The sequence below is a fragment of the Sorex araneus genome, chromosome 2 (assembly GCF_027595985.1).
Source record: "Sorex araneus isolate mSorAra2 chromosome 2, mSorAra2.pri, whole genome shotgun sequence".
In the NCBI taxonomy this organism is placed as follows: Eukaryota; Metazoa; Chordata; class Mammalia; order Eulipotyphla; family Soricidae; genus Sorex; species Sorex araneus.
The window spans coordinates 43690038-43760458 of NC_073303.1; the positions used below are offsets into that span (position 1 = coordinate 43690038).

The following is a 70421-nucleotide window of genomic DNA, read 5'->3' on the forward strand; positions in this document are numbered from 1 at the left end:
AGGGGAAGGAGCATCCCTCACCGCTCTGCCAAGGGGATTGCACACAGCAGCGATGGTGCAGAGACGGACCCCGAGAACCAAAGAGAGATGACCAGCTATACCTTGCTGCTCAGCAACACCTCTACTCCAAAGCGCCAAACCTGATCCACTCTGAATGAAGAGGCTGGCTGTGAGTTAAGTGGGGTTTCTCGAGGCCACAAAGATAGTACAGTGGGTAAGGTGCTTTGCCTTGCTTGTGGCTGACCTGGGTTCGATCTCTGACACTGCATATGGTCCCCTGAGTATCAAAAGTATCTGATCCCTGAGCACCAGAGTATGGCCCCCAAACAAAATAGGATTCCTTGGACTGGAGCACATGCTTTGCGAGTGGGAGCCCCCAGCACTGTCAGACGTGCCCTCCCAAACTAACACATAAGTGCATAATGAAATGGAATTTCTTTCTGAGGGGCAAGAATAAGCTATCATGGGACATGGTTTTATTTGCCGATTATGTTGTCAAACTCTTAAATTTTGAAATCATTGTACAAGTTTAGTTATTTATTAGCAAAACTGCTAATGTTCTTTATTTCACAGTTCCAATTGTAGTAATATGTTCTACAGTAGCTGGCTTTCAGTATAGGCACAGGATCCATAGGAATACTTAACAATATTAGAGAACTATGTAATATGCATGTATTGTGTCATGTTTCATTTAGCAAAATACAAAAGCAGACAAAAATCTTTTGAGAGAATCAACATTATTGCATTATATCATTAAGTCAGACTCTTTTGGGACATTTAGAAAATTGCATTAAATCACCGTGTGATATAGTTACAAAGTTGTTCACGATTGGGTTTCAGTCCTGCAATATTCCAACACCCATCCCTTCACCAGTGCATTTTTTTGCAAAGTCCCAAATATGCCCCAGTCTAACTCTCGTCAGCTACTTGCCTTCTCTTTCCTTCCAGGCACTGTGGTTTGCAAGACTGTTACTGAAAGGGTATCATGCATATCACTTTACCTCCTTTCAGCACTCATTTTTTTGTATTTGGTACATTTTTAATGAGAACTTCTTCCATGTGTATGTCAGTGTCATTTCCTTCCCCTATCAAATAATAACCCCACACTATCACCAAGTATCCTGTTTGCTTTTTTTTCTTTGTCTTCTTTTGGTGGTGCTTAGGGTTTACCCCCATCTCTGCTCTCAGGGATCACTCCTGCTGGTACCTGGGACCATCTAGGGTGCAGGATTGAATTTGGGTTGGCCGCATGTAAGGCAAGAACCTAGCCCCATTTATTCTTCTTTTGTGGGTCACACCCTGCGATGCACAGGGGTTACTCCTGGCTCTGCACTCAGGAATTACTCCTGGCGGTGCTTAGGGCACCATATGGGATTCTGGGAATCGAACCCGGGTCGGCCGAGTGCAAGGCAAACACCCTCCCCGCTGTGCTATTGCTCCAGCCCCCCCCATTTTAAAAAAATAATTACATTATTTAAAAAAATAATTACATTATAATCTTTTTTGGCAGGGGAGGCACACCTGGTGGTGCTCACTTACTCCTTACTCCTGGCTCTGTGCTCAGGGATCATTCCCGGGGGGAACTTAGGGGATCACGCAAAGCAAGTGCTTCCCCCACTATACTATCTCTTCAGTCTCTTTTTTCTTTAATTTACAAAAAAAAAAAATTGGGGATTATTCCCTGTATTACTCAGGGGGTCACTCCTGACAGTGCTCAGGCAGTGCTCTGAAAATTCATTTTTCAGGAAAGTTGGAAGAATGGCTCAGTAAATCCACATATTCATACTGTGGTTCCCAGAATCAGTGTTTCCCAAATAGTAAAGTCTTCTCAAATACTGTACACTCTCTCGCCCTGCGGTGGGGCCACACATCTGAAGGACCAGAGAGCCTTACTAGCCTCGTGTGCAACAGGGGAGTGATTTCTGCTTGACTACTTAAAGAAGGTAAATTGCCACAGGGCACCAATGTTGTTTTTTTTCTTTTTTTGTCTGAAAAGGGGACAGTAGGCCAAGTAAGCTTGGAGCCTCTTGTCTACATCCACTGGAGCACTGGAGCACTGTCTTCCCGTCCCGTTGTTCATCGATTGGCTTGAGCGGGCGCCCTCCCTAATGTGAGACTTGTTGTGACTGTTTTTGGCATATTGAATACGACACCGGTAGCTTGCCAGGCTCTGCCGTGCGGGTGGGATACTCTTGGTAGCTTGCCGGGCTCTGCCGTGCGGGTGGGATACTCTCGGTAGCTTGCCAGGTTCTCCGAGTGGGACAGAGGAATCGAATCCGGGTCGGCCGTGTGCAAGGCAAACGCCCTCCCCGCTGTGCTCTTGCTCCAGTCTTGTAGTATGTTACCTACATTCTATAGTATGTTACCTACATTCACTAGTTCTAATAATAATTTGGCTGCGTTTCCTATAAACATATTTCTGAGTCATTTGAAAATAAGTTGTAGTTCGGCCTTGTCCTGCAAGAGTCTAACTCTGGTGTCCTAGAAATGAGGGGGTTGTCTCTGTGTAATCACCAGGCGGCCGGGGAGCCCCTCGGCTCTGTCTTGCCGCCTGCATTCGGTTGTCTCTCGCCACTCCCCCACCCAGGAAGGCCGATGCCATGAACGGGTGAAGGAGGAAACGAGGGCCAGGCTGACTGGTGACCAGTTTCCGTTTATTCCATCCTCCCCGCGCGCCTGCTCCAGTCTCACTCAGCTCCCCATTCCAGTCTCACTGCCCCTCACTCCCGGCGGCTAGTTTCTCACCTGCTCGCCTCTCTGAGCTGCAGCCTTGGTCTCTCTCTCTCTCCAGTCTCTCATCAACTCCCGCAGTGGGGGGAGCCACCACACCCAGGCCCCATCAATATATGAAAGCCTTTCTTCTGCTCAAGGGCAAAGTACTATTTTCCTCTCCTTAGTCCAATTACTTAATTAACATCTTAATTAACTTTTTTTTTTTTTTGCTTTTTGGGTCACACCCAGTGATGCACAGGGATTACTCCTGACTCATGCACTCAGAAATTACTCCTGGAGGTGCTCAGGGGACCATATGGGATGCTGGGAATCAAACCAGGTTGGCTGTATGGAAGGAAAACGCCCTACCCGCTGTGCTGTGGCTCCAGCACCCTTAATTAACATGTTTTTTTTTTTTTTTTTTTGCTTTTTTGGGTCACACCCAGCGATGCTCAGGGGTTACTCCTGGCTTTGCACTCAGGAATTACTCCTGGCGGTGCTTGGGGGACCATATGGGATGCCGGGGATCGAACCTGGGTCGGCCGCGTGCAAGGCAAATGCCCTACCCGCTGTGCTATCGCTCCGGCCCCTTTAATTAACATCTTAATTCTACTTCTTAATATTAGTTATTTTGTATGGACACAGTAAGAGATACATTAAGCTTGTAGGGTGGCTCTCCTGGGGACATGTCACTATAGATCTCAGACTACAGTGCGCATGCCAGATTAATCTTTCCTAACCCTAGCAAGGTCCTATCAATTGTTACTTTTTGGATCATGACAGAATTTGTCCATGACCATGCTCATAACTCACAGTTAAGTATTATAGCACTTTGGCCTGGCCCATTTTGATGCCAGGGTAGTTCACAGCTTGCCCTAGGTCCATCCAATCCCTCATTGGGACCCTGCTTTTGGGGTGCTGGAAGTAAGGGCAACTGAGGCTTAAGTGGAGAGAACAGATGCCCTGGAGTGAATATTATTCAGAGTCAATTAACTCCCAAGTTACAAAAGCATAGCATTAACCAGCTTCCCTATGTCTGTACAAAAAGGACATTGCTCTGAATTAACTATGCAAAGGAGTTAAGGAGACAAGAAAAGCAATATTTACAAGTTAACAGAGTCTGATTAGGAGATAAAGGTATTTGACCAGTGGAGAAACAGAGCACAAAGAAAGAGGTTAGAGGGGCTGGAGCAATAGCACAGTGAGTAGGGTGTTTGCCTTGCACATGGCTGACCTGGGTTCGATTCCCAGCATCCCCCAGCATCCCATATGGTCCCCTGAGCACCACCAGGGGTGATTCCTGAGTGCAGAGTGAGGAGTAACCCCTGTGCATTGCCAGGTATAACCCAAAAAGAAAAAAAAAATACAAAAAAAAAGAGGTTAGAAACAAACACAGAGGAATAGGAGCACTGTGATAGGAGTAACCCAATAAACCTAAGCTCCCTGTGGCAAGGCAGAAAGAACAAACTAATGTTATCCTACACTCACAAATACCCATTGTTGGCAAAGAGATAGCTGAAAGGGCTGAGTACATGCTTTGAATGTTCGAGGTCCAGTTTGATCCCAGCACCAGCCCCCTTAATAAACATCTTAATTCTACTTCTCAGTATTAGTTACTTTGTATGGACACAGGATCCCCAAGCACTGGGCATGGAGAAGTTCCTGAGCATTGTTGGGTATGGCCCCAAATAATAAATAGCCACTGCCAACCTAAACATGTAATGATGGTTCAACAAACTAATATAGATTCTTCATACAGTCTATTCAATTGTCTCTTTTTTTTTTTTGCGTTTTTGGGTCACACCTGGCGTTGCACAGGGGTTACTCCTGGCTCTGCACTCAGGAATCACCCCTGGTGGTGCTCAGGGGACCATATGGGATGCTGGGAATCGAACCTGGGTCAGCCGCATGCAAGGCAAACGCCCTACCCACTGTGCTATTGCTCCAGCCCCAATCTGCTTTATAACTTCTTTCCTTCAACTTGATCAAAGGTGACTTGAGCAGTCAACTTGATCTCTGGGTGTCATTATGGTCTGCATCATTTGCACTGATTCTATCTTTGTGGTTTTCTTCATATTGTCTTCAAGTTCAGTGAAGCTGTTTTGCAGAATGCCTTTCAATCTGGCTTTGCCTGATTTCCCCCAGTGAATAATTTTAAACATTTCTGATGCATGTACCTGGAAGATTTAAAACGCCACTTCTGACATTCAGCATGTTACTGAAACACTTCTAGTAGGATTGGTGTCCTAGGAGAGTGGTCCTTGCTTTTGTTTGGGCCTCACAGATGCAAGGCAAGTGCTCTACAGCTGAGCTACATTCCTGGCATGTGGATCTTTGTTTTGTTTTTTGTTTGGGAGCCACACTCGGTGATACTCAGGCCTTACTCCTGGGTCCGAACTCAGCAATCACTTCTGGCAGTGCTCACGAGACCATAGATGGATGTTGAGGATTGAACCCTGCTTGGCTGCATGTGAGGCAAGCCCCCTACTCACTGTATTCTCTTTCCAGCCCCTCCTGTAGGTCTTTCTGAGGTCTTTGCCCTCCCTGACCTCTTGCTTTCTGAAAGTGCCCAGTGACCATAACCAGAGGCAAAATGGGGATCAGTGGTGGTGGGGCAGGCAGATGACAACCCTCTCGGTCTTTGTTTTGTTTCTGGGCCACATCTGCTCCTGGGTGCACAAGGAACCACGGAGTGAGAAGGTTAAAAGCTGGCCTTCCTACCTACACACATGCACGTGCTCAAGCCCTTTCTTTGCAGATCTCCCAGCCCTGGGTTTGAAGGCTTTTTAAAAATGGCTCTACTTCTGGAGATAGAAAACATGCTGCCCGGCATACAGCAGCTAGAGAGGCCAGGGGTGCTGCCTAATTGTCTGGGATGCTCAGGAAAAGCGTCCTTTTTTAAAAAAAATAAAAAGGGTGGGTCCCCCACCAAAAGCCCAAACACCCACACCTCCGGCAGCACCCGGCAGATCATGACTGGGAGTGGGTCCCCCACCAAAAGCCCAAACACCCACACCTCCGGCAGCACCCGGCAGATCATGACTGGGAGTGGTCCACTTGAATCAAAATAATAGTCGGACCCTAAATTTCAACATTGAGGTGGAAGTGAAATGTTTTCTCAGACCATCCCACCCAGCGCAGTCCTGGCATCTGGCTGCTTCTCCACACGGTCATTGTCTGCGCAATAAAAGAGAACCACTTCCCAGTGCTCTTGCACAAGCAAGCGGAGGACGTGGAGTTCTCTATACTGGCCCTCCAGTTGGCCTTACGAACTGGCCTGGACTGCCAAGTGTGCCATCGGAGAAGCGCTCTTGGCTTTGTTAGAGCAGGCACCTATCAATCTTGTTCGCGGGAGGGAGAGGAGTGGGTGAAGAGCCAGTAAAATCCCAGAGTGTCTACGCGTCTTTTTTGCATGCATGCAAACAACTCTGGTTAAATTCCTGGCACCGCACGGTCGTGATCCCACTCTCCACTCCTCCTCAAAAAAAAGGGGGGGGACCCCCAGCAATTGCGCAGTTTAGTGTGCACTGCTTTCCAATAACGCCCCGTAATTTGACCTGACACTTGGGGACACGCGCTTTCGGAGACACGCACCTCCGCACTCGAGGAACCTGGTCAGCCCAGTGACCCGCTGGGACAGCCGGCGGGGGGGTGAGGGTCACAGACCCTGATCTCCGTTGGCTCCTTCTCTCCTCCTCCTGCAGACCCACAAAGCATCAAAGGCCATCTTGGGTGAGAGAGGAGCGAATTCCGCGTCCGCCGGCCGCGCGCGCGCCCGCGGCGTCCTGCAGGTGGGGCAGGTGAGCGGGGCGTCCTGCGCGCGCGGCGGTGGCGCAGTGCGGCGCTGGGGGTCCGCGCGGGGAGCGGGCGGGGCGCGGGGCTCGCACGGCTTTACGGGCACGACGGCGCGCGCCGCAGGCCGGCTGCTCAACCGAGGGCAAGGGGGGCCGGGCACTCCGCAAAACAAGTGCTCTCCCCGAGCGCAAGGAAACTTCCCAGGATGCCTGACTTCCGGCACGAGCCGGGCTCCCGGCGCCCGGCCGTCAGCGCTCCCTCCCCGCCCGCACCTGGGGCTCACCGGCCGGGCCCCGCCCGCCCGAGCCCGCCGCCAGGTGAGCGCAGCCGGGGCGCGCCCCACCCCGCCCGGGCCTTCCCGCCGCCAGGCCCCGCCCACCCGCCTGGCCCCGCCCACCCCGCCAGCGGGTCCCTCCGGGTGCGGGGGTCAGCCTCGCCGCCAGGTGAGAGCCGAGTCAGATCGGCCCCGCCCCTCCCGCCAGGCCCCGCCCCGCCGCCAGGCCCTGCCCCCTCGCCGGGGCGCCTGCGCAGTGCGGCCCGCGGGCCGGGGCCTGGCGGCTCGGCCGGCGCAGAGGGGCGGGAACAGTGCGCGTGCGCCGTGCGGCGGGGGCGGGCGGCGCCGCGGCGCGGGAGCGGGGGCGGGGTGGCGCCGTCTGGCTCGGTTGGGCCGGGGCGGGAGCGCGGCGCGGGACGGCGGCCCTGCGGAGCTGCGGACGGCGGCCGGCAGGTGAGGCGGCGGGGCGGGGAGCGGCGCCGGCGGGGGGGTGGGGGCGGCGGGGCGGCGGCACCCGGGGAGCTGCGGGCCGGGTGCGCATTGTCCGGCGGCGGCGCCCGCACAGCGCCCCCTGCCGGCCGGGCCCCGGGGCTGGGGGGGCTCGGGCCCCGCGCCTTTGTTCGCGCCCCCGCCAACATGGCCGCCCCCGCCGCCTGCGCTTTGTTTCGGGCCGGCGGGGGCCGTTGCATAACCGGGGGGCAGAGCGGGCCCCCCAGGGGCGAGGGGCGGCCCGGGCGGGGGCCCGGAGGGATGTCTGCGCGGCCGGGGGCGGGAGACGGGACCCCGGGCCGGGGGAGGGGAGGGACCCCGGAAGATGGGGCCATGGGGGCGGGGCGGGCGCGCGCGGGCGGGGCGGGGCGCCGGCCTCCCCGCGCCCCTCGCGGAGGTGGCGGGACGTGGGGCCGGGGGGCGTGGGGGCCGCGCCCGCGCGCCCGCATCCCCGCGCGTGGTGACCTTGGCCCCGCGCGCGCGGGCGCCGCCGGCGGGAAGTGCGCAGCGCCCGCGGCCTGCGGCGCCGGGCCCGGTCCCGCCGCGCCGCCCCTGCCCCGCCCGCGCCGCTACCTGCCGGCTCCGGTGGCCGCGGGGCCGCCTCTGCGCGTGGCCGCGCGCACGCACGGGCGTTCCGGGCCAGGCTCGCGTCGGGCGGGGACCCGCGTGTGAAAGGGTTACAGCGTGACGTGACCCGTGCCAAGGACGGCAGACATGCCCACATGCCAGGACCTGACAAACTTCCCCGTGCTCGAAGCTTCTGGAAGCGGCGCTGCAGCCTCCCGGGGTGATGGACGCACCCCACCGACGGCGGCAGTAGCTGTTGCGGGGCGCGGAGGGCAGGACCCCGGCCCGGGGGCCGCGGGCACAGGTGGGGCGCAGCGCGGGGCCAGGGCCCCCGGCACGGGCTCAGCCGCCGGAATTCGCCACCCGGCTCGGGCATCCCACCAGGTGGTGCCTCCGGTGTGCAGGAACCGGTGCGCGGGGCCGCCTCGGTGAGGAACGCGAGCTTTGGAGTTGTTGCAGTGGCAGCTGTTAGGACCGGGACCGGCGAGGCCGGATGGCCGCTGAGAAATGCCTCTTGACGTCCTGCCCGGCAGTGGCGTTTCCGAAAAGCGCGGACCTGGGATCGCCCCGGGGAGCCCCACAGTATTGACTTTGTTTTGGAGCACGTGAAGCAGTGTTGCGTAAGGTAGCGGCTCGTGTCTCCCACCGTCCTGGGCGGACGGGCCCAGATCGAGGCTTCCGTGTGCCTTCAGCTCGGGAAGGGGGATGTCCTTGCAGGATGTCGCAGGTTACCGGAGAGAGCACCCTGGCCCGCCCGCCCCCCAGAAGGTCACAGTTTGCGCGATCGCGTCGGAGACGTTCCAGGAGCGGCGCAGTGGTGTTCCCCGTCCTGGTGTTAGTGCAGTGTCCAGGGCTCCCGGGGCGATACCCCCGCAGGGCTTCCCCCGCGGTGTGGCTTGGGGGGACCCTTGCCACTTCTTGACTAATTGACAGCTTCCGGTGTGCGGGCACGTGATGAGCAGTGTGGCACCTTGGGTTCTTTTGTTTGTGATAAGGTGTGAAAACGAATGGGTTTTTCTTTAAAATGCTGATGTAATGTAAATTGCCTCTGTTGAAAATAGCCTGTGGCATCTAAATTGGAATTTGGGTGCTTGGGGACGCAGCTGATCAGAATTTTCTGTCTTGTTTTTTTCTGGCTGGCCCTCACCCTTGGCTGAGAAGAGTTTTCCTTCTAGGCAACGATAATTCCCTCCCCCCTTGTTAAAAATGAATTTATCATTTTCAGAATTTCGGGGTATAGCGCAACACCTGGCTGTGTCTGTAGGATTCACCGCACCACCAAAAAGATCCCTCAGCCTATTTCCCCCTCAGCTCCCCCTTGCTCGGCCTCTTCTCGACCCACCCCTCTGCCTCCCCATTTTCCAAAGGAGCCCGGGGCTTTTATTATTATTATTACCTGTTTGCTTTAGTTTTGTATGTTTCACAGCTGTGAAACCATTTCATAATTCTTAGACTTCCTTGTTTTACTTAGCATAACCATTAATTTTCATCCATTTTGTCCTAGATGGCACAACTGAATTTTTACCGGCAGAGTGGTATTCTGTTGATTTATGCCCCAGCTTTACCTTGTCGTCAGTTGGTGATCCTTTGGGTAATTCCATGCTTTAGCTATTGTGTGTAATGCTGCTGTGATCCTTGGACAGATATTGGTGCAGATAATCTTTTTGAATTAGTGTTTTCATGTCCTTCGGACAGGGAATGGTATCCCTGGATTATATGGTATTTCCATTTTGATTTAAGGAATGACAGTTCATTTATCTAATTGTAGTGTTTCACTTCCAAATGACAACTGATTGTACACACATCTTCTCTGACTGCACCCTTGTTAGCATTTCTTTCCTGTAACATAAGTGTTTGGGAGTGATATTATTGTTTGTGGAAAATTAATCTTACGGGTTATTTCGAGATTAAAAATAATGCCTTGGAGGAGGTGGCCTCAGTGGTGGAGTACCAGCCTTGCCTGGCCCTGAGTTTGGTTACCCCACCCCCAACCAAGCATAACATGCCTTCGGTTGTATGGTTCTTTCGCTCAGTTCTTTGCAGGATCTGAATTTGTTGAGCAGTTAACATAGGTCCATGTAAATACTTCAATTTATTAGGTGCTCCAGTGTGTTTTCTTCCTCTTTCAATGAAAAGAAGTTGGAAGAAGGGCATCAACTTTTGCCAGTACTTTGTTCTGTTTTGGAAGATGTGTTGTGAAGTCCCATGAACTCTGGGCTGGAACTGGAGATAGCGTGGCCTTCCAGCTCGGCACCTCTGGGTTCAAACCCAGTTCTTACTGGGCCAGAGCTACATAGAACATTCATCATGTAGACTTGAGAAAATGTAAATGTTTTCAAGCTGTAAACTAGGATGGACTCTACCTTATATGGCTATTATGAGGATTAAATGAAATAGAATTATAAGTTCTCAGTACAATTCCTGAAACTGCACTTGATGCTAATTACTTCCTCTTGCATTTTTCACTTTGAGTTGAGTTGCTTCCCCTTCTTGCTTTTTCACTTTGCTAGGTTGTGAGTGCCATGTGTTGTAACCTTTTTTTTTTATTGAATCCTAATGAGCTACACTTACGAAGCTTTCATGTTTTGAATTTCAGTCATACAATGATCGAACACACATCCCTCCACCAGTGCACATTCACCAACAATGTCCGCAGTAACCCCTCCCCCATCCCACACAATCCCCTAGCCCCTGCCTCTAGACCAGACAGTTTTCTTCTTTCTCTACTTTGGGGCATTATGGTTTGTGAGTGCGGTATTCTTTCCATGTTACTTAGTTGTGCCCCAGTATTCTGCTTAAAATTTTTTTCTGGTGGGTGGGGCACACACCTGGCCTGCTCGGCACCTACTCCGGCTCTGTGCTCAGGGGTCTTTCCTGGCAGCGCTTGGGGGATGAGGTGTTGTGCTGGGGGATTGGCTGCACAACTGGACCGGACTGTACGAAACAAGCACTTGCGCCCCCGTGCTCGCTTTCGCCCCTCAATTTAACACTTTTGTGTTTTGGGGTGTTCTGGACTTATTCCTGGCTCTGCACTCAGGAATTACTCCTGGTGGGGCTCGGGAACATGCGGGATGCCAGGGACTGAACCAAGGTCGGCCTTGTGCAAGACAAGCGCCCTCCCCACTGTGCTCTCGCTCTGGCCCCTCAACTCTTTGGGGGAGCGCCAGGGATCAAACCCAGGGCCTTCACGTCTTGAGTGTGCACACTACATTCCTGACCAAATTGGCAGTTACATCTTTATTGGGTGTTTCTGGCCTTAGATGCGCCACCAGTTCTTCAAGCGACAAGTTATGTCAGAGAATTCCACGCAAAGAGCTGGGACTGGGCTCTGTCACTCGACTGAGACCTGGTGCTCTCAGCATGAGCAGGTGTCCCCGCCTGCCCCCTCACAGGAAGATGTTCGCTTGGAGCCCTTGGGACTCACCTGCAGGGTGGTGAGGTAGACCTGGGTAGGTAGACCTACAGGTCTGAGTAGGTGACGGGGGCTGGTCTGTCTCAGCAAGAACCTGGAGCCAGGATTGGAATGAAGTGTGTCAACACAGGGAATGCCGTAGAAGGGCAGGAAAAGGGGCCGGAGTGACAGCACAGCGGGGAGGGCATTTGCCTTGCATGCGGCCGACCCGGATTCACCGACCCGGGTTCAATCCCCGGCATCCCATATGGTCCCCCCAGCACAGCCAGGAGTAATTCCTGAGTGCATGAGCCAGGAATGACACCCCTGAGCAACACTGGGTGTGACCCAAAAAGCATAAAAGAAAGAAAGGCAGGAGAGGACCGCCCTGTGTTAGGGCCTTGGAAGGGGCCTTGCAGGAACCCACTGGTGTAGGCTCTTGAGTGCCTGGAGTCAGGTTAGAGAAGGAAGATGGCACATGGATCAGCCAGGGGGATACTTTGTGTTGAATGTTAAATGTGTTGACTTAGGGCTCAAGGATTGGAGTGCATTAGTATTTTATTATCTTAGTTTGGGGGCCACAGCTGACTGCTCAGGGGCTGCGCCCTCTCCGTGCTCAGGACTTGCTCGCTGCAGTGCTTTGGAGATAAACTCAGCCTCACACTCAGGAAGGAAAATGCTCTACCGTTCAGTCACCTCCTTAGTCTCAACATGGGTATTATTTTATCCAAATGATGAAAGTATAAATGAAGAAACCAATAACATTTATGCTCTGCTAGATTATTTTTGGGTTATAATAATGTCTCTAAAAAGGTGGATTTGTTGTTTTTAATTTTTAGTACTTTGGCGCCACACCCAAACGTCTGACTCTTGTGCTGAAGTTTCACTTCTGCCTGTTCCCAGGGGCCATATGCAATGCTGATGACCAGCCTGGGGTTGGCTGCAAGGCAAGTGCCTTGATGCCTCCCTCGAACCCAGGCCCAGGTCAGCCATGTAGCAAGGCAAATGTCCTACCCACTTCCTATCGCTCTGGCCCCAAGTTTTAATTTTTTTTTTGGGCTTTTTGGGTCACACTTGGCGATGTACAGGGGTTACTCCTGGGTCTGCACTCAAGAATTAGACTCCTGGCAGTGCTCAGGGGACCATATGGGATGCTGGGGATTGAACCCGGGTCAGCCGAGTGCTAGGCAAACGCCCTACCTGCTGTGCTATCGCTCCGGCCCCCTAGTGTTAATGTTTGAACCTGTCTACAAACGATGTAAATATTTATAGTCGAAGACTGTAGCAGTGGATTGTTTCCCCTTTACTTTCTGTTTTGTTTTTGGGCCACACCCAGTAGTACTTCTGGGCAGGTCACTTCCTGCTGATGGTGCTTGAGCGAGAACCATGTCATTCCTGCTTGGGATTGACGGCCAGTGGCCAGCTTGCAGTGTATACTTAAGCCCCGTGAGCTGTCTCTGTCCCAGCTCTATCCTTCTGGGCTGTCTGCTCAGCATCTCTTTGTTATCTCATCAGAATGACTCTCACCACCCTGAGTTTCTGTCCTGACTAGGTTAGAATGCCTTCTTCTGGTCCCCAAGAGTTGATGCTGGTGCTATTTCTCTCTGCTTTCTTGCTAGAGAATCACTGGGTGGGGGTGGGATGTGTTGTAAGTTCAGCGTGTTTTAACTAGGTACTCATCGGTCTTTGTTTCCAGCTTGACTCAGGTTGGGCACGTTATTTTCCTTTCATGTTATTTTCAAAAAATAGTTCTCATCTGTGGGATGTATCTGGTTCTTGTCTCTTTTGTGTGGGTGGAGGCGATACCCAGCTGTGCTCAGGGTTTGCTCCTGGCTCTGTGCTCAGATCACTCCTAGGGGGCTCAGGGGTGCTGGGGGTCAAACCTGGCTCAGGACGTGCCTGGCAAACGCCTGTCCTCTGCACTGTTGCTCCCGTCTCCCTTTCTCGGTTTTTGACACAAGTCACTTTGTGCTTCCCCCCCTCCTGATAGCCAGTTCTTTTATTTATTACTATTATTTTTGGCTTTTTGGGTCACACCAGGGGATGCTCAGGGGTTACTCCTGGCTCTGCACTCAGTTATTAATCACTCCCAGCGGTACTTCAGGGACCATATAGAATGCCGGGGATTGAACCTGGGTCGCCCGCATGCACCCATTATACTATTGCTTCAGCCCTATGGATTATAATTTAGTGCTCTGTTTTTACTTGGAAAAACATGCAGTTCCAAAGTTAGAGATCTTGCTCTTCTCCCCATTTATTATGATTTTTTAATTTTTATTTTTTTTGTGCTGGGGGCTCCCACTTGGCCGTGCTCAGCACTCGGGGATTGTTTCTGTTGGGTTCCTGCTGAGCTGAGCCTGGGCTGACTGTGTGAGGCGGGTGCTCTGTCCTTTGGACTGTCGCTCTCGCTCCTGCAGTTTTAGATTATCGCAGTGTTTCACTTTTGCCGTATAAACAACGTGTATCTGGATCTGCATTTCCTTCCCTAAGACAATAAAACTGCTCTGTGTTTGTTTCTATTTGTCTAACATATTCACTGTTTACTCAAACTGTTTGACTTCTCCTCCCCCCTCCCTCCCCCTCGGTTTCCGGGGAGGGGCAGCTCCCAGCCAGTGTCAGACCTCGGCCTCCGGGAACACGTGCGCTCCAGCCTGTTGCGCTCAGCCGTTTACGTTCCTCGTGGAATCCTGAGCTTCCACTTGGGGTGGTGGCAGTTGTGGTGCCCAGGGGTCAGTGTTCTCAGATTTGTTGTGGAGTGAGATGGGGATTGCACACTTGGCGGAGTGAAGGTGGGGCTTGCACACTCAGGTGTGGTGCTCATGCACAACAGATCGCACTTGGTTGTGGTGCTGGAGACACCAGATAGCAGTGCCACAGGGTGGAGCTCAGCACGTGGGGCAGTGCTGGCGTTGAACTTGGGACCCCGTGCCTGTAAGGCAAGTCCTGTGCCCCTGAACTATCCCCAGGCCTCCCAGTCTTTGCATCTGAGTTAATAGTAATTCTGGTCGGGGCTGGTAACTCAAAGGACCGGAGTCTAGGGGCCGAAGCAGTAATGCGTCTGGTAGGGAGTTTGCCTTGCACACAACCAACCTGGGTTTGATCTCGGCAACCCATATTGTCCCCTGAGCACTGCCAGGAGTAATTCCTGTGTGAAGGGCCAGGAATAACCCTTGACCATTGCTGTGGTCCAACACGAAACAGAAATTCCCCACTTGAGTCCGTGCTGTGGATGTCAGAACCTTGGGTTTGGTTCCCGGTGCTGCATAGTCCCCCGAGCACTGCTGGGTATGTGCCCCTTGTTCCAAACAAGGTATGTTCTCCGTATGTGCCTCTTGTTCCAAACAAGGTATGTTCTCTGTATGTGCCCCTTGTTCCAAACAAGGTACGATCTCCTTCGGTTTGAGACTTTTCAAAAAAAGTTAAATACTTTTAACTTTTTAAAAGTTAAAAGTTAAAAACTTAAAATTGTGGAATGGACGATAGTCACAAATCTGTGGTCGTGAAATGCCAGCTGTTAGCTGCTACTCATTTGACAGTGATTTTAGCTCACGTCACAGGTAGTGGAGGCTTATTCATGTAGAGTCATTTGGTGGTTTATTCATCCTGTTGAAAATGCTGGATTGTTTCCAGTAGTACACTGTTGGTTCAGGTACCCCAGGAATGAGCAGATAGTAAGCTGGCATGGGATTTAGGTGTGCAGGGCTGCTGGGGGCCTGCAGGGGGTGTGCCCGGCTGGGGTGGAGGGCACCGCAGCGGGAGGTGAGTTCAGACTGGCTTGAGGGCCCTCAGCCTGTGTCTGGGTAGAGAATTCTCGGCGTGCAAGGATGGCCTTTCTGTATGTCGCGTCGCACCCCCTGGCTGATGTTCAGGCCACGAGAGACCTGTGTGAAATGCGGGGTGGGCAGAGCGGTTGGTGGTGGATGTGGAGCACTTGTGGTGCCCACTTGTCACTTAAGCTCTCCATGCTGGGCCGCACAAGAGACACACTGTCATAGCATGTGTTTCTCGGGTGGATTCAGAAACGAAGGCAGAGCTGCCCACTTTGGATACGCTGGGTTTTGTTTGGCCAGAGGGTGCATTCTTTCTCTTTCATTTGTTTAAATTTTGGGGCCACAGTTGGGGCTTTCTCCGGGGTTACTCCTGGCTCTGCTGGAGGATTACTCGAGTGGGACTGGTGATGGATGGGTTTCTGGGGTGCACCAGGTGAGCCACGTGCAAGGCAAGCTCCCTACCTGCCGTCCTATCGGCCGGCCCCTCTTGGGAAGGACATTTATGGGGCTGGGGATATGCCTCAGCAGTCAGTGGCTCTTGCAAGCCTCTGGGTACTACTTGGAGTAGCCAAGAAGTGACCCCTGGGCTCTTGAGCACTGCTTGGAAGGCCTGAGGGTAGGCCTGAGGCTCCTGCAGATGGTGATTTCTATGGTGGATGTGAACAGGATGAGCAGGGTTTTCTGGAAAGGGTTCACCTTTCTTTTTTTTTTTTTTTGCTTTTTTGGGTCACACCCAGCAATGCACAGGGGTTACTCCTGGCTCCTGCACTCAGGAATTACTCCTGGTGGTGCTCGGGGGGACCATATGGGATGCTGGGAATTGAACCCGGGTCAGCCACGTGCAAGGCAAAAATGCCCTACCCGCTGTGCTATCGCTCCAGCCCCTCACCTGTCAATACCGGCAGAGACTACTCAATAGGCTGAGGACGCGCTTTGCCTGAGGAGAGTGGGTTTGAGTCCCAGGACCACATGCCCCCGCATGCACCACCAGGAGCAACCATCCGAGCACAGAGCAGGGAGTAGCCTCTGAGAACTACCAGCTGTGCTCCCGAAACCAAAAAAATTAAATAAAAAATTCACAAAGCAAAAATGATGGCAGGAGTTTGGAGGATGTTGACTCCAGTCAATCCCATGACGACTTGTAAAGGGGGGTTGTGGTTAGCTCAAGGACTGCTTCGTATGTGCAAACCATAGGTCCGAGCCTTGGTACCACATAGTACCCTAAACACACTGGGTTACTCCCGGCCCCCCAAAAGGGAAGGAAAAGTGGATTCAAGATAGTAGTGGAAGAGATACCTGCAAGTGTAAGAAGACCAAGAGAATGAGAAGGTAGAGTGGAACCCGAATTGGCTTGAGTCACAAAATTTTGATGAAGTGTTGCTTCTTAAAGATGGGCCCAAACGCTTTCTTGAGATGGCAGCTACTCTCGGGGGGTGCTGTGAGTTTTGTCAGAATGGCTGCAGGGAATCTGGAGTACTACATTCCTTTGTTCCACAGAGCAACTGCAGTTTGAGAAGAAAATTCCTGTGTTTTTCCTATGGGGGCTTGGGAAGAGGGCGACCACACATGGCAGTGCTCACCGCAGGGTGCCTCCTGGCTCTGCACTCAGGTGTCATTCCTGGCAGCGTTCAGGGCACCATATGGGGTGTTGGAGACAGAACCCAGGTCAGCCACGTGCAAGGCAAGTGCCTCCCTGCTGTACTGTCGCCACCCCTTTCTGTAACGTGTGTGAAGCAAAATAGTTTGTAATTGAAAGATATTACGGAGGTGCCTTACACCTGGAAGACACGTGCTGAACATGGAACCACAACTCCTGTGCCTGTATTTTTGTGACCTGCAAATCTTAGTACAGTTTACCCTTTATCTTTACCCCCACCCCAGCCCCCAGCCCCCACTGTTAAGAACATCCCCTCCACATCATTCTTCATGGTTGAAGAACTTCCACTGATGCGTCATTACCATCCCAAAACCCACAGTTCCCTTTGGAGGGGGGTGTCGGGGGCCACTCTGGGTTTTTACAGATAATGGCAACCGCTGTATTACTCTACAGAGCAGTTGCACTGCTCTAAGAATTCTCTATCCCGTTCGTGTTATTGTGACTGATTCCTGCCTTAATTCTCAAGTGGTGATAACACTATCATTAAGTGTTTTTTTTATATAAAAAGCTTGACTTATGCCTCTGCTTATCCTTAATTTTTGCAATCCCACTGTGTGCTTGGAAATATTGTATTTCTCTGTTTTTCCTTTTATTTTTCATTTTAACTTGATTAGTTTTAAGTTGTACTAAATTTTCTAATTTCTTTGTCTTTTTGTTTTGCTGGTTATATTGGTTACCAAGAGAAATATGCTCTGATTTTGCTTTTGTCCATTCTGTTTTGAAGATGTTACTAGCTCTATACATGTTAAGAGTCACACATTTTCCTCGTCAGTTGGTGTTTTTTTTTTTTTTTTTTTTTTTTAAGGGAGTAGTTTGGGCTTCACCCAGTGGTGCTCAGGTTGTGTCTAGTTTTTCTGAGGAGGGACCCTGGTGGTGCTGGGAAGCTAATCTGGGTGGGCTTTGTGCCAGTACTTGCCTTGTGTTCTCTCTGGCCCTCAGCTGATATTTCAAAATCACTTTCCCATCCTCATCCTCTCCCATCTCATTGCCGTTTCTCCAGGCTTAGGCAAATGATCACTCATAAAGTTTCATCTAGCTTATTGTTAATGTAGCTGCAGTATCTTATCTTTGCTATGTGCAGTGTAAGTATTTTATATAAATCCTTGAGTCTTTTTAAATACTTGCTTCGTGGATAATTATATTGTCAGACAATATGCAGTTGGAATTTGTGAAGTCCAGTCTGACAGTATGTCTTACTACATTTGATTTATTGCCATTTAACAGAATAGCTGAGGTCGTTTGTTTATTGTGCTAGTTTGTGTGTCTTTTCCTTTTCTTTCTGGCCTCGTTGTTTAATCGGCCGGCTCTCTGCTTTTCAGGCTTACATCTCTGACTCTTCCATCTAACACTGTGTAGTTTCTTCCCTTGCAGCCACTCACCCATTGATCCCAAACTCATTTCCCACTGTTGTGCTGTTTTATTTCAGTATACATTTTATCTCGAAACACTTGTACAGTCAATAACCATTTGGTTATTCTCCTAGCTCATCACCACTCCCTGTTGTATTTACCCTTCTCCATCTTGAGCATTTTCCTGTTGCCTAAAGAAAGCCCCTTCCCACCTATCCTGTGACTTATGAGGATGAGCTCTCTGATATGTGTTCATGTAAAACGGGCTCAAATTGATCTTTTCTGATGGATGTTTTTGATGTGCATAGAATCCTAACTTGTCCGGTTTCCTGTTTGTTGAAAGAAGTTCTTCAATTATTCTTCAGCTTCCAGTCCAACTGTAAGAAGTAAAATTTCAATTTAATAGTGGCTCCCATGAATAGAATCTTTTTTTACTTCAGGCTTTTATGTGTTTCTGGTTTTTGGATTTCTTCATTTTACTATGATGATGACTACATATGCTGCTTATAATCTTGTATGTATAGGTTTTACCGAATATTCTCTGAAACAGGCCCAGGTCTGGGGCTGAGGAGCTGGCCCCAAGAACGCTGCTTCTAGTTCTTGCACACACATTGCACAGGAGAGCTTTGGAATTCCTCCCCTAGAGTGAGAGTCTGACCCACCCCGGTGCTTAGAGGCAGGCAATTCCCGGCTCAGTGGGGGGGGGGGGCAGGGGGGCGGGTCTTTCTTGGCAGTGCGGGGGCTGGAGTGCATCCCTGTGCCGGCAGAACCTGGGCTCGGGCCGCCTGAGGCCCAGGCGTGGTTGCTTTCCTGTTGACTTGCACTTGCATCCCCCCACACTCCACCTGCTCGGTCTCGCGGTGACCCCTCTCCCTCTTGCTGACTGGCACCTGTCCGACCTTGTTCCCTTCCTGTCGCCCCCTGTTCTACTCCACTTGGTCCCCTCTTGTGTGCTGTGATCCCCCATTTGCAGTTTTCAGCTCTGGCCCCCCTGTCTCATGTCTTGCCATAGAGACTCCCTGTTGAGATCCACAGCAGGACTATGGGTCTGTTTTTTTGTTTTTTTCTTGTTTAATTTTTAGGTTTTGGGCCACACCCAGCTACGCCCGGGGTTTACTCCTGCTCTGCACTCAGGAATCACTCCTGGTGGTGCTTTGGGGGATCATACAGGATGCTGGAGATTGAACCCGGGTCAGCTGTGTGCAAGACAGAGCCCTACTTGCTGTACTGTCTCTGGCCCATGATTTTTTTGGGGGTGGGGGGTAGGGAGGGCACATCTGGCTGTGTTCAGGGCGTACTCCTGGCTTTGTGCTCAGGCATCACTCCCGGTGGGTTCAGGAGACTGTATCCATTACACTATCTCTTTGGCCTTATTTTATTGTTTCTTCATTTTTTGCTGGCTTTTAATTTCCCTGTGGGCTAGTTTGAGTGTGTATATATTCACGTGCAGCCGTCAAGCACACTCTTTAAATGGACTGGAGTACCTTGGGGCTTAGGACAGTATTTCTGAGAGCTTTGTGCTTACGAGTGAAGACATGGGAAGACTGGCCATTCTCACACCTGAGTTCTTGGGCTGATGACTCGGTTGCTGGGTCCTCCTGCCCCCATTCCTTTCTCTTCCACTCTGGGTTGTGGTCTCCACCCCCCGTCACTCAAAGCTGCCGGCCTCTGAGCTGCGCCGTCTGTACCCGCCGTTCTCCCGGGTCACCCCAACATCCCGCCTCTGCTCTCCTGCCTTTGGTTTTTTGTCTGTAGGCAGCTGTTTCCTTGTATCAGTGTGTGTATCCCATGTTTAGTCCACTACAGTTTTTAGTCATACATGTGCCAAAAAAGCCGAGAGAGTGAGAAAGAGCCCCTCTGTGGTAACTTCTGGATTCTGGTACTGTTGTTCCTGGTTCTTCCCCGTGCTGTCCTGCAATTAGCCGTTCCTGCAAGAAATGGTGGTTCCTGACCATTTATTTTTAAGGGTGTTCTTTTGGGTTTGATTTTGGTTTTCCAGCTCTCAGGAAAGGGTCTCAATCCCTGGTTTTCAGTTTCCAGTCCACGGACTAGCACTAGTTGGCGGGGCTGTGAAAAAGTTGTAGTTGGTCCATCATCCAGATGTACTGTGTGTTGAGTCGTAGACTTCTTCACTGCTTGATGGTTTGAAAGCCTCTGATCTGAATCACCTGTGCAAGGTGGTTGAAAACCGGAAGCCAAAGTTACCAATCCATCACTACCGGCAGTTGTCTTTCTAAATCATGGTGGTCGCCTGATCTTTGCCCTCAGGATGTTAGAGTTGTCTGTTGGCTGGTGGTTGCTTAAGGTTTCTTGGAAGGAACCGGGTTCAGCAAGATAGTGTAATGACTTTTGTTTTGTAGCCACAAAGACAGTATTTTATTTACAAAATCGCCTTTATAAAAAATGTGTATATATATATATATATATAGACATCGTAGAAAGAGGCAATTCCACATTGTCACTTCATTTGAAAGGAACGCGTCAAAACTACATGACACAACCCTTGCTTCTAATAACATTTCAGGAGGTGACATGGAAAAGTGCCATAATTTATAGTAATTGACTAAAACATTAAAGAACTCTACAGAAACAGAATTATTAAAATTGTCACAAACTAACCTAGAGTACAGCCACATTTGCTCTCTCTGGACTAAACGTGACTTTGTAAGTATAAGTGACGATGACTTCCCCACAGGGTATTTGAAGAGTCAAGTCTAAGGTGATCCAGACAGGCAGGTTCATTTCCAGGAAGGGTGAGAGGTGGCGGAGGAGGGATCATCTGTGGACTCTGTCAGACTGTTGGTGGCGGTGTCTGAGTGGTGGCCCCAAATGATGAGCTGGAAATAGCACATACCGAAGGTGCTTTTCCTGGTGACTCCTTTATGTATTGTTATGGTGGAGATTTGAATAAAAAATCATCCCAGACGTTTCGACAAGGTAAATAGACTCAAATGCCACTTCCATTTTGTTGGTTACAGGACAGCCTGCTCCCAGAGAAACTTCACTGTCACTGTCATCTCGTTGCTCATCGATTTGCTCGAGTGGGCACCAGTAACGTCTCCATTGTGAGACTTGTTACTGTTTTAGGCATATCGAATACATCACGGTAGCTTGCCAGGCTCTGCCATGCGGGCGAGATACTCTCGGTAGCTTGCCAGGCTCTCTGAGAGGGGCGGAGGAATCGAACCAGGGTCAGCTGCGTGCAAGGCAAACGCCGTGCCACTGTGCTATCGATCGCTCCAGCCCAGAGAAACTTCATCAGATGCAAAAAGTGATCTTGACCAGAAGCGTCGTTCAAGTGTAGTGCAGAATACAGAAGGAGTACATCTTGTAGACCCCGAGTCTTGCTCAGAAAAAGCCAAAAGTGTGTAGAAGAGAGCGGCAGCCCCACAAAATTTTTCGTAATGTCAGTTCCAACCAGTGACTCCTGAAAAATTGCAGGTAATGTGTCAGTATAGACCTCTTGACAATCCACTGAAACCTGTGGATATGTTCTCGGGTTATTTCTGAAAATAAAATACACAGGGTCCTAAAAGAAACAGGTTAAGTTACAGTTTTAACGGTTTTATAATAAGTGATAGGATAATATTGTTGACCTAATGACAATTAAAAATTTATCTCTGAAGGTATTAGAATGAAGGCTCTGTTGTTCATCAAAAAATAAATTGAGGGCCGGAGAGGTAGCGTTGCAGGTGGGGTGCTCGTGTGTCTGGGGAGGTGGGGCTGTGTCTGCAGCATGCAGGGCCCAGTGAGGACCAGGAGCAACCCCTGAGCACCTCTGTGCCCCCCACCCCTGACTAAAACAGTAGTTAAAAGTGGTCTGTGACTGAGCTGTGGTTCCGTGCTGGCTAGGACACGTCTGGTGATGGGATTGCTGGGGAGGAGTGCCTGACAGGCTGTCGGACGAGGCCGGCTTCTTAGCCTTTGGACACACGAGGCCCTTGCAGTTTCTTTTTCTTTTTTTTTTTTTTTTTTGCTTTTTGGGTCACACCCAACAATGCACAGGGGTTATTCCTGGCTCTGCACTCAGGAATCACTCCTGGCAGTGCTGGGGGACCATATGGGATGCTGGGAATTGAACCCGGGTTGGCTGTGTGCAAGGCAAACGCCCTAACCGCTGTGCTATCGCTCCAGCCTCCCCTTGCAGTTTTAATTTAGTTAAGATGCTCTTCTCAGATGCCATGTTTTCTTCGAACTCTTGAACTACTTGTACCAGCAAAAGTTTCAACTTGAGAAACACCTTATCTTGTTGTTACCACGAGACCCCTGGTAACAGGGAGCTCTGCTGAAAAAGGCCCCTTTTGCCCAAATTCTTGCCTCAGGATGCCATGTTGTAACCTCCCTGCCTTGCTCTGATTGATAAACAAGGAACTGGACACCTTGGCCAAGTGTTCCTGAAGCTGCTGGTGTTGGCCGACAGCCTTGGCCCCTGCTTAGCTGCTGCTATCCATCAGCCGGGTCTCCTGCCTCAGGTGTGTCTCGGTGTGCCGAGTGGACGGACTCTGGTGCAGCACCTGCAGTGCCCAGGTCCGATGGAATTAGAAAGCAGCCTGCTGTTGCCCTGTTATTATTGGAAAGTCGGAGGCCCGGGTCCCACTGGGTTGCTGGGTACACCGTGATAGAAGCAAGTATTGCTTTCAGATTCATGATCCCGGTGACTTCGGTCCCTATTGAGGAGCTTGTGTCTTAAGACTTGTTAGATGTGTAGTGGTTCATGGTCGCAGGGGCGACCCTTTGTTGATGAATACTCAACGTCCAGACCCCAGTCGGAATCCCTGGCACCACATATGGTCCCTCCAAGGTCTGCCGGGGGTCACTGTCGGGTATGACAGTCCCCCCCCAAAAAAAAACCCAAACCAAAGCCAAAGTCTTAACTTCATACAGCCCAACTTGCTGCTTTTGTTTTTGATCCCTTTGCCAGTGGACTCAGGCCATTGGAGGCACCTTTGGGGCCCAATCCCGGAGAGTTCTCCCTAGTTCTCCGCAATGGAATTTTTGGTCTAATCTGTAGTCTTTGATGTACTTTCAATTTGTATATTGTGTGAGATAAGGATCCAGTTTTCCTTTTCTTTTTTTTTTTTTTTTTTTTTTAACAAATGGGTATCCAGTTTCCCAGCACTATTTGTGAAGAGGTTTTCCTTGCTCTGCTTCTTCACGCAACTCCTTCGTCATGTGTTAAATATCCACATATCTGAGGATACATCACTGGGATCTCAGTCCTGATCTATTCATCTGTCAGCCTGTCCTATTTCAGTACCACATTATTTTGATTACTATGTCTTCTGTTATTTGAAGTCAGGAAGTGATGTACTTTCCAACTTCTTTCAGGATGGCTTTTGACTATTTTTCCTCCCACTTTGTTTAAACACCGTGGTTTACAAAGTTGCTCATGATGATTTGTCACAGGAATTTAATATTCCAGCACCAGTCCCACAATCAGTCCCTTTCCTGCCACCGTGGCCTTTGTTTGTCCAACCGTCCCTCAAGCCCTCGTAGGGCCCAGTAGTTCATCTTATATTGCTTGGTGCCACTGAATGGCTAGTGGAGTGATCAGAAAATGCTTAAGTAAAAGGAAATTTGTGAAAATTGTTGTATCTCACCATGGGGACATTAAGTCCTTGTCTGAGGGTTTACTAATCTGCTGTTGTCAATTAAGCCTTCTTAGATTAGCCGGGGTCTTTGTTACTTCCTCATTCAGTCTGGTGTGCTCCTACTGAGATGTTGGTACAAACTCTTAGTATTGTAGAGTTTGGAGATGTCTCCAGAAAATCCAGAGTATTTAACTGGACCAACTGGCTGGAGGTGTGGCGGCAGCTGTTGGGGTATGAGTGTGGCTGCGGGGGCTTTGGGAGGGCGGGAACTTGACCTGACCCCTCCCAGGATCACCCCAGAGGTCTCAGCAGTGTCTGGGTATCTGAGAAGAAATTATTTTGAATTTTTAATTTTTATGCATTTTATTTTCATAAAGTAGTTCACAGTAGTTCATTACAGATAATATTCAAACACCCAACCCACCACGACCATCTTCCCACCACAATAAAGGGACGTGTGTGAAGGTTGTTTTTCATTATGGAGCCATTTAAGCCTGTATATAAGAGAATACAAGCAAGTATGTTAAAACCGAACAAATGTGTGCTGGGGGAGGGGGGAGGGGGGTAGTTTGTGGGTGTGACTGCCAAGCTACTGGAAAACTGGGGATCTGGGTGGAGGAGGCTCAGTCCCGATCCGAGCAGGCTTGGAGATCTCAGCCACAGGTCCCGCATACCTGGGTTCCTCTGTTGGTTCCCTCATGGGTCAGGCTCATCTGAGCGTGTGGAGAGTGGCGTTGAGCATGGCTGCAACTGGGTTCTGGAGGTTTTCAGCTGCTGGGGCTCTGCTTGGGGCGGGGAGGGAAACTCAACCCGCCACCCCCCAAGGTGCCCTGATGAAGACAGCCTGGTGCGGGGGCAGGAGATTCTGCCTTTTGAATATCTTTTACTAGTCAAAGACACGTTTACTTTGATACAAAAAAAAATGCTATGTTTTTGACAGGTGACAAAGGGACAAGAAATAGAGGGTAGTGGGCCCTTTGGTGGGGGGATGTGCGGTGAATTTGTACACCACTACCATAAGCACTCTTGTGACCCCAGTAGATAAAGGTTATTTCACTGGTCTAGTAGGGAAGCAGCTCAAAGGGATGGGGTACATGTTTGCATGCGAGGGCCCAGGGGTCAGTCCCTCAGCACTGAATTATCTACTGAGCACCAAGCCTGAAGTAACCCCAGAGTACCCTTGGGTGTGACCCCAACCTCCGCCAAGTACTGAAGAATAAGTGTTACACTAATTCCAGTGTCAATTAGTAATGGCGTGAATGGCCACCAGTGTAAACTTAGGTAACATTGTCACCATAGGTTCAAGGTATTCTGTGTGTGTGTGTGTGTGTGTGTGTGTGTGTGTGTGTGTGTGTGTGTGAGTGATGAGAGCTGAGATCCACGCTTAGCAGCTTTTGAATATGTAATGCAGGATTCATTGTCAGCTGTAAGTTACAGGCTCTGAGCACCTGAACATTGGACCTGAATTCTTATCACCAGATCCAGCTTTGGTTTCTTTCCTCCCTCTGGATCACCCCTAGCAGTGCTCAGGCTCAGGAAATGTTCCTCACTCTGTACAGGGAGCACTCCAGGTGGTGCTCAGAGGATCATTCGAGCTGGCAGCATCCTAATCCCTGTACAGACTAAGTCCCATTCTCTTCCAGCTTGGGGGAAAATACTTTGTGTATCATGGCGTTGAGCTTGCAGGGAGGATGACTTGAGCCATCATGTCATCTGGCTCTCCCAGGAGACCACATCCCCAGTAGTCGTTTAATTTTTTTTTTAATATTTTTTGGGGGCGGGTGCTGGGGTTGAACCTAGGGCTTCATACAGATGGGACATGTACTATGAAAAAAAAAAATTTTTTTTTTTTTTGGTGTCACACCCGGCAATGCACTCCTGGCTCTCCACTCAGGAATTACCCCTGGCGGTGCTCAGGGGACCATATATCGAACCTGTGTGGGCCGCATGCAAGGCAAACGCCCTACCCGCTGTGCTGTCACTCTAGCCCCGGGACATATACTGTGGAGCTACATCCGCAAGCCCCCCCCCAATAAAATTTTTTCATGTATAGTTTAAACTATAGCTGAATTAAATTTCCATACCCCTTCTTAAGATTTAATTATTAATATTTTTGCTGTGTGTGTGTGTGTGTGTCTCAGGAGCCCATTTACGGTGTTGGGGACAGAACTTGGTTGACTGCTTGTGCGGCACAGGTGTCTTACCTGCTATACTGTCTATACTGTCTAATGCCAGTCCTTTGAGCCTGGTTGGTGGCAGAGAATGAGACAGACACATAGGAAGTGAGTCACACATGGACTGTCCAGGCTTTGGGGTCACCTAGGCAGCCATAAGTGAGCTCACGGGCTGGCCATACATACTCAATACAGTATCACTCCCGCAGTCTGGCTCCCAAGGTGTAAGCTGTTGTTTGAAGGTGACGGAGATGTTACGGACAGTTAGTGCACCAGCAGCCGGTAGGTGCAGGAAGAGCAGCTGGGGTGTCTCACACAGCCGGCCAGCAAGTACCCTAAAGTCCAGGGTCACGTTTTGACAATTTCCTATTTTTTTTTCTTATTTACCCTCTGCACCTAAAAGACGCTAAACTTCTATTCTTCCTTGGGTGCATTTTTGCTTGCCCTGTAATTTATTCTTTCCTGGGCAGATTATATTCTGAAAGACCTAAACTTGCCCAACCTTGGTGTTATTATTAGATTTCCCCGCAGTATCTCATTTACATCAGTGTCTTCATTTTTTCCTTTTAAAGCATCCGTTCAGGGCTCACTGATGCATTTGCTTTTATCCCTTTAGTCTCTTACAATTTAGAGTATCGTGTCTACCTTTTTTCTTTAAGATGGATTGTTTTTAGTGCGAACTATTTGTCTTGTGGCGTCTCCACCTTTCTGCAGTGTTTTCTTTGTTCCGGGGCCATGCCTGGCAAGGCTAGGGTGCTAGTCCCAGGTATGTTCTTGGAAGTTAGTCCTGGCCGTGTGCAGGGAGGCACATGCACAGTGTGTGCTAAGGCGGTTGAGCTATTTCTGTGACCTGGATTTGTTTTCTTTTGGGGGAGGAGCTGGGGCCACACCCAGCTGTGCTCAGGACTTACTCCTGGCTCTGTGCTCAGGGATCACCGCCTTGTGGGGTGCGGGGGAATCGTGTGGGGTGCCGGGGATCAAACGGGATCAGCTGTGTTCGAGGCCAGCGCCCTACCCACTGTAGCATTTCTTTCGCCCGTGGATTTGTTTCTTTATGGTCTTCTCAACTTGTTCCTTATCTAAATCCTTATTTCCTATGAACGGGGCTCAGGTCTGAAGGTTGAATGAGAATTTGCTTTTTGGATGTGTGGGTCGCATCTGGCAGTGCTTGGGGCCCTTCTGGTCTGCTCAGAATTGACATTTCTGTGCTAGAGGACCGTCTATCATGCCAGGGACTCAAACCCGTGTCAGCCGTATTCAAGGCAGGCCCCTCCCTTCTGTACTGCCTCTCGGCACTTACCCTCTGGTAACTTTCACTTGTGATTTCCACCTCTTCGGACCCCTGGGCACTGCTGGGAGTGACCCCTTTGCATAGTGCCAGAAGTAGCCCTGGGTACTGTTAGGTGTGTCCCTAAAACCCAGAGCTGCACCACCTCCCCTGATTTTGTGTTTGATTAAGATAATTTTGTTCTTATGATACTCTAGTAATAAATTGTTATTTCACTTTTACAGAGTGCTTGTGATTTTATCTGTTTTTTCTGAACTTCACCTATTTTTTCTGACTCTTGGATGATGGACTAATAAGAACACTGAATTTCTTCGGCATATTTCAAGTTGGTGACTGTTGAATTTTCACCCTAGTCCAGCAGCACTGCTGCTCACTTAAATACAGATGAATGAAGACCCCATTCGGGAAGACCCCTGGCCAGCGGTCCAGAGCTGATGCAGGTAGGCAGTCTGCTCTAACAGAACTCATTGAAACAGTTCCAAGAAGAAACGTAGATTGTGATTTGCTCTTGTACCCAGGTTTGTGATTTGTACTATTTCACATGTGATATACATGTCAAAAAACAGGCTTAGGATTTTGAATGTCAGATATTATTAAATTTTTTGTGTGTGTGATTTACAAATGTCTGTCACATTTAGTAAGTGAGGATTTAAGAAGCTTGTAAAGGATTTATCGTTTCTGTTTGAAAGAATCGAAAGGGATCTCAATTTGGTGAGACCAAGATATTATAGTGGTTCTTAGGAAAACAGGTAGAGTGAAGGGTATTTGGAGGAAATGAGTATTCAATAGAAAGCACGTTGATTCTTGTCTTTTATGGTTGACAGCTAATGCAGCTTGAATAGAAATTTAGACTACCAGATGTTTATCAGTTCCCCAAACAATCAAATGCTATAGGCTATACTCTTAAAATGGTATGTGATGTTTCTTTAGGACTGAAATTCTTTATTCCAGAAATCCATTCTAACCTTGGGAAGCAGTTATTATAACCCCTAAGGTTGAGAAATGAGCCAGAATTAATGCCTGGCAATGCTTAGGGGTTACTGTTGACTGTGCACTCAGGAATCACCCCTGGAAGTGCCCAGGCGACCATATGGGGGGGCCAGATGTGGAGCCTGGGTCGGCTGTGTGCAAGGCTAAACACCTACCTGCTGTACTATTGCTTCAGCCCCTCAAAATATTTTAACTTTGCAGAAATAATTGTTAAATATGATTTAGGACTGGGGCGGGGAGGACGAGTCTTCTGTAGCAGTGTGTAGGGGACCCAGGGCCGCCTCGCCTAGTAATTTTTTTTGTATTTTTGCTTTTTGGGTCACACCCAGCGATGCACAGGGGTTACTCCTGGCTCATGCACTCAGGAATTACTCCTGGTGGTGCTCAGGGGACCATATGGGATGCTGGGAATCGAACCCAGGTCGGCTGCATGCAAGGCAAACGCCCTACCGGCTGTGCTATTGCTCCAGCCCCTCGCCTAGTAATTCTTGCCCAGAATTAATTCTGCCCAGGTCAGCAGATGGGTGCAGTGGTGCTGGGGCCTTACGTGCCAGCTCCCTGGTGGTGCTCGGGAGGCCGTGTGGCGCCAGGAATTGCCACGGGGCCTGGGGCATGCAGGGCCCCTGCACTGTCTCCCCAGCCCTAGAACCACTGTTTTCATTTTTTACTGGGGTGCTTGGCCCGTCTTTCAGAAGAGCCTACAAGACTTGAATGTTTCATTCTGTTTTTGAACCATATCCACTGGAGTTTGGGCCCTGCTCCTGGCACAGTGCTTGGGGGAGCTAACCTGGAGTTAGATGCAAAGCCTGTACTCCAGCCCTTGGGGCTCTCCCTGATGGTGAGGTCAACTTTTTTTTTTTTTAAGAGACCTCTTTTAGTTCTTCCTCTTTTTTTTTTTTTTCTTTCTGGGTCACACCCAGCGATGCACAGGGGTTACTCCTGGCTCTGCACTTAGGAATTACCCTTGGCGGTGCTCAGGGGACTATATGGGATGCTGGGATTTGAACCTGGGTTGGCCGCGTGCAAGGCAAACGCCCTCCCGGCTGTGCTATCGCTCCAGCCCCTAGTTATTCCTCTTGAAAGACAATTAGGATTTACCTGATGAAAGATTGTAGCAAGATTAGAGTTGGGACGTGTTGACTAAAACTCTGTAGAGAGTTCACCTAACCCTTCTCAGTGCTGTCCTGCTTTGTTGAGTGCCTCTGAGTTTGCAGTGTAACTGATGAAGTTTTAAGTTAGTTTCCGGAATAGCACACCATGGTTTGACAGCATAATTCCATTTGTTTTTGCAGAAGTCTTCCTTGCCTTTGTGGTCTAGACCACAAAACCATAACTAAGACCAGTGTCAGGAATCTTATGGTCTAGATCTTCTTTCTCTTAGGGATTTATGATTTCATGTTATATTCTCTTTTTTTTTTTTATGGTGTAGGATACTGGTATAGTTTAATTCTTTTGCTTGTGGCTGTGCAATTTTTGTAAGGCTATTCATTGACTCCTAATGGTGTGCTCTTGCCTATTCTTTGGTTTGTGACTTCGACCTCTCTGGGCAGTGCTCGGGAGTCACTCCTGGCATTGCAGTGTCAAGGATTGAATCACGCTTGACTTCCCACAAGACACCTGCCTTAGCTCCCGTACTATCTCATTGGCCCTGTTACTGACATTTTTGTCATGAGGTAACTGACCACATACGCCTGGGCTTATCTCTGGGCTCTGTTCTGTTCCAATAATCTGTGTATCTTGACTCCAAAACCACACAGTTTTGATTATTAGATCTTTGCAGTATAATTTGAAATCAGAACATGTGATACCTCCAGCTTGGCTGTTGTTTGGCTTTGGCTTTTGGCCGTTTGTCATCCCACTCTCTTTGTAGCTATATTTGTGGCACATTTTAGTCTTTGTTTTGATTTTGGGGGCCACATCCAGTGGTGCTCCGGCTTCCTTGTGGTATGTTTTGGGTGTTAGTTTCTCTCTTGTAAAAGTGGATTGTCGTGTACCTTTTGGGGTTGCTGTAAGGAGTAAGTGCATTTGGGCGTGTCGCGTGCTGAGCTGGAGCCTGCCCAGTGTGGGGATTTTGCAGAGGCATTCTTGGTCTCAGTGTTGGCTGAAATCTGTCATAGCATCTCATAATTGCAGGGGCTGCTTTCACTTAGTTGTTGACCAGTGGAACTCCCCAGGTTTCTGTCATTTGATAGAGTACTATTTCTCAGCATCTATGTCGTTCTAAACTCACTCCCCCCGTTGCCCCTGAAGCCATCCTCCTTTCAGGACAGACGGTAGTTCATTGGCGCACTAGGCAGTTTGCTGTAACAGGAGGACCTGAATCAGAGAGGCTACCTTTTTTATTTGGTTGTGTTTTTTTTTTTTTTAACACATGAATTCAGGGATTGAACCCAGCGTGTCCCCAGGTATGTCACGTGTTCTGCCCAGTCCTGGTCCTGTGTGGCGCTGGGGCAGCGAGCCCTGCTGTGTGGCGCCTCCAGTGGAGTTGAGCCTCTCATACTAGTCTTTCACTTTTCCTCCTTCAGTTAATTACGTTGTATCATTCTTTCTGAGGAATGTTGTTTTGCAATCCTTAAAAATAAATTCCTCTGAACATTTTCAATTTCTAGTAGCCACCCCTGCCAGCTTCTTCCTTATTCTTTTTTGTTTCCTAAATACAAGTAGCTTATAGCTTAGGTTAATGCATTTCATTTATGAGAAGCTTTCTTTGGGGCCAGAAGATAGCTCGAAAGTCTGAGAACATACGTTGCATACAGGAGGCCTGAATTCAGCCCCCTGCACTGCTAACTCCCTTCAGGAATAGCCCCAGAACACGGTAGGGTTTGACACCTCTCTCCCCCCAAACAAACATAATAACAAAAACCTTCCTGTGGTGGTGGTGGTGGGGTGTGTATTTTGAGGCAGTGCTCAGGGCTTACTCCTGACTCAGCTCAGGGGATCGAATGGGATACCAGGGATCAAACCTGGCTTGGTCATGTGCAAGGCAAGTGCCTTCTGGCGCACTCTCTCTTTGACTCCCTAAGCTCTCTCGGAGCACAGGAATAACTCAGCAGTAGAATATGTGCCCTAGAATATGACATTAATGAAGCTGCAGTTAGATTTTCCCCTCCCCGAGTTTTTTGTGTGTGTTGGGGGGGACACCCAGCGATGCTCAGTGCTTCTGCGCTCAGGAATTACTCCTAGCAGTACTCGGGGCCATATGGGATGCTGCGGATTGAACCCAGGTTGGCTGAGTGCAAGGCTCACGCCCTCCCTGCTGTGCATCTCTCTAGCCCCACCCCGTATACCATGCGTGTGTTCCCAGTGGTGGCTGTTGAGCCTGGTGTAAGAATGGTGTACGGTCTGTGGTACACCATGACCTTGTGTGCTGGCTCTGCAGTTAAGTGTGTTGACTTTCAACAGGCACCACAACCAAAAGTGTGTAACCCCCAGGAGGACCACAACAATACACTGTGTGAGTACTGCCACCAAGTGAGCATCCCCAGGAGCTTTACGACCAGGGCGCAGACTGTCGCCACTGCAACACCAGGAATCAGACCAGGGAAACCGTTTCTGAATGTGCCACAGGGGTCTGTTCGGTGTCTGTTTCCGCTGGGAGTTTCCCGTCTCTCTCAAGGCACAGAAGGCTGCTGGGGCTGTGTGGGGGTGGTGATCTGGGGGATAGACTTTGGAGACTCCCATGTGTCAGCATTTGGGGGGGGGGTGTGCATTTCTCTAGGGAGGTTTCCTGTCCCCGTGGGGAGAATATTCATCCCGCCTGGGTTTCCCCTGAAATTGCCCTTTTGGGTTCCCTGCTGCTCTTCAGACCACAGGCTGGGTTCAGGAACCCGGCTGAGCCGTGGCCGTCTCCGGGAATGGCCTCCACCCTGGGCTGATGGTAGTTGAACGCTGCAGTGTGAGTGGCGTTGGTGAGGGTTTGAATGGAGACAGTCTCTGGAACAGACTCGGGACCCTCTACGTCCATGCAAAATGAAGTTGAAAGTTGGTTGTTTGGCGGTGTGCGACAGACTGAGCAGTTAGAACAGCTTGAGTGCATGTGATCTTACATGCCCTTGGTGATTTTCTTTAGTTTAAATAACTTTTGAGAATCATGGAAGTATTTTTTAAATTGTGATTTAAAGTTATGATTCTTTTCTCTTAGCCAGTTTGACTCAGCAAAGAGATGTTTGTATAGGTGAGTCTCGAGTCAAGTGTCCTGAGCTGCTCATGTGAGTCAGTCCCTTCCCGTGACTTTCTGCTGTCCTCTTCCTGCCTTTCGAATACTTGTGTTGGTGGCCAGTCCCTGGCCCTCTGTGAGAGTACCTCAGCACTCTTGCCAACAGAGGAGGGTACTTGTGGATGTGTCATACTCAGTTACTTTGACAGTTACTTTGGTAGTTTTACTCTCCTCTTGGAAATAACTGCAGCAACTGGATTTGTCTGTTTTTCTTTTCAGTACCTTTGGGATAGATTTATAGAAGTAGAACTTAGATTTTTAAACGCTTATTGATGGGCCAGAGCGATAGTTCAGCGGGTAGGGTGCTTGCCTTGCATGCGGCCGTCCCTGGTTTAATCCAGCCTGGCAGCATAGATCATCCCTTAAGCCCACCAGGAGGAGTGGTCCCTGAGCACCACTGAGTGTGCTTGCTGTGCACACGCGCACACACACACACACCAAAAGCATATTGAATTTTGTGTGGTATCTGAGATCTGTGCCATTTTGCATTATTTTTTGTTGGGCCTCATGACTCGTTGTTCAGGGGACCTGATGTGCCAGAGAAGACCAAGCCGAGACCCTGTGGGCTCTCCCTGCGTGGCCGTCTTCGGTCTTGCCCTCTGGAACCTGTGACTGCAGGGCTGGGAGATGGCTTCAGTCGCCAACCCCCGTGCCTGGTGTGCATGGGCCCTGGGTTCCGTTCCCAGTGCTGCCTGCCCTCTGGATCACTCCCGTACGGTACACACGGCGTGACTTTCGTATAATGGCCCTGGTGGCCTTCTTTTTTAGTCTTTACTACATCTGTTTTCTTTGTAATGCTGGAGCTGTGGGCTTTTGTCTTTGATGTGTTATTTACATCCGTGTGTGTGGTTGGAGTCCCCTCCCTGACCGCCCTTCTGTCTCCTGCTGAATGTCCTGTTTGCTTCCTTCCTGCAGGTCCCTTTCGAAGTCCTGCTCTCTCCTGATTCATTTCTTGGTGACACCATATTTGTATGTTGCTCCTACTCTTTTCCTGAACAGTGTCTCTCCATATCTTCAAGGAAGTTTTGTGTCATGTAAATTCTGGCTCCTCATGTGTTTAAAAGTATATTCTCAGTTGCTCATGCCACTGGGCATGGGAGTCGGTGCTCAGAATCCTTTGGCGCTGGAAGGAAACACAGCACCTCTTTATATTGAAAAGGATTTTCATCTTAGATCTAAGTTGTTATAGTGGTACCCTGCATTCACATAGGTTTACAGGGTTCCTCTCTCAGCTCTGGGAAGGTTAGGTGTTTGGAAGGGAAGCGGGGGTGGGGCATGGGGGGGCATTGAGGGTTGGGCCACACCCACCTAACTGCTGGGCACCCAGTCAGCAGGTGTGAAGCAGGGACACCGGGAAGGATTAAGAAACAAGACAGAAATAAGAAAGTATGGGATCGGATAGGCTGAGGGCCCCGCTGGCCTCATGCACGGTATTTGTTAGCAGAGAACCAGGAATCCAGAAGGAGAATGACATTCTTTGGTCAAATGCCTAAGCCTTAATCTCTCCAGGCTAGCCTTTTACACCTGAAGGCCTTAGTATATCAGGATAAGTATCTTTTTTTTTTTTCTTTTTGGATTACACCCAGTGATGCACAGGGGTTACTCCTGGCTCTGCACTCAGTAATTACTTCTGGCATTGCTCTGGGGACCATATGGGATGCTGGGAATTGAACCGGGTCAACGGTGTGCAAGGCAAATGCCCTACCCACTGTGCTATTGCTCCAGCCTCCAGGATAAAAATATCTTTGTGATGGGCTTTTTCAGGAGAGACTCTTTGGGAGGAAGAGCACGGTTACAGGACCCTGCCAGGGCAGTGTTCCACCCTGGCGCCAGCTTTCTGGATCGAGAGGTCCCAGAAGCTGTGCATCCCGCCTTTCTTCTCTCGCTTACCCGTAGTCCTCAGGGCTGCTCCCAGCTCTGTCCTTGGTGCGGTGTTCTTGTGTGACCCCGTGGACCACTTGGAACTGGGCCTCACGCCAGGAGAGGCAACCTACAGGGCAGGTACCTTAATCCCCCTATTGCTCTCTGACCCCTAGTTAGGTGCCTTAATTGAGGTGTCCTTAGCAAAGAGATTCTGGGAGGAAAAGTGAGCTAATACCTGTAATTCTTTTTGTTGTTTGTTTTGGTGGTCACACTTGGTGGTACTCAGGCTTACTCCTGGCTGGGCTCGGGGGACCAGATGGGATTCTGGGGATCAACTCTGGGTTGGCTGCATGCAAGGCAAGCGTGCCCCACCCACTCTCTATGCTATAATTTCAGCCCCAAAACCTATAATCTTCATTTATGTTACAATATTAACAGTGTATCCTCTAATTCAGGAGTTCTTAAACTTTTCCTACTGAGATTCCTTTTCATCTGGGAAATTTTTACACACACTGGAGATTTTTTTTTTTTTCTTTTTGGGTCACACCCAGCGATGCTCAGGGGTTACTCCTGGCTTTGCACTCAGGAATTACTCCTGGCGGTGCTTGGGGGACCATATGGGATGCCGGGGATCGAACCCGGGTCAGCCGCATGCAAGGCAAACGCCCTACCCGCTGTGCTATCGCTCCGGCCCCCACTGGAGATTTTTACACAGCAGTTATATAAAGGAAACACTTACTTGATAATGAGTTGTACATTTATCTTAATCCATTTTTTTCCCCATCCTCTCATATTTGGTTCTTTCACCCGCCCCCCTATGGTTTTGAGACCTGCAGGTTATTGGGTTTTTTCGGGGTTCAGTACCAGAAACTGAACCTAGGGTTGCACAGATGAAGCAGGGTGCCCGCTCTCTGAGCCACCCCCCCCCCCCAAAAGTGTCCCTTGCTCCTCTGGCAGTACCAGACCATCAGGCTTCCCTCCCTGTGGCTTTCCGGACAGTCCCAGGGGACACAGGTTGAGGCCACAGCTTGAGAGAGGGGCCTTCCAGTAGGCTGGGGCACAGGCAGGAAGTGAGGTCAGAAGGGGATGCCTTGCCCGACAAGTCCTCGTAGCTTGAATACAACATACATAGGCAGTTTTAGTTGTTTGCAGTGTTTTGTTGTTTTGCAACACATGGTGATGTGCTTAAGGCTTCCTTTTGGCTCTGATTAAACCCATGCTGATAGGGTACAAGGCTAGTGTCCCTCCTACCATACTATTCTCTGGCCCCTGACCCCCTCAGTGTAGTCTTAGAATCTGTTCTATTTGGTTTATACTATTCTGTTTTAGAAATTTTTATTGTTTCATCTTGAAACTTAAAGATTTTTTATTTTTGCCTGTTGTCTGTTAATGAGGGTGTGATAGGCATCTTCATTTCTGTTGCAGTGTTTTTAATCTCTGCCACTTTTGTAGTTTTTCTAAGGATTTCTATTTCTCCACTTAAATTAGCCATCTGTTCTTGCTGGTGGCCAGCCTTCACAATTTTTCCCTTAGCATATTAATCACTTACCAACCTTTTGATCTGAATGATTCCCAAGTCTCTGCCGGATCTGAGTCTGTTTTAGTGTTTGCCCTGTCTCTTCTAATTGTAGATTTTTGGGGCTTGTTTGGGGGCCACACCTGGGTGTTCTCCAGGGCTTTTCCTGGCTCTGTGCAGGAGTCCTTGGGCAGGCGCCTGCCCCCTGTCTCTGTTCCTCAGATCACCTCCTGTCTCTAGGTGCCTTGCGCTGTTTCAGTGGCCTCAGAGGGGGTATACTCAGGGGGGTGTGACCGGGCCTCAGTGCTTCAGACACTGTCCCTGGCCGTGGCCTCCTCCCTCGGTGATGGAGGCCGAGGGGGCTGCCCTCTGACTGTGCCCTCGCACACCTCCAGTAGCGTAACTCTGGTGACATGGTTTCCCCTGAGAGCACACAAAAGCATCTAAGGGGGGCTCCTTTGTCCCCCTGCTGCTGGAAGCAGGTGGGAGGTGGGAGAGCCTGCTGAGCCCCTGGGGGCGAGGCTCCCAGTGTGAAGTGACATTCTCTACTCCCCAGCTACTCAGGGGTCTCCTGGGGTCTGTAATGCCTGGGACGTGTCCACACAGTGTCCAGCAGCCACTGGTCATAGCTCTCAGTTCTCCTGAGCACTGGTAGAGACTTCTGAGGAGTCGAGATGTCTTGTGAGGTCTGTCTCCAGCCCTTTGTGCTGTGAGCTCACCTCTCAGCCACTTTTTTTTTTTTTTGGCAGTGCCAGGGATCGAACCCAGGGCCTCAGATGCCAGGCAAGATCTCTGCCCAAGCCATACCCCTAACCTGTGACTTCCTTTCCTGGACCAGTTGAGAAAGTTACGAATTCACCAGCCTGTTCATTTTTCCCCTTGTTAAAACAGGGTGATGGCTGGTTTTTTTTTTTTTTTTTTTTAATAAGGGTGATGCTTACATGCTAGACTAGAAATAGCTTTCTTTATTCTTTTTTAAAACTATTTTTAATTTTTAAGCACTCTTCTTGTCATGTCATAAAGGTTTTGTTTTGGGGCCACAGCTCTGGAGACTGGGGGCTGCTTGTGGTGCAGTGCTCGTGGGGGACAGGGCGTGCTGCGGGCGGAGCCGGGAGCCCCTGCAAAGCTGCCCAGGCCCAGGCTGCGCAGCGCTCAGCGCCCGAGTCTGGATATGACGCCTTCCGTGCCGTCGAGGGCACGCGTTCTTCCATGTGATCTTGGAACATGCAGACGATTTGATAAACAGGTGCTACTGGTCTTCATGTTTCTGTCGCTGTAAAATGGAACTCAGATAAACATCTAATAGGATCATGGGTTGACTGTGTTTTTTTTTTTTAAAGAATCATGGATTATTTTTCGATTACTTAGCTTTTCCTTGTTTTATTTTTGGTTTGTAGCTTTTGGGTCACCCTGGCGATGCTTGTGGTTCTCGGGACCATATGGGATGCTGGGGAACTAACCCAGGCTGGCTGCTTGCACGGCAAGCACCTTGTGCCCTGTTGTATCTCTCCGGTCCCAAATTCTTGAAAGGAGTTTCGTTTCTGTCATGGTGTTCTCCCAATTGGGCAAGGTGACGGGGCCTGTGACAGGAGGCTGGCAAACTTGGTTTCCCTTGGCAGGGCACGGCAGATGCTGGTGCCAGGTGACCTTGCAGTGAAGTGGAGCAGAGCCTCGGGGCAAGGGGCGGGTGGTAGTGTGGGCCCCTGATGTCTACCTTGTACAGCTTGTATTTTTATTTTACGACTTTTCTTTGTCCTTCTCTTGTGTAGTTTTATTGGACCACACTCAGCGATAGGGCTTACTCCTGGCTCTGCACTCAGGGATCACTGCTGGTGGGCTCGGGACTGTGTGGGGTGTCGGGATTGAACTGGGCCGGCCATGTGCAAGGGAAGTGCCTGCCTCCGTACTATTGCTCCCCCTCAGTTTCCTTTCACTTTTTTTCTCCCTTGTTTTTGGGCAACTTAGCTTAGGGTACCAAATAGTGCTGAATTGTCCTTGGGCTTCCAGTATAAGCAAGACCGCAGTCCCACCCTATTACTGTTACACAGTTACAAAGTTGCTGGTGGTTGAGTTGGTTGAGTTTCTGTAGTAAAATGTTCCAACCCCCTATCAGTGCCTCCTGCTTCCCTCCCACCCTCCTTATGCAGACGCTTTTTCTTATTTTCCTTTTAGGCACCTGTGGTTTGCAGTACAGATACTGAATGGTTATCATATCTGTCCCTTTACCCCCTTTCAACACTCAATTCTTGACCGTGTTTGTTTCTGATTGTCATTGTCGCAATGGTGCCTTCTCTGTCCTAATCACCCCCCCCCCCCCCCCCGTGACAAGCTTCCTACCGTGGCCCTGTCCTCCTGGCCCGAGTTTCTATTGTCTTTGGGAATTATTCTCATACTGTGCTTTTTTCATATCCCACAACTTATTTGTGATCATTCTGTTTGTCCCTCTCTCTGACTCATTTCACTTAGCATGATACTGTCCATGTCATCCATGTATCAGCAAATCTCACAACTTCATTTCTATTTCTAACACCTGCATAATATCTCATTGTGTAGGTGTGCCCTAGCTTCTGGGCACTCGGGTTGTTTCCAGATTCTGGCTATTGTGAACAGTGCTGCAATGAGCTTGGAGTGCAGATGGTGTTTCTGCTGTGTGTCTTTGGGCCCCTGGGGCATATTCTCAGGAACCATATGCAGGGTCCCATAGGAGCACAATTCCTAGTTCCTTGGAGGAATGTTCATACTGTTTTCCACAAAGATTGGAGCAGTCACCATTCCTGCCAGTGGTGAGTGAGGGTCCCTGGTACCCACATTCTTGCCAGCATTGGTTATTGTTCTTTGTAATGGTGCCCCCTTCTTTGGTCTAAACCAAAGCCCAGAGATGTTCCAGGGATGTTGGAGATGGATCTGCTCTTTCCAGTCCGTGTTTCATCTTGCCCGTTTCTCTGGTGCATGTGAACTTGGTGCATGATAGAGGGAGGATAGTCCTACCCCCTAAGGCCATGTTCTCATGAACTGCAGCAGATGATCTGTTTTGTTTTATTTTTCTTGGGCTGTACCTGGTCATGCTCAGGGCTTACTCTGGGACTCCACCCTCGTGGATCACTCTTAGTGGCTCCCAGAGGGCCCATGTGGTGCCGGGGGATCAGGTTGTCCATATGCGAGCAAACATCCTGCCCTGTGTGGGGTTGATCCACAGTTGTGCAGTAGATGCCGTCCATGGGCCAGTTGGCCATGTGTCTCTCTCAGACAGCTTAGAAGAGAAAACCAACAGCTGTGACTCTAGCATCAGTCCAGAAATCTGTATTTTATCTCTTGGGGGTTTTGTGGCCTCACCTGTCGTGTTGGGAGCAGTTCCCAGCACCCTCTTTCAGAAACACGCCTTTGGGGGCGAGAGCGCTGGTGCAGCGGACAGGGCGCTTGCCCCGCACTCGGCCACCCTGGTCTCCATCTCCAGCACCACAGAAGGGTCCCTGTCCCCCCCGGACTGATTCCGAGTGCAGAGCCAGGAGTGATTCCTAAACATTGCCAGATGTGGCCTCAAAACAAAAGTTGCTTTTTTTTTTTTTTTTAAGCTTGTGACAGGGAATGTAAACCTGGCGGGTGACGCATAAACCTTGGTCCAGGGGCCCATTGTTCTCTGAGTTTGTTGAGGGCCTTTGTTGTCCTGTGTTCCATTAACCTGGATTGTAGTCAGTATTGTAACTGCATTTGCTTCCTCCCATGGGGTTTGCTGCATTGTGTCTTCTGTTCAAGAGTTGAATTTTCGTTGTGGTTTTTGCCTTTAAACAAAGAGGATTGTTTAATTTTCTTTTCTTTTTTTTAAAGGGAGAGAAGGGAAGAATTTCATTTTTACAATATTAAAAATCTTGCATTTTGGGGGGAGGCGGTCACACCCGGAAATGCACAGGGGTTACTCCTGGCGGTGCTCGGGGGACCAGATGGGATGCTGGGAATCGAACCCCGGTCAGCCACATTCAAGGCAAATGCCTGACCTGCTGTACTATCACTCCAGCCCCAAATTCTTGCACTCTTGCCAATAAAGCTTTGTTTGGGGCCATACCCTGTGGCGCTCAGGACACACTCCTCGCTCTGCACTCAGGAGTCGCTTGGCGGGGCTGTGCTGCTGACATAGTTGGGAAGCTGCCCTGGTGCTTGATCTTCTCCTTCACCCCCTGCTCTGTTGTGCAACTCCGTTCCATTGACATTAGGCCACTGGATTACGCCTTGGAGGTACCCTGAGCAACTCTGACTTCCCTTTTTCTGCCGTCTCCCTGATGAACCATTTTGGGTCCCTTTGTGTTGTTGGGTCTCAATTTTCGTTTGAGGTGGGGCTGGAGTGGTAGCACAGGGGGTAGGGCCTTGCATGCGGCTGACCCGGGTTCGATCCCCAGCAACCCATATGGTCCCCTGAGTACCACCAGGAGTGATTCCTGAGTACAGAGCCAGGAGTAACCTCTGTGTATCGCTGTATGACCCAAAAAAGCAATAAATAAATAAATAAATAAATAAATAAAATCAATTTTTGTTTGGCATCTGACAGTGCTCAGGGATCACTCCTGGTGGGGCTCGAGGGGATGCAGCGGGCAAGGCAGGTGCCAGTCCCTCAGCCCATGGGTCTTTAGTCTCTCTGGGGTGTCTAACTTGGTAGCATCAGAAATTTTTTCCATTTTATGTCATATATACCTTATTTGCAAGTTTAGATTTTTTTTAAAAAAATATTTTAATGTCTTTACATACTTGTTAGGATTTTTGTATGGTTTTGGTTTGGTTTGGGCCATACTCAGTACTTTTTTGGGCTGTTTCTGATGGCTTGGGAGTGACCCGGGGGATCCAGCCGAGTATGGGCCCTGCACCTCACTGGACTCCTTTCTGCCCATGGTGATGATCTTTTTTAAACAGTGTTGTTCTGTTGCTTGACATGTAATTTAGCTAGGGGCTTGCAGTCACCTTTTTTCCTGGTTAACGTGGCTGTGGGGGCCACCCCGTGCAGCGCAGGGTCTGGGCAGTGCAGGGCTGGGTGACCAGTGCCTCCCACACGCCGGGTTGTGCCCCTTCACTGGAGCCCGTTCAGCCCTCGAAGCACTTGGGTTGGGATGATAAGCACCTGAAAGTGCTGTCTTGCTGCTTATTTTGTAAAGAGTTTTAAAGGAATGTGTTTCGCGGGCAGTTGCTAGGTTGGGTTTCTGGCAGCTTTTATTCCCAGGGCTGCTTCCACCATCCTACGGGAAACCCTTTTGTGACTTTTACTGCCTGTGTTGAAATAGGTGACTGGGTGGAACCTGAAAGCCTCCATGCGTGGGATTCTCATGTTCTCATGCATTCCAGTTCCTCTTACAACGTGACTACAGTGCTCTCCTGTTCAGCGGGCCGAGTGCTGGACACAGTCTCTCTCCGGGCCCCTGCGCCTGTGCTGCCTGCCCACGGGTCTGGCTCTGGTGTCGCGTGTCTTGTTCCTACTGATTGTGTCAAGGAAGTCTGTACCAGGCTGAGATGGTCCCCTGTGTTTGTCCGCAGGATTTGAGTTTCCTATTTATGCCTGTTTTGGGGAGGGAATGGATAACTTGCTATGCCTCCACTTTCGTCTTCCCAGAAGGCTTTCAGAAACTAAGTAAACAGACTTAATAGTGGTGGAGGTGGGGGGCCAGAGTGACAGTGCCGGGGGTGGGGCGTTTGTCTTGCACAGCCCCAGCCTGGGTCCAATCCCCGGCATCCCATACGGCCCCCTGTGTACTGCGAGGAGTAATCCCCGCGTGCAGAGCCAAGAGTAACCCCTGAGCATCACAGAGTGTGACCCAAAAACTAAACGTGGGGGCGGGGAGGACGCGATGGAGGTTTCTGTTTATTTCATCTCGTGCATTCTGTAGCAGCTTTTCAGAAGTTGCTCTCCTAAGTTCTCAGCTGTTCATTTTGAATGATCTGTTTCTCTTGTCACTTGATTCTCTTTCAGGCCATGCTGGTGTGTCTGCAAACATGATGAAGAAAAGGACGTCCCACAAGTAAGCAGTTCTTGGCATTTGCTGTTGGGTGGCAGGTTGTGGCCGTTGTTGGTGGGATGTGTGGTGGCGAGGGTGTGGCACGGCCTCTGCCAGTTGGGGCGTAGTGTGCAGTTGTGTCTTTGCCCATCTCTTGCCTGTGACCTGGTCCAAGTGTTCTGCTCTGTCCTTATTCCTTGACTGCCTGTGGGACGGTCAGCGCAGCGTTGGTTGTGGTGTGGGTCCCAGGGAGCCCCTCCCTCCTCTCCCCGTGGCGAGGCGGCATGTCCCGGCATTAGCTGGCTCCCTGCTGGGTAGGAAGGAGCCACAGCTGACAGACAGTGGCTCCTGCTGGGAGGCCGGGCTGGCACGTGGCTGGTCATCTCCTGCTGCTTTATCAAGTGGCAGCAGGATGGAAGTTCGTGCTTGAGAGGAAACACACGTGCAGGGAAAGATGGCCATGGGCTCTGACTGGCAGCTGCCAGAGGACAGAAACCATGTTTTTCTCTCCCTGCAACTATTTAGATTGTGACTGGTGATGTCCTTAGTGGAAGGTGGGCTACCGCCTGAAGTATCCTCATGTGCTTTGTTGTTCTTTGGTAGATTTTATTAGTACCTGCCAGGGCCAGCGGCTGCTGCTGGCCAGGGGAATGGCTCTGGCAGGTCACACAGGGTCTTATTCTGAAATTCTGCTACCGAAAACCCCCTGGTGGTACTCAGAGGCCTCAGATGGCAGTGACTTCTCAGTCGCTCCTGCGCAGGGATTGACACCCCGCATCTCCGCTCTGGACGCTGAGGGGGTCCCCCTTCCTTTCCCATCCTTAACGACTACCCCAGGTAGCAGCTCTCCTGTAAATGAATGCTGGGGCCATATGGCGACACTTGTAATTTCTAGTTTCTGAAATTCCCTGGAAAGTAAAGATGTGAAGGTGGGTTAATAAATTCTTGTGACCTTAAAGATTCATGAGTTTCTCAGATTTCATTTACCCATGTTACTTTAGGGTTCTGCCATACCCAGTGATGGAATATAATTCATGCAATATAATATACCTGTTCATTACCACATTGTTCTCATAAATAAAAGCTGTGTCTTCCCACACATAGAAATAGCAATCAAAACATTTATAATATGTCATAAATATCAGCTGCTTTTAAAATTTTAACTGTAGTGGTGAGTCAGAAGTAAGTTACATGTGAACTTTGCAGAGCAGGAAGTTCATGCGAAGGAGATTCGTGAAAGCTTTTAATACATACTTTGGGGAAAAAGGGACCCTTATTCACTGTAGGCGAGAATTCACTGCAGTTGGACTTGGAAGTCAGTATGGTCATGACTTAAAAAAACTAGCAATTGAGCTTCCATGTGACCCAGCAATTCCACGCCAGAATGCTGCTCCTCGGGATATAGCCCAAGGTCCCAGACACACGGCAGAAAAGCCATCCACGCTCCTCTGCTCGCCGCAGCACTGTCACGATAGCCAGAGTCTGGAAGCAGCCCGGGTGCCCAAGAACAGACGACTGCAGGGAGAAACTCTGGCACGTCCACACAGTGGAGCACTACTTGACAGTATGAAAAGGTGAAGTCCTGCAGTTGACTGCTGTGTGGACGGATCTGGAGAGTACCATGTTGAGTGAAGCCAGAGGGAGGAGGGCTAGACAGGATGATCTTGCTCACATGTAGGCTATGAGGAAGCTTCATAAGGGAGTAACAGCCCCAAGGCAGTAGAAACTGGGAGCAGAGAACTGGTCTGCAGAAGGAAGCGGGACGGGGGTGGGGGGGTGATCACTGATGACGGGGAGCACCAGGACAGTGGGGAAGGGAGTGCTGGTGGGATGTCGTGTGCCTGGAACTTCATAATGTAGTTCTTTGTGGTTCTGTCCTTCGTGGGGATTAAACATCGAAAAATTATAAAGAAATACGCCTTTAAGGATGCAGCGGGTGCCGGAGTGACAGTGCGGCACGTACCGCGCTTCCCCCACGGGCGACACTCGTGTGGTCCCCTCCACGCTAGCCAGCATGGTTCCCGAGTGTGGAGCCAGAGCCAGGACAGGACTAAGCCCTGAGCACTGCCGAATGTGTGCCCTCCCCAAGCCCCCTACCTCCCCCCCCCCAAAAAAAAAATTCAGTGTGATTTAAATGGAAAGATGCTTAGCTCACCTCTGTCCCACAGCCTTGAGTATGTTAGTGTGGAGCGGACAGGAGACGTTGGAATGAGAAGTAAGGGACCTTGTTTTCACAGAAATCTACCAGTAGTGGCTGCAAATGGTCCTTGGGAAGGGGGAAGCAGGGCTGGTGGCGGTGACAAGGCCACGCGTGACTAGCCTTGGAGTCAGGAGCAAGTCCCTTCGTCCACCTGCTCCCAGCTCCGCATTGTGCCCACTCAGATAGCGGGTGCTTCCGGCATCGAGTCCTTCCTACAGGTGACAGCCAAGGGGAGCAGCCTGAGCCTCCCTCCCGCGCCTGCACTTTTACCCTGGAAGGGCCCAGAGGGGGCGGCGTTGGCACTGCACATACCCCGGAGACCGTGGCCTGGAAGCCTCGTCGCGCTGCCCAGAGCCACTGAGAAGGGACCCGAGTCCAGATGCCTCTGTGTACTGGGGGGCACCGGCACAGATTTCTTTCTCCGTCTGTTTTCACATTGTCCTGTTAAGTTGGCTGTAGAGCTCTACTCAGACCGCAAGTACCTGAAAAGCAGTTCGTTTCTTCTCTGCTTGCTGCTTGCCTCTCACGAAGACAGTGGAATTGATTTAATTAATTTAATTTAATTAATGGTTTAATTAATTAATCTTTTTTTAATCTGCTGGAGCATAAATAAGGGAATATTTTTATGCCACAGTACTAAAAAGGAACAAGAAAAGTGTCAGTAGTGAATCATACACAGAGTGTACAGTGAGGAGCAGGTGTTTTTGTTTCTTGGTGGAATTGTGATCATTTAAAATTAATTTCATCCTTCAATGTGTGAATCTCCAGGTTTGATCCCCAGCACCACCGAAATAAAATTTTTTAAAGCTTTTTTAGGGGCTGGAGCGATAGCACAGCGGGTAGGGCGTTTGCTTGGCACACGGCCGACCCAGGTTCGAATCCCAGCATCCCATAGGGTCCCCTGAGCACTGCCAGGGGTAATTCCTGAGTGCATGAGCCAGGAGTGACCCCTGTGCATCGCCGGGTGTGACCCAAAAGGCCAAAAAAAAAGGCTTTTTAAAAAAAACTTTGAAAGTATGTTGCCTTTAAATGTTGGCTGCCAAGAACAGGGCACTTGGCTGAGGAGCGGTGAGTATGCCCCAGCACGGGGCTTGTGAAAGCCTCTCCTGCTTGCGGCTCCTTTTTGTCCAAGAAATGCAGGTGAGTGCTGCCAGCAATACTTTGGAATGGATTTTCGGTCCAGAATAGCATGTTGTTGTGGGGCTGGAGTGATAGCACAGTGGGTATGGCGTTTGCCTTGCACGTGGCCGACCCGGGTTTGAATCCCAGCATCCCATATGGTCCCCTGAGCACCGCCAGGGGTAATTCCTGAGTGCAGAGCCAGGAGTAACCCCTGAGGATCGCTGCATGTGATCCAAAAAGGCCCTCCCCCCCCAAAAAAAAAAAGAATAACGTGTGTGTTGTGCAGTAAGTAAGTGTGTGGACTTCTAACCTCAGTTCCCCTTTGGGTAATACGGTTAACTGCAAGAGTTTTCTGAGTTGGTGCTGTCCACAGTGTGGTCCTGGAACCGGCAGCACTGGGGCCTGGTGGCACCTTGGTCCTTCTGACCTTGTAGGTGTAGGAGTCTTCATAAACTTCTCGGTGACACCAGTTAGAATAGGCGGGGCCTGACCGGCCATAGCAGCGGTGCATAGGCCAAGGCTGCGGCAGTCAGAGCCAGTCACGACAGTGGGAGTTGGCCTGTCGTGGTGGCCACTCCTCACCCCTGGATCCCTCAGGACTGAGGCGTACAGCCGGACACTTCAATCTCTGCTCCCCCTGGAGTTACTCTGGAAATAATCTCTTGAGATAAGACACACTTGTTAAAAGAGATAGCCACTTAATTCTGATACATTTTATGTCCTACTTGTGTTTTTTTGGGATCCTGACAGCACAACTGTTTGCTTTTAGTTATAATTCTGGCGATTCTGGGATTGAATGGAGTTAATCAGACTCTTTGCAGAGAATAAACGCTAGAGATTGGAAATTATTAATCCTGTGTGGATCCTTCTTTGGTGTGGTGATGGGGATCGGACCCAGATCTCATGCACCCAAGGTCCGCACTGTCCGCTGAGCCACATAGCCGCCCTGTGAATTACTAGTTTGGGGGCAGTTGCTCAAGTGTTCAGCGTTCAAGATGCATATCAGACAGGCACACGTGTGTGTGGTCGGACTGTGATACTCTGGAGCTCATCCCAACCTGGTGCTCCCGGGATCACTCCCTGTGGTGGGGGGGCTCCTGCAGCACTAGGGATTAGATTGATGCCCCCCCATGCGAGGGGTGCTCTCTGGCCTGAGTCCCTGTTGAGCTGCCTCTGGTTTCCATTCCGAGTTCCCTTGGGTACAGACGGTTCTCGGCCATCGCCTGCACAGAGGAAGGTGACTGTAAAACAGCCTTGCACAAGCACAAACAGGCTGTCTTAAGAATGAGACCAGAGTGAAAGGACGCATGATCCGTTCTGGAAAGGGATGCCCGTCAGCCCGCCGTGGGTCACTCATCCCGGAGAGGAGCGGCAGCGTGTGTGCCTCCGGGCAGCGGGAGGCGGCGGTGGCGGGTAAGCCCGACCCCGAGGGACGCACCCACAGCTTCGGCTCGTGTCCTTCCAGTGGTGTTGAGAATTGAGACGACAGAAAATTCTTCCCTTTGAGTCTGAGATAGACTTTCTGCGGCTGCAGTCCCTGTTCTCCGGAGGGATGGGACCAGCCAGGGGAGTGGGGAGTAAAGGCACAGCCACAGGAACTCAGGTTCTTTTTTTTTTTTTCCTTGTTTTTTGTTTGTTCGGGGGCCGCCCCCTGCTCAGGGATCAGTCTCGGTGGGGCTCAGGGATGTGGTGCCGGGCACTGAGCCTGGGTTGGTGTGTGCGGATCGGAGCAGGAGCCCTTCGTGCTCTGTGCTGTGCTCTTGGCAGCCCTGGGAGGCAGGGAGGTGAAGGTGGTGGTTTGGGTTTGGGTTTGGGTAGTTCTGTTGGATGGAGGCTGCTCTGTTCTAGCTCCATGTACCACTGGCTTCTCTAGTACCTTCCTTTGTTTTGGCTAGGGGCCACGTCTCGTGCTCAGGGCTTACTCCTGGCTCTGTGCTTGGGACTGCTCTTGTGGTGCCGGGGGTCGAAACAGGGTTGGCATCGTGAGTGCCCTGCCCTTCTGTTGCTCAGTGACCCTCTCCCCGCCCCCCAGCCACCTTTCCAGCTGTGTAGGTTCAGCTAGTACAGCCTGCTGGGTGCCTGCTGGGTGCGGGCTGTGGGGGTTTAGCCCCGTGCAGGGAGCTTCTGGGCACCAAGCTGGGTGCCGCCAAAACCCAAAAAACATAAAAACTAAGTTTATGTTGTTCATGGTATACCAAGTGAGAGCCTCATTTATGTTGATAAAATTGTGAAAAGAAATGTTCTGCTCTTTTTTTTTTTTTATTATTCTTGGCATATAGTAAGTAGCATTTAAGTGCTCACGCAGCTTTGGCCTCTGTCTAGCTTGCTTCAAGCCAAATCTTGTCCCTTGTCTTTGGATTTCTAGGTGATCGAGGAGTTTTTTTTCCTGACATCAAGATCCTGATGTATTATTTATAAACATTGTATGTAGATTTTAATTGTTAATATTCCAGAAAGAATGTAGTTGTGATTTGCATAATTCCTAATGCGTTAAATACTTGTTATGAATTATCAGTTGTAAGATTTTGTGTTTTTTAGAGAAGATTATATAATGCATGGATAGAAGCCAGCGTAGATTCCAGGTTAAGTAAAAGCTAATTGTCTAGTTGATTTTTACTACTTGAGCCATGGAAAAGAATGGGCAAAATCACATTACACATTTTTTGTAACCTAGTCTGTGTTCATGGTATATAAAGCCACATGCATGTATAATACATTCCTGTGGTCAGGCTATGATTAACTTGCATAGAGAAAAGTGAAAACTGATGCTTACTATTCGGGCTTCAGTTTGGGGTGCACAGGAACCCCCTGTTGCTAACAGCGTGTACATGTGTGTACATGCGTGTGCAGCATGTGTGACCGGACTGCAGGCTGTGGGCACCTGTCCCTGGAGCCCTTGAGGCGGGGGAGTAAGTCGGGGCTTGGGCTCGCTGGTAGTGGGATGCCACGAGCTGTGCTTGTGTGGGGTCTGAAATGCATATTTACACGTGTGTCTGTGTGAACGCAGAAAACACCGGAGCAGTGTGGGGCCCAACAAGCCCGTCTCCCAGCCCCGGCGGAACATCGTGGGCTGCAGGATTCAGCACGGGTGGAAGGAGGGGAACGGCCCTGTCACCCAGTGGAAAGGAACCGTGCTGGACCAGGTGCCTGTAAACCCCTCTTTGTACCTTATAAAGTACGACGGGTTTGACTGTGTTTATGGACTGGAACTCAATAAAGATGAAAGAGTTTCTGCGCTTGAAGTACTCCCTGATAGAGTTGGTAAGTTCTTTACTTGTGTGTTTATATGCTTTTACTGTGATTATTGAAATGGGTCCTTTTTGATTATTTTGTATTGCTAGCATTTAAATTTTTATTAGTTTGTAAGCACTTCTGGTACATAATACAGTCACTTAAGGGCACAAAACTTGATCACATCTAGCTCTAGGAATGGTGAGGGGCCCAGACATGTATTAAAAAGATTCTATTTTAATAACTTCCAACATTTGGCTCGCTCTCTGGACTCTTGAATATCATGTACTAATTTTTATCTCAGTGGGTTAGAAAAATCTATACTATTTTAGAATATTTATGTAACTTGCACCTTTGATTGTATATTGTTAGATGAAAGGTAGTTGTGTCAGCTTTACTGCAGATTCCTCTGGTCCTGCTTGCGCGTGTGTGGGAGTGAGTGGCGTGCCGGGGCAGGGACGGGAGCGTGCGCGCAGTGGCCGTGGAGCAGGGAGAGCCCTAGTGTGCCGTGGGCTGCGGCTCCTCGTGCGAGGCGCTGGGCCCGGCCCTTGGAGCTCCCTTCCGGGCCTGCTACCTGCCTGACGGCCTGATGCTTCCACTCACTGGTAAAGACATATAATAAGAACAATAATGGTTTATTTTTAAGATTAAAAAGAAAATTTCAGATTGATAAGGATGCATTTAAAATGATGTAGTTTTGTCTTCAGGCTGGAGTGTTCCCCGTGGTGGTCTGTGGCTGGGGTCCCGGTCACGGGCTGGGGTGTCTCTGAAGGCAGTGCCACCAGCCAGCAAGCGCAGCCCCCGGGCTCTCGACTCAGGGAGTCAGCTTGTCAGGAGAAGACATTCAGATCTTCCCAGCCCAGTACCTTTGTTTCGCCCTGCTCTTGGGACGTCCTTCTCAGAAGGTTGAGTCTTTTGTGGGGTGCTCTGGACGTACTCCCGGCTCCGCACTCAGGGATCACTGCTCGCACATAGGGTATGGGGGGCCCGGGACTGGGCCCGCGGGGGCCACTGGGTACGGGCGAGCTCTCCAGCCCTCGGCGGGTTCTTTGCTGGAGCAGCACCGCAGTCACTGTTCTCTCTAACGGTCAGGTATTGGAATCTGAATTCATCTTTAATAACCCTAGTGAGATTTTCACAAAAATCTTTTTAAAATTCCAGTTTTGTCTATCCCTCTCAAAGGTAGCTAATTGTGTAGTGTTAGTCTTGAACATTTCATCCATTTTTACCTGCCGTGAATGAGCCAGGCACCTCATTCTCCATAATGCACTTTTTGTTTCTCTTGACCTTGACATCAGCTCATTTCCATCACAAGAGACTAACACTCCAGAATTCTGAGTCGGGAAAAATAGTGCATACACCTTTGTAGCAATTATTTGTGCTAAATAATCATGCTTTCTCTTTCTGAGCCGGCATACCTTCTGGGATAAGGGTAAAGCTACTAGCTCATGTTCCTGCTTCGTGCAACAGGGTACAGCAGTTTGTTCTTTTGTCTGCCTAAGACAGGAAAACATTTCACCTTGATTAGAAAAAAATATTTGACCAAGCCAAAAATAATAAAAAACAGCTATCTCTAGAGATGGCAGTACAGAGAGAGGGTGTGTGTGTGTGTGTGTGTGTGTGTGTGTGTGTGTGTGTGTGTGTGTGTGTGTGTGTGTGTGTGTGTGTGTGTGTGTGTTCATTCGCTTGTCTTCACTTGTGTTTGCTGTGTTCTTTCCTCCCTAGTATCGGGCACCTCTCTCTCCATAGTAGAAATCCATTGCTATTTCTGATGGTGAAGTAGGAACTATCAAGTATTGAAATCTATATTCATCCGTTAAAACCCTAGTGGGATTTTCACAAAAATCTTTCTTTTGTGAAAAGATTTTGTTTTTTTCAGGGTTGGGGGTAGGCACATCAGTGTTGCTCAGGACTTGCTCCTGGCTCTTTGTTCAGGGATCACATTTGATGGCACTTAGGAAATTTGTGTGGTCATGGGGATCAGATCGGGGTCAGCCACATGCAAGGCAAATGCCTTCATCCTGCTGCTATTTCTCTGGCCCCACATTCAGGTTTGACGTAGTGTCAGAAAAGATTGAGGAGGACTCGTAGCTGCTCCTTTTCTCACAGGAAGACTGCTCATTTTTGTGAGATGGGGTTTTATACATCAAACAAAAGAACATGGCTGATGAAACACTAAAGCAGGACATCTAGTTATCCTTTTGAAAAGTCACACATTAGTAGATTTACAAGACTAAGTCAACTGAAGTTTCTTAAGTTATTTTTTATTAAGTGAGTATTTTTTAGATCTGTCATTTTTTGATTTCTGAAGTAGTTGACACTGATAATTATAGCCTGTGTAAACAGTGTTCTTGTGAGGAGTGCTGAGGTGAAAGGCTCGAGAGCTGCTGCTTGTTTCACACTGGGAGTTGTATGTCGCTTGTCGGTGCTTAACTGCACAGACAAGAGCACCATATCTGGTGAGTCTCATAAAATTGCTTAGCAGGATCTTTTTGGTTTTGGGGTCACACCTGGCAATGCACAGGGGTTACTCCTGGCTCTGCACTCAGGAATTACTCCTGGCGGTGCTCAGGGGACCATATGGTATGCTGGACTCGAACCTGGGTCAGCCGTGTGCCAGGCCAACACCCTACCCGCTGTGCTATCCCTCCAGCCTCTGCTTAGCAGGATCTTGACGAAGACTTTTCCATCTTCGTTTGAATTTTTTTTTTAACAGAAATAGAAGTACTCTTGAATGAATAAAGTAGAAGTGCTAATTTCTTTGAGGTTGGCTAAGACTGGAAGCCGTGAAGCGGTAAGGATCTGTAGGATCCTCCGCAGCTTTCCCACTTGAAAACCCGAAGGAAGCTTGTAACTTTCCACCTGCCCCTCGAAGGGTCGCGTCCCCCTGCTGCGGCCAAGGGCTGTGGTGAGCCGGGCGGTGGGAGGCGCGAGCCTTCTCGGCAGGTGCGCAGCTCGAGCGGCTCGTGTACGTGCCGAGGTGGTGACTTCTCTGCTTCCGCACAGTGGACACGGGAATGCAGGTGGAGAAGCCGGGAGAGCCGAAGGGCCAGTGCACGTCCTTTCCGTGCAGGCACCCTGGGCTCAACCCTGACACCTCAGGGTCCCTTGAGCGCTACTGGGCGTGATCCTGAGTATGGGGCAGGAATAGCTCTTGAGCACCCAAGGTGTGGCCTCCAAAACAAAGCACCCAGAACAGTCTTGCTACAGGTAGGAGTAAACTTCACTCGGACACCCTGTGAGGCCAGGAGGTGTGTGGGGTCTCTCTGGCCTGTGGCGACCTGCAGGCCTTATCCTGCCGCTGCAGGGCCCAGGACAGCTGGGGAGAAGCAGGGCCAAGCAGACACCTTGTCTGAGGAGTAGGCGGCCAGGGAGAGAGACGGAAACAAGGCCGCCCACCTGTGGCAGAAGCCTGTGAGGAGCAGTTTATTGTTCAGAGGGTGGCGGGAAAGCCCCAGGCTCGGTAGACGAGCCGTGGCCATGTGGTGTGACTACAGTAAGGGTGCTGGGGGCCAGCCCAGCTCGGCCGCCAGCAAGGCCAGTGCCGGGCCAGCCCAGCTCGGCCGCCAGCAAGGCCAGTGCCCAGCCAGCCTCACCGGCCGCTCAGTGGAACTGTTTGTGGACCGTTGTCTGTTTTCTACCCTCAGCAACATCTCGAATCAGCGACGCACACCTAGCAGACACCATGATCGGCAAAGCTGTGGAGCACATGTTTGAGACTGAAGACGGTTCTAAAGACGAGTGGAGGGGAATGGTGCTGGCGCGAGCACCAATAATGAACACGTGGTTTTACATAACCTACGAGAAAGATCCCGTCTTGTACATGTACCAGCTCTTAGACGATTATAAAGAAGGCGACCTTCGCATTATGCCCGATTCTAGTAAGTATTTTGTGACAGCTTTTGTTTGTGCTAACTCAAAGGAAAGTTAAAATCTAGAATATTAAGTATTTTTCAGGCACACATCAAGCATTAAGCCAAGGAATCTTTTTTTTTTTTTTTTCCGTTTTGCAAAAAGATAATTCGCTTCCTGCGTAGGTTTCCCTGTTCAGGACGGTGGCTTTGACATGAGTAGATGTCTAACGTGAACCTTGTACCCCATGTCATACTTTCAAGACTTGCTCAGTTACGGCATGTGCCTGATTTCATCCCTTTATAGCAAGTAGCAAGTTGCTGGGTGCCCACAGTGTATTTGTCGGCTCATCCCCATGTGGACAGGTGCGTTTTCTCCCTTCCGGCTGCAGCACTTGTCGGGGTCCACACTGCCTTGTGCCTCCACACGTGCTTTCTGGTGGTTGCACACCAGCCTCGGCACTTGCACACTTCATCAGGTGGGCTAGGAGAAACCTGTTCCAGTGGGGTAGCAGAGACCTCCGGTGGTGATGGATCCGCTCTCAGTGCCTGTGGAGCCGTGCCAGGGAGCATGCTTGAAGCTTCAGCCCTGCAGGGCAGACAGACATTTCATCATGCAGCTAGTCCTGGGGCATTAAGTTTCTATTTCTAGTTCTTTGGGCCCATTTGTTGAAAATTCCTTTAGTCCTATTGACCTACGGATATCTTTGTACCCGTGTTAAAAGTTAGTGAAACTTCAGTGTCTGGGCATGTTAATGGCCTTTCGCTTCCGTTGTGCTTGTCCCCTTGCCCGTGGTCCTCTGTGGCCATCCAGTGCCATACTCTGTGTAGTAAGTTTTGAAATTCCGAAGTATGAATCCTCTCTGCTGTTCCTTTTTTTAGTTAGATCAGTCTTATGCTTTTTTTTTTTTTTCCTTTTTGGGTCACACCTACCTGGTGATGCACAGGGGTTATTCCTGGCTTTGCACTCAGGAATCACTCCTGGCAGTGCTCAGGGGACCATATGGGATGCTGAGGATTGAACCCGTGTCAGCTGCGTGCAAGGCAAACGCCCTACCCTGCTGTGCTATCGCTCCAGCACCTTCTGCATCTTTTTTGCAAGCATTTCTGCAAAGCCGCTGGCTGGGACCCCAGCCCCTGTGTCACCTGCAGGCCGCCGTGGGATGGATGGCATTCTGCTCATATGGGGTGTTTCCGCTTACCAAGATTTTTGTTTTCCAATAATATATATCTCAGAGTGCAAGTTTTATACTTACTTTGTTAAAACCTTTCTAAGATTTTAACAAAAATTTCTAGTGAGTGGAATGATTGATTTCATCTTAGGTTAACCTCTTCTATTTTAAGCTGCCCTGCAACCTTTCCACAACTCACGGGTGCTTGATCCTGAGGATACCTGTCTGTGTGGGCACTGGAATGAAAGTATGTTCAAGCATGTGTCACGGAAACAGAAAGGAAGGGAAGGGGGAAAGTAGGATAAAACATGTATTTTACTTTTTAAACAATTTTAAACCCCACATATGCCCTCATGGACGCCTGGCCTAGGATATGTATGGCCTGCGTACATTTGTGGTGGTTTTTAAAACTTTTTGTGTGCATGGGGGTCATTAGACCTGCTGGTGTGCATGTCATACACTTTTTTTCCTACGTTGCAAATTGATTTTTGTGTTTTAGTTTTTTTTACCATTTGTGTACAACTGTTCTAGGGACATGATAGAAATAATGTCTGTGGAAGGGGGTCCGGTCATTGCAGTGCTTGAAAGGATTCCTTCAGCCTGTATGGAACAGACTTGGTTTTCGGTGGAGAAATACCTAAAGTTGTGTGCTGCTGATTGGCTCATTGTGACACTGTTGTGTTTCGAGGACACAAACAGGGCCATGCTGGGGGCTGGTGTGGGCCGCTGCCCTTGCCGTAGGAGAGGCAGAGGGAGAGTGGAGGGAAAGCATCAGACTCGCCTCTCCTTCACCCACTCAAAGGCACAGTGTTGTCCTGAGCATCCTACGTGTTGTGTTACATATGTGTTAGTGTTGCTGTTACGGGAGATCAGAGGGGCAGCCTTCAGACTTGGCGCTTTAGGGACGGCCTGTTTTGTATCAAGTGCGATCCATGGGCCACTCCAGGCCACATTAAGAATGATGTGGAGGGGCTGGAGCGAGAGCACAGCGGGGAGGGCGTTTGCCTTGCACGCGGCCGATCCAGGCTTGGTTCCCAGTATCCCATAGGGTCCCCTGAGCACCGCCAGGAGTAATTCCTGAGTGCAGAGCCAGGAGTAACCCCTGAGCATCGCCGGTGTGACCCAGCAAGCAAAAAAAAAAGAAAAAAGAACAAAGAATGATGTGGAGATTTACATGTCATCAGTGAGATGTACTTGGGAAACAGCACCCCTACGCCAAGATAAGGTCACCCGTCCTCAGGCCCTCATGCCTGTGAGCATGTCCAGTGGAGTCATAGCGACCTTCCCACCTGCCCCCTTCTTAGCCTCTGTGTCTGATGTGCTGATGGTTTGCTGAGACTTGATGCGCCATCCCAGAACTTGCAGAGTTTAAGTAGTGCTTCCCCGCCAGCGAGGACGGGATCTGGGGCACACGCAGGGCGCGGAGCCAGCAGAGGACCTTCATCCGTGATGCGTCCGTGCAGCATCTGTTCAGCTTTCATAGTGGGGAGGTTGAGAGGCCAAATCCGGTGGTTCTCAGGGCTGCCCTAACTCCATGTTCTCGGGTTGCTAACGGTCACGTTGGGGGACCATGTGGTACTGGGAGTCAGCCGCAGGTCTCCCGCAGGCAAAGCCTGGACTCGCCCTTTGAGCTCTCTCCGTCCCTAGCACCCATTTGTAAAGTGTGGGAAATCCTTAATTTGAACTGGGTGAGGAGACTGAGGTGGAATGCAGTCAAGGGACTTTCATGCTTAACAGAGTAAGACCAGGCATTCCCGTTGGAATTACTTGCTTTAAAATTCTGTTCTAGCGTCATTCAGACTTAAGTTTCGCAATGGCCACAGATGTAGCTGAGTAGACCCCTGGTGCGGCAGTAAGTGTCATTAGTTTGGGTTTTTTGCATTGCTTCTTTTAGTTCTGTTTGGCTTGGTTTAAGGTCACACCAGCACTGCCCAGGGGCTGTTGCTGGCAGTGTGCTCAGGGAAGAAGTCAGTGCCCTTGGCAGTACCCAGGGGACCATGTGGGATGCTGGTTATAGAGCCTTGGCCTCCTGCCTGCAAAGCATGGGCCCACCCAGCCCCTTGAGCTACCGCCGTAACCCTTTTAGTTCTTTCCTTAGGTAATTACACCTATAAAGTGTAATGTTACATAGCATTACAGCTGTAGCAAGATAAGGCAAAGGAATTGATGGTTATGGTTTTCAGAACGGGTTACATGTGTAGATGGTGAAAAGTGTTACTGTTCCTATAAATAGAATTATTGGCACCCAGTGCCACCAATTCCTGCATGTGTCTGAGTTGCTCTCACTGGCAGAGCCTCATCGCCCGACATTCTCAAGCTGGTCGTGTCTCGCCATTGAAGAAAAGGTCTTGCTGAGTGGCGTTTCCCACAGCAGGCAGTGTCCTTCCTCCCTTTGGGGATCCTGGCATGAGCTGGGGGGCAGTGGTGACCTGGGTGCAGTTCAGGGAATACGTTCTGTTCGTGCGTTTAACAATGGTAGGGACCACAAGAATAGAACCGTGGGTATGCATTTGCCTTGCACGCGGCCAACCCAGATTCTCTCTCCAGCTCTCCATACCAAGCAGTGCCGCAGTAGTTCCTGAGTGTAGAGCTAGGAGTAACCCCAGAACATCACCTGGTGTGACCCCAAAACAAAGAAAAAGATAGATGGTTGCGGGGGGGTGGCATGGCGGGCGCTGCTGAGGTATGTTTTCTCAGGAGGGGGAAGACAGAAGTTTGGGAAGCTCTGGTCTAGAATATCAAGATGAATTCAGGATGTTAGATTTTCTTTTTTTATTAAATCATTCTTTTACAATTAAAAAAATTGAATAAAATTATTCTTAACGTAGACATGTGAGTCAGTGTGTACCTAAACATTGACTTGAACTCTTCCCCCTACCCTTAAATACAGATGATTCGCCTCCAGCAGAAAGGGAACCGGGAGAAGTTGTGGACAGCCTGGTAGGCAAACAAGTGGAATACGCCAAAGAAGACGGCTCTAAAAGGACTGGCATGGTCATCCATCAAGTGGAAGCCAAACCGTCTGTCTACTTCATCAAGTTTGATGATGATTTCCATATCTATGTCTACGATTTGGTGAAAACATCCTAGATGTCATCATGAACTTGGCCAAATTTGTGGAACTATTAAATGTATAATTTGTAGACATAAAGACTTGATTGCTTTCCAGTTTAATGAAAGCTTAAATGTCCCTGCGAACCCACAATCTCTGCAGCAGAACTGGTTTTGTTCTGAGTAGTACAGATTTATGTGAACACAGAGCATTTTGTGTCAGGAACTCCTTCCTCTTAAAAGAAGTCTGTCTGTTTGGAGGGGAGTTACAGGCGAGTTCGGTAAAGTTCAGCTGGTATCATACATTTAAAACTGACAAGTCTTACCCATCTCCCCGTCACTCTAATGAACTCTCTTACTCTGCTGCCACAATGCAAGCATAGTTTGGTATTTTTGTTACTGCCTTTTTTGAGATATATATGTATCTATATCTACCTATCTATATATCTGTGTGTATACATATGTAATATATCTATACACACACAAATCTGTACTCACACACACGCACACACACATGTCATTTGGCAGTCCTTTGTGGATTGGGACAGGGGTTAAATAATTTTCTCCAGTTTAACAGGAGTGCTTGACCCAAGTCAGTCATATTTACTATATAACTGCTATTTATTTAAAAGGAATTTGGGCACATAAGGATGGTCAGCTTGTTTTGAAAGCCAAGATCAGAGCACCTTTTCAGTCTGGAGGCTTTGAACCGTAGGTCCAGATATGAATCACTTGTGAATAGCTAATGACCCACATCAGAACTTTAACTAAACAGAAACCTGCATAAAAGGCTGCCTGTAATTAGAAACTTTGTAAATTTTTTTTTGTTTACTTTTTTTTATCATCAATACTTTTTTTGTTGTTACAAAACCCAGGTACTTGGTTCACCCAGTATGGTATGAGCAGCACACAGGCCCACTCTTGTACAAACCAGCTCTGGAGTTAGTACATGGGTTTCCAAGGCGAGTACATCAGTGGCTTGTGTGCATGTGGTAAGTGCTTGGAAGAGCATAGTGCTGTTATGTTAGAAACCTAAGTTACCCTCTTGTTCCCTGGGACACTTACTACTCTTGGGACTGATGTGTGCTTCTGGTCAGAAGATCGCGCCCCCGCCCCGCCCCCTCCCTAGCTGTTCCCCACAAGAATGACAGCTGAAGTCTCTTGACACCTTTCTGCGGTGCTGTTTGTTCTTGCTCGTGGTGTGCTGTCAGCATAGCTTCATCGCATCAGTGGACTCTGCCACATGAGGGTCACCCGCCCACCCTGAGTTGTTGGGTATAGCCAGTAGTGAGCCTTAGCCACAGAATTCTGCTGTGGCTTTTTCCTGCCTGCACGGTAGTGTTGAGTTTCATTTTGTTCTGTAACTGAAATACAACTCCCGAAAGGGTTGATTTAGTAGCCGAACACAGCAACTGTGTTTGGGAGCACCGTGGCGGTGGGAGAGTTAGGAGGAAGGTGGAACCTGTCTCTTGTGGAGACGAGAACCGCCCGACCCCCGAAGGGCTGTGGGAAGCTCTGGTCTGGTCAGAGGTCTGCATGGCTGTGGTGCGGTCCGAGCTGTGGTTGCAGGGCTTCGCTCCTGGTGGGCTCTGGCTGCCACCCACCCTCCAGAGGGCACGTGCCGTACCGCCTGCAGGCAGCTTGCCCCTCGCCGCACACAGCGCCTCGTCCTCAGTGGTGTGTGTGCAGACAGGCTGTCCCAGACGGTGGGTCCCCGGGTCGAGGCACCCCGCCCTGAACCCTGCTTGAGCAGGTGGCACCTGTTGCAGTGGTGGGCCCTGTGAGGGTGCTCAGCCACCCCAGCTCCAGTGGCCTGTGCCCGGGCACACAGCTCAGACACAGCACAGTGATGTGGGGCCAGGAGGCAGAGTCCTTCTCGAGTGTCCTGGGGGGGGGGCGGGCGGGCAGGCGGGATAGTCAGATCATTTCCAGAATCTGTGACTTGCATTGTGGTTCTGCAAGTACCTTGACCAACCTTTAATACCACACGACCTGCCACTCCAGAGGAATGTGACGTGATGATTGTTTTAGTCATCGTTCCATTGATTGCCTTCAGGGCTGAAGGAAGGGGAAGGGGTTTTGTTCCGTTTTTTTCCGTTTCATTTCCCGGCCTTTTCTTTCCCGTCCCCACTGGCTCACACCACACTTGATGGCGCTGTGACTTCTCTGCCCCCCAGCCGAGTGTTTCGGGCTTCATTTTAGGCTCATGTTTCCGATCTGCATGCACTGCTTGCCTCTTCCCGGTACCTGAGTGTTGGTTCTCACTCTCGGAATCCAACATGAATTTCCAAAACTCTCATGGGACTTGTGACGCCACAAGACATGACTCTGTATAAAATGTATCGGCCTTCCTCATTGACCTGCTATAGTATTATCGTGTTGTGTGTGCGCGTGTGCGATGGTGTCCGGCTGCCACGGGACGCTTCAAAGGAAAACCTTCAAAGCAGACCATCCTTTTGCATGCTCGATTCTAAGTAGAATGTTCCGTGTAACTAACTAAAACTGCATGTGGAAGATACTTAGGTTTTTTCGTTTCGTTTTGTTTTCTTTGTTTTTCTTTGTTTTCTGTTCTCTGTATATTTGCTTACTGTGCCGTTTTAGTGATTGTAAGATAAAAGTGCACTGGTGAAGCAAACGTAGTGCCGGCAGAAGGTGATTTCCCAGTCGTGTATCTCACGCAGCATTCGAAGGGACTGTGCATTCTGCGAACAATCACAGTTCTAAGCCAGATTTCATTTCTAGTCTTGTTTTTCGTGCCAAACCCCAAAGTGCATTGGGCCTGAATCTCTGAACGCTGCAGACCCATTCGAAGACGGTTTTGATTGTCACAAATTTTAGTGCCTGAAAACATTCTTTAACGGATTGTCTGTTTCAAAAGGAAAGAAAGTTCTCCAAAGACAAATAGGGACAATTATTAGAACGGAAAGATAATTATCGTCCAAACGTCTGTGGTCCCTTGGCTATGCTGCGCCCTTTGTTTTCCCACCTCTGGTGCAGGTGAATGAATGTGTAGACTTCAGAGGTCTCGTGTTCGCGTTTAAACTTAGGTAAATGACCTCATCATTCAAGCTTGAATTCATTTTTTATTTTCATTTTATTTTATACAATGTGTAGACAGTTCCCTGTTCTCTGCATTTAGAAGTATAAACTATAAATCTGTTAATTCTGTAAGTAATTTTTATAATTATGATGTAACTCTATCCTATCCTTAAAACATTTAAAATAAACCCTTTATGTGCAACTTTTGACTGTAAATTTTGTGCTCATGAGCAATGGGATGTGTTAAATCTGCTTGTGGAAAAAGATTTTTTTTTAAGTTTTACTTTAAGTTAGTTTTTCTCCCTTTTGTCACATGTAAATGTCAGGTATATTTAGGAACAGAAGGGAATAGAAGTTTTATTTGAACAATGCTTATTAATCCTTGGAGGAGAGGGACAATAACAGATCTGTCATCCAAAATATTAAAGTTTGTGATTTGCCACTAATGAGAGCTTCTAATTTATCATAAGACTTCAAACGTACACAGTTGTTTGAAACGGAGTTGAGCAGTGTGTGTTTTCGGTGTGGTGTCTATTCCCACTGAGCCTGGCATCTCTGGGCGTCCGTTAGCACTCCAGGTACAGCCAGGTAGGTGCGGGGGTGACATCCCCTGTTCTCGCGGTCTGGGTGGGTAGATACGGGCTCTGGTTTCTCTTCCTGGCGCTTTTGACTGGGTGGAGCAGGGTGTGTTACACGCCTCTGAGTGAGGTGGGGGGAGCATCGCCAGCTGCGCTCGGGGCTCAGAGTTGGTGATCTTGACAGTGCTGGGCCCTGTGTGGTTCCGAGGATCAGACCCAGTGGGCTCTGAGGCCCGCTCCTTCCCCCCACACCGAGCACCTTGAGTCAGGGCTTTGTGTGTTCTCTTGTTTCTGGCCCAAGGGTTTGCTGGTCAGGACAGAGCAGGCCATTGCCCGCTCTCTGGGGAGCGTGAGGGAGCGGTGGGGGGGCACTCCTGGGCTGGGGTCAGGGGTCGAGTGCAGTGTGGGAGGTCCAGCGAGGCCCAGTCCCCTGCCAGGTAAGCACCTTTCTCTCTGGCCTGGCCCAGTGATGGGAGCCAGCTGGGAGCACCGAGCACCGCCGTTGGAGCAGACAGCCCTGCCACGGCGCAAGTGTGCGGCACCACCTCGCGACGCCGGAGTTGCAGCTCAGTAGCTTGTCCCCGAGACAGCCCTGAAGACGGCAGCCCGTGCCGGAGGTGCTGCCGCAGGACGGGCGGCCCTGCCACAGGACACCGGCGCCCGGCCCTCAGACTCGCAGCCACCCCCTCCGGAGTTCCCACCCTGTGAGGAAGACGCAGCTTCCCCTGCTGGCTAACGGGCGGGAGGACTGTCTCCCAGGGCGGGGCGTCGCCAGGACTCAGCGCCCAGCTCTTGGGGGTTCCCGGCTGCTGTGCTACACGGCAGGGCAGTTCCTTGAATGAGGGACAGTGGCCGTGGCCAGTGGTTTCTAGGCGTGGCCTTTCACCACATCATTCTGTATGCCCATCGTAGAGAAGCCCATGTGCCAATAGTCAGGACGCAGTTTTTCTTGGAAAGACACGGGGTATCTTTTATTTTGGAGATTAATTATACTGGGGAAGTATAAATAATTCTCCATAATAGAACGTAGGCACTATCTTGCTTTTTTTGGGGGGGTAGGGGAGTGGTGGGCCACATCCGACAGTGCTCAGGGACTATTCAGGAATGAACCTTGGCGCAGAGTTCAGGGATGGCGTGTCATGTTGGGGACCTGAATCAGGGTTGCGACCGCCACAGCCACATGCGGGCAAGTACCTCACCTCCTGTACCAGCTTTCTGTACCCTGCTGATGGTGTATTTCAGAGACAAGCTCAACACGTCATTAAGATTGATATTAATAGCCTAGACTTGTCAGTAGAAAACCTAATTTATGTGATTATAGGTGCTACATCTTATCAGTGCTATGCCTAGTTTATGTGATAATTGTTCTATGTCACATTTGGGTTTTTTGTTTGTTTTGGGTGGGGAATGGGATTGGAACCCCCCCCTGGCAGTGCTCAGGACTTTAGCGATGGCTCTGGGATAGGGACCTCTCCTGGCGTTCTCTGGAGACCTTATGTGGTGCCAAGAGGTATTGTGCAAGGCAAGTGCCATAACCACTGTGCTTTCTCCACCCCTGCTTATTTTTAGATTGCTGCATTTGAGAATTAGGTGAGTATGTTTGCAGGGTCGGAGAGATAGAACACGGGGTGACACGCTTGCCTTTGCATGCTGTGGACCCAGGTTCAGTCCCTGGCATAGTTGGTCCCTGATCTTGCCAGGAGTGATTCCTGACTGCAGACCCAGGAGTGACCCCTGAAAATCCCCCCTCCCCCCCAAGTTTTGGTAATGAAACACTTTGCGGGTTTTGCCTCACCGTTTGCTTAAAAGCAGATGTGTCCTCTCTGCTTTGTTGTCACCACGAGGGCCGGGGCAGGTGGCATATTGCCTGGCAGGTCTCTTGGTGCCATGCAGCGCAGACCAGTTCCACAGGTCTCTTGGCAAGCCTGGTGCCAGGCAAGCTGAGATTGGTGTCTGCATCCTGCATCCGCTTAAACCTCCCCCCCACCCCACCCCCGCCCCGCCCGTCCCCTCCCCCTCCAGCATTGTCTATTTGTGCTTTAAATTAAAAGTCACGGTTTGCAGGAACAGCAAACTGGTTTGAGGCTCTCTGAACACTGTTGGTAGGAGTTGGCACGTGCGTGTGCTTTCAGACTGTTCCTTGCTGTGACAGCGAAAGCAGGTGATGATGTGCAAAGGTCAAGAATGCCTCCAGAAAGCCTTGCTGCAATGGCGCCAGAGAAATCGTACAGGAATCAAGTACTTGCTTTACATGCGGCTACCCTGGTTGGTCCCTGCCACATAGCATCCCTCGAGCACTGGGAGCAGTGGCCCCTGAGCACCACCGGGTGACCTTAGCGTTGACCTAAAGAGTCACCAGCACCCAAGGGTGCAAGTCTGTTTTGGATTATCTTCAAGTACAGATTGTGAATCCGGTATTAAAACTTTTGCCTCCTAAAGAAATTGTGGGAAATACGACAGCTGCTCTGTGTTGGGTGCGACACCTGTAACGGGTTATGAGCGTGAGCGTTTCCACTGGACAAGAGGACGTGGCCCACGGCCCTGAAGGGTATGCCGTGCTCTTACTGTTTGCGTGTTTACTTACTGCACAGACCTAATGGGAGCAGTGTTGTTTAGAGCTGCTCTGCAGCACCGCGGGAAAGGCAAACCATGGGATTGATTGAAGAGCCGATTTGCCACGCTGGGAGGGACTAGATCACGCTGTTCTCAGTCCTGCAGAGAAGAGCTGGGAACCCCTGGAGCGTCTTAGTCCACTTCCTGTGTCGTGTTTGACTGGAAGCGTCGTGCCAGCTGCTCTGCAGGGAAACAAGCCCCCTCGCTGCACCAGAGTCAGAACTCGTGAAAGTCATGTTCGACTACCAGAGTGGTGACATTCAGATTGCGAATACCCGTTAAAAAAAAAAAGGAAACATCTCAAGAAGCAGTGTTTTTTATTAAAGAGGTTTGCTGACTAACGTGTGTCGTTACTGGGGTAGTTCTGTGGTGACTGGACTTGGGGGGTTGCTCTGCTCAGGCTGCGGGACACCGGGAGGCATGGCCTGAGCCCCCGAGGTTGGCACTTGCCCCGCTGGAAGTTGGTGGTCAGAGCCAGGCCAAGGGTGGGTAGGACAGCTTCACTAGGCCTTTCCTGGAGTCGTGCCTGTGTCTGTGTCCTAATCTCTTCCAAGGAGAATACCGGCTGATTGCATCAGGTCCTATCTTTGTGATTTTGTTGAATTCACCTTTTTTATTCTTTTTTTTTCTTTTTTGGGTCACATCTGGCGTTGTACAGGGGTTACTCCTGGCTCTGCACTCAGGAATTACTCCTGGCGGTGCTCAGGGGACCATATGGGATGCTGGGAATCAAACTCAGGTCGGCTGCGTGCAAGGCAAATGCCCTACCCGCTGTGCTATCCCTCCAGTCCCCGAATTCACCTTGCTTACCAAAAACCACAGTCTGAAGTAGTAGGCAGTTGATTTGAAACACGTGGGTTAAGGCAGAGGTGGGCACTGTTCAGTGTGTAACTTTGAATTGGGCTTATTGACAGACAATGAGAAAGAAATCTATTACTTTTATTGGTATTGGGGCCTTGCCCATGTTCGGGGCCTTCTGGTTCTCGGGAGTCACTCCTGCCAGCCCCGGGGACTGGATGTGGTGCTGGGGGAGCCCAGGCTGGCCGTGTTTAAGGCAGCTGCGCTACTCACTGTACTGTATCGCTCTTGCCAAAAAGAGACCTTGTATGTTCAGACCCGAGATGTGTCTCTCCGTATGCCGCAGATGACCGAGGGCTTCCAGTATGTCATTCTACTCTAGCTACTTTAGCTCAGCACCATGCAAGGTGCAGCCAGCTGCATGGCCTTTGTCGTCCTGGGGCTGTGGCTGTAGGATTCCAGCGTGAATAATCACCATGGCTCCTTTCCCCATTCTTCTGCTATTGCGCATTTGGGATTCCTTCCGTGTCCTGACTGTTTTACTGGATGCTTCCATGAACATGGGTGCATGCGTGTCTTTATGTTTGGGGGTAGACACCTAGAAGTGGGATAGCTGGGCCGTATGGGAGGTTGAGTCTTGCTTATTTGAATAATTTCCCTAGTTTCCCATAGAGGCTGGACCCATGGCACCCCACCAACAGCGAATGAGGCTCCCTTTTTCACCACTTGCCCCAACACTGGGTTTTCATTTCCTGCACAGGTGCCATTCTCGCACTGGAGGGAGGGGGAATCCCTCGTCGTTTTGATCTGTGTTTCCCTGATACTAAGTGATAATGAACATTTTTTCCATACATTTATTGTTTATATGTCCTCTTTGTGGAAGAGTGTTCATCTCTTCTTGTTTTTTTATCAGGCTATTGCCCTTTTTTTTTTTTTTTGTAGCTGAGGTTTGTGAGAACTTTATAAAATTTGGGTATCAGTCCTTTATCTGATGTATTTCGTGCAGCTCTTTTCCCACTTGGTAGGGTGTCTTTTGGGTGGAGGCACCTCCTGGTGGGCTTGGGTGGTGATTTGGGGTGCTGGGGATTGAACCTGGGTCAGCTGCTTGTAAGGCACCTACGTACCGTACCTGCTGACAAGTACCTTAACTGCTGTAACAGCTCTGCTCCTGCTTTTTTTTTTTTATAGCGGTGAGGGTGTAGATATCCTTTTACTATAGCTTGAGTTTCTTTTGCCATGAAAAAGCTTTTTAACTTCATGTAGTTCCACTTGTTTATTTTCAATTTTGTTAACTTTGCCAGTGAAGTTAAGACACTGCGAACACCTTTCAGGTCCTGTTCTGCCTATGTTTTCATGGTTTCTTATTTAATCTTTTAGGGGTTTGAATTAGGTAATTGAATTAATTTGAATTTCAAGTTAATTCACTTTGTATTTTTCATACTATGGTGTGAGATATGATCCAGTTTCATTTTCTTGCATGTGGCTACCCTGTTTTCCCAGCAACGTTGGTCAAAGAGCATTCCTTGCTCTACTTCATGCCTCCAGTACCTTTGTTGTAGGTTGACTGTCCATGTATCTGGGTTCTTGGTTCTAATCCAGGGTCAGTTAGTTCAGCCTTATTCCAGTACCATGCCGTTTGATTGGTTACTATAGCTTTATGGTATAATTTAAAGCCAAGAAATGCAGTACTTCCCAACTCCTTCCCCCCCCCCCCCCTCAGGCCAGCTTGGGCTATTCAGGGGGGTTTATCCTTCCATTCATAGTTTAGTAGTGTTTTAAGTCCTTGAAGAATGTCATAGGATTGTGATGAGAATTGACTTTAGCTGTTTAGCGCTTTGTGGTTACCCGTATTTGACAGACATCTCTCCTTTGGACCCAGAGATAAGCAAACATGTATAAAGACTTTTTTTTTTAAGCCACTGGGAAGTTGATTATTTGTGTTGGTTGTGATAAGGCATAGCAGTGAAACGGCTTCAAAAGTTTGTGTTTAGAGACCCGGTGGAGAGGACTTTTGTTCACTTGAAAGGTGGCAGAGATGAGTCTGATGGGGACAGACTTGTTAGGGACTAAAAGCCAAGATACCTGGGGTGGACTCCAGGACCTGCCGAACCCTTAGGAACATGCCCGCTCCCTGGTGACAGGAAGTCCATGCCAGGGTGTCCCAGTTTGGGCTGATCACGCTAGGGGCCCGCCATGCTTTCCCAGGAAGGGAAGCTGAGCGTGGACTGGTGGACACCCGTGTCCAGGCATGTCCTTACATGCCGGCCCAGGCGTGGATCTGCCTCCGGAGAAGCCTCTGTCTGGAACTGGCGTGAGTCCCTATGCCCACGGGTCCATCCAAGTCTGTTTCCTTGCATTCAGCCCAGTTCATGGTTGCCCAAGTCAGGGCTCAGGGGACCCGCACTGCCTGGTCAGTGAGTTCGGAAGTGTCCCCACTGTAGCATGCAGGTGTGATCTCTGTTACGGTGCTTTGCGTCTTGCTCTCTTGGCGCCACGGCCAGAGTTTTCGTATTCTCCTCGGAAGCGTACGGGCCCCTGAGCGCGTGTGTGCATGGGGGTGGGGGAGGGGGATGTTGTGTGGCATGTGTACGAGAGTGTGCATGGGAGTACATGTGTGTTGTGTGGAGTGTGTCTGCATGTGTGCATGTGAGCTGAGGGCTGCTTGGAAAAGAAACCAGGGACTTGATGGCCTGGAATGCTTTCTTGGAGGGAGAGAGGACAGTGGTTCAGGTGATTCTACCCAGGAGCAGCTCCCAGAGGCCCTCACAGTGTTCAGGGCCCGCGTGGCATGGGCAGGTGTGCAGCAGTGGCCCAGCGGGAGGACTGCCCGCACGCTGCCTCGGTAGTGTCCACAGTGCCACCCAGCAGGCAGCGGGATGTGGCTTCCCTCGGAGAATATTCGTGTCATGTGAGCTAAAGGAATACTGGAGACTCGCCGTCCCCACGCCAGCAGACGTGGCAGTTAAACTTCAGCAGTTAAGGTGACAGGCTCAGGTGTCTCCCAGAAAAATGTCCCGGGAGGTTTGGTGTAGGAAATGAAGGGCATCCCGTAACTCAAGGGCCTGGAACCTCAGTTGGGTGCTGGAGAGACTGCGGCATTCTGGGGTCCTCTGTCAGATGATGGCCAAATGTATGATTTTTATACATTTTATTTTCACAAAGTAGTTGACAATAGTTCATTACAGATAATAGTCAAGCACCCGCCCCACCAGCAAGCATGTTCCCCCACAGTAAGAGGGAAGTGTGTGGAGGTTGCTATATTCCATCCTGGAGCCATTTAAACCCATATGTAGGAGAATACAAGCAAGTATGTTAAAACCAAACACATGTGCTACTTTAGGTACATCAGCGGGCTAGAGTGTAAGAGGTCACGTGGCTGCAAATGCAGCCGCACGCTCCAGGAAATACTGCATTGCTCTCTTGCTCTTTTCCGGGAGCTTTAATTTATAGTCTCTGGATCTTGGCCGTTGATGAGATTACATGGCACAAGGGGGGGGGGTCAGTTTGTGGGTGTGACTGCCAAGCTACTGGAAAACTGGGGAGCTGGGGGGAGAGGGCCTAGTACCGATCTGAGCAGGCTTGGCGCATGCCTGGGTTCCTCTGCCAGTTCCTTCATGGGTGAGGCTTGTCCGAGTGTGTGGAGAGCGGCCTTGGGCATGGTGACAGGTGGGTTCTGAAGGTTTTCGGCCACCGGGGTTCTGCTTGGGGTGGGGAGGGAAACTCAACCCGCCCCCTTCCGAGGTGCCCTGGTGAAGACAGCCTGGCGCGGGCCAGGAGATTCTGTGTTGCTCTCTTCCCGGAGCTTTATTTCATAGTGTCTGGATCTTGGCCACTGATGATCTTGGCTGTTCTCCTTCCTGCCGGGTAAGGGCACAGCGAGCCACGCATGCGGGGCAGCCACTGCACTGCCGGCTCTGTCCTGAGGTGGGGTGGCGCAGCCGCGAGCCACCCGGGCCCAGGGCTCCTGCCTGTGCCAGCAGTGGGTTGCGCTCTTCACACTGTCATGGCGGGGCCCGGAGGAAATGAGGAGATGTGCCCCTCCTCCTGCCCCCGTGAGACGCTCCCAGCCAGGACCTGCCCAACGCTGTGCCGGGGCAGGAGGGATGGGGCTGCTCGCCTGAGGGAGGTTCCGTCACCTGCAGACGTGTTCGCTGAGACGTTTTCCTTTCTTTCTCTTTTGCTTCTGGGGTCACACGTGGCAGTGCTCAGGGGCTGCTCCTGGCTCTGCACTCGGGGATTACTGCGGCAGTGCTCGCCGGCTGTATGGGATGCTGGGGATTGAAGTCAGGGTGGCCAAGTGCAAGGCCCTACCCACTGTACTATATCTCTCAGCCCCTGGTGTGACCTGCGTCCTTTTTTTTTTTAATTAGTTATTATTATTATTATTATTATTTTTAATGACTGTGAGATACGCCCTTACAAAGCTGTTCATGGTCGGGTTCAGTCATACCGTGTTCCAGCACCCATCCTCCCACCAGCGTCCGTTTCCCAGCACCCGTGTCCCCAGGTTCCCTCCCATCACTCTCTCCCTCTCTGTTGCTTGAGGTGATACATATCAGTCAGAGGCCAGTGGCAGGACGCGTGAGAGGAATGTCTCGAGCGTGGAGGGCCAAGGCATCGGTCTGGCTTGAGGCAGAGCGCGACTGCCGGAGGCCACCTTTTGTTCCATGTTTTATCAGTCACATCCTGGTAACTTCACAGGGAATCACTAACGAGAGTACAGACAGTTATAGGATAAGCATTCGTCAAAAGAACATCAGGGTATACACTGTCCTGTCGAAGTTATGTTGTCAAAGCTCTGTTGTCATGATTAAAACATCAGAGGAAGATACGGCGCTGGACCTGTGGGTTCTACAGATCACGTCCCCCACATTCTTGTGGGCAAAGAGAAGGCTCAGACTGATACTGGAAGGTCAATCCAGATGAAGGACGTGGACGTGTGAGAGAAGGGGAACTGCTGCCTGGTACGGCCAGGCGGGCATAGGGGAGCATGCTGTCCTCCAGGGCCAGGTGGGCGTAGGGGAGCATGCTGGGCTCCAGGGCCGGGCGGGCAGAGGGGAGCATGCTGCGCTCCAGGTCACCGGGCTCTCTCTCAGCTGCCCACTTAGTGTGAAAGTGGGGCCTCGGTTCTGCTTCCTGCTTGCAAGGCAGTGTCCAGAGGCTCGTCCTAATGTCCTGGCTTAGCACCGACACCTCTCTCCTCTCCTCTCCTCTTCTCTCCTCTCCTCTCTCTGTCCCTCTCTCTCTGTCTCTGTGTCTCTCTGTCTCCTCTCTCCGCCGCCCCCCCCCCCTTTTGGGCATTGTGGTTTGCAGTACAGATACTGAAGGGTTGTGGTGTGACTTTCTTAGTCTCTATTTTAGAGTAAAAGCCTAACGAAATAGGAATGAAGGGTCAGAGCCATAGTCCAGGGGGTGAGGCGCTTGCTGTACCCGTCTGATCCATGGTCCCCCGGGCACCACCAGGAATGATCCCTGAGCACAAGCCAGGAGTAAGCCCTGAGCACACTGGTGTGGTCCAAAACTGAGAAAGAGAAAAACAAACATGGATAAGCGGGGATATAGACAACATAAAGTTGCCAGGAAAATAAGGCCACAAGTGGCATGTTTGTGAGATGTTGGCGCCATCCGCACTCCCTTTCCAGATGGGAGTGGGGGGGCGGGGGGGAGGAGAGAGAGAGAGAGAGAATAGGACGGAGGGTGTGTGTGTGTGTGTGTGTGTGTGTGTGTGTGTGTGTGTATCCCTTATATATATATATTTTTTTGTTTGTTCATTTGTTTTTGTGTCACACCCAGTGATGCTCAGAAGTTTTTCCTGGCTCTGCACTCCTGGCAGTACTGGGGGACCATATGGGATGCCGGGGATCGAACCCAGGTCAGCCGTGTGCAAGGCAAACGCCCTACTCGTTGTGTTACTGCTCTGGCCCCTCTATTATATATTTTTAAGGGGAGGCTACAGCAGAGTGGGTGCTTGGGGCTCAGTCCCAGCAGTACTTGGGGAACCATGTGCTACTAGTGATTGAACCCCTGAACTCAGACCTCTGCCTGTGGTAGTCCTGGAGTTCATCCTCTGGCCTCCTTTGATCTTTTTAGTTTTTAGTTTTTCTGTTTGTTTGGGGACTTGGGTTACTCCTGGCTCTGCACTCAGGCACTGTATGGGATGCTGGGCACCAGTCCCCATGGGTCAGCCACATGTAAGGCCAGCACCCTCCCCACGTACTGTCCCCGGCCCTTCTTTGACCTTTTTAATTAAGACTTGACCAGACCAGAGAGTTTTGGGGGACTTGGAGGATGCCGTGCAAGCCTGTGGGCGCAGGTTGGCCCGTGACTCAGTTTCCCAAAGACCACCAAGGAGCCGACTCCAATGCAAGCTCAAGAGGATCTTTATTGACTAGTTTGAGCGAGGGTCCCCATCCAGCTTACCGACACAGCGGCTTCCTTAGAACGAGCGCCCTGAGCCACAGAGGCACGGGGTGTTTATCCCCCAGCAGTACCCGGCGGGGCTTCCCACTGGCAGCCTGTTGCCTGCTGTCACCTGCTGGCTGGCTGAGGCTTGAGGCAGCTACCAGGGGTTTCCCGGCTAGCCACACCGTTGTTGCACCATTTCAGGGAACACGTAGCTCACTTCTGAGGAAACCCAAACCTAGGCCTAGCCAGTTCAAGTCCTTTACTAGGCCTGTCCACGGCGCTGTCGGCCTCCATCTTTCAGGATGTGCTCCCACCGCCTGGGCCATGCTGCACCTTCTGGCCTCCCAAGGCCACCATTTCCGGTGTCCATGCTGTCGGGTATGGATGAGCACCCCAGAAAGGGGGTGGCCCTGCCTGGCCAGCACCCCAGCAGGTCAAGGCGACAACAGCAAACACTACACAGGGATGTGGGGAGGAGCTACAAGGGAGGACTTGCTTTAGGGATGTGTTGCTCTGTCTGGAGCACAGTTGCTTTGTGCTGCATGTGACAAGGTGCCCAGGGCCAGGGTAACTCGGCTGCACACAAGCTTTGTATGCGGGACCCCCGAGTTTGAGCCCAACACTGCATGGTTCCTCATAGAGCCCCCAGCACTGCTGGATGTACCTCCCCCCAAAAAAAAAAATGGAAACCTGGGTGGCCCCGATAATGCTAGGGCTTCCCTCACCCAGGTGCCCGTGAGTCAGTGA

General features: G+C 50.2%; 1 protein-coding gene across 2 annotated transcripts; it reads left to right on the forward strand.

The window, feature by feature from the left end:
• Positions 1-7101: 7101 nt before the first annotated feature.
• On the forward strand, positions 7102-59482 carry SPIN1 (spindlin 1). 2 transcript variants are annotated; one of them, XM_055126504.1, is made up of 6 exons: positions 7102-7234; positions 27282-27497; positions 41590-41638; positions 47944-48197; positions 51815-52048; positions 56081-59482. In XM_055126504.1, the coding sequence occupies exons 2-6, from the start codon at positions 27446-27448 to the stop codon at positions 56278-56280; spliced, it is 789 nt and encodes a 262-aa protein (XP_054982479.1). In that variant the 5' UTR covers positions 7102-7234; positions 27282-27445; the 3' UTR covers positions 56281-59482. The 2 variants fall into 2 exon arrangements, with proteins under 2 accessions (XP_054982479.1, XP_054982480.1); XM_055126505.1 differs by lacking the exon at positions 7102-7234 and adding an exon at positions 7844-8141.
• Positions 59483-70421: the final 10939 nt, after the last annotated feature.

Coding starts and splice junctions, on each gene's coding strand:
- SPIN1 (XM_055126504.1), top strand. CDS start 27,446: ATGAAGACCCCATTCGGGAAGACCCCTGGCCAGCGGTCCAGAGCTGAT. Junction 27,498..41,589: donor GCGGTCCAGAGCTGATGCAG/GTAGGCAGTCTG, acceptor ATTCTCTTTCAG/GCCATGCTGGTGTGTCTGCA. Junction 48,198..51,814: donor AGTACTCCCTGATAGAGTTG/GTAAGTTCTTTA, acceptor TTCTACCCTCAG/CAACATCTCGAATCAGCGAC.